This window comes from Balaenoptera musculus, chromosome 13, assembly GCF_009873245.2.
Source record: "Balaenoptera musculus isolate JJ_BM4_2016_0621 chromosome 13, mBalMus1.pri.v3, whole genome shotgun sequence".
Lineage (NCBI taxonomy): Eukaryota > Metazoa > Chordata > Mammalia > Artiodactyla > Balaenopteridae > Balaenoptera > Balaenoptera musculus.
In genome coordinates, this window is record NC_045797.1 from 33,134,612 (window position 1) to 33,206,700 (window position 72,089).

The 72,089-nt window shown below is 39.6% G+C and overlaps 1 pseudogene; it reads left to right on the top strand.

Moving 5' to 3' along the window:
- Positions 1–21,916: 21,916 nt before the first annotated feature.
- On the top strand, positions 21,917–36,487 carry LOC118906357 (annotated as a pseudogene).
- The last annotated feature ends 35,602 nt before the right edge of the window (positions 36,488–72,089 follow it).

The following is a 72,089-nucleotide window of genomic DNA, read 5'->3' on the forward strand; positions in this document are numbered from 1 at the left end:
CTTCCCTGGTGGCGCAGTGGTTGAGAATCTGCCTGCCAATGCAGGGAACACGGGTTTGCGCCCTGGTCTGGGAGGATCACACGTGCCGCGGAGCAACTGGGCCCGTGAGCCACAATTGCTGAGCCTGCGCGTCTGGAGCCTGTGCTCCGCAACAAGAGAGGCCGCGACAGTGAGAGGCCCGCGCACCGCGATGAAGAGTGGCCCCCGCTCACCGCAACTAGAGAAAGCCCTCGCACAGAAACGAAGACCCAACACAACCATAAATAAAATAAATAAATCAAAATAAAAAAAATAAACAGGAGCTGTTGTTTTAAAAAAAATATATATGAGTTTTAAAAAGCTGATATAGCATCACCCATTAAAGGTAATTATTTTTACTTCCAATGAGGCATGGTATGATTAAACTTAACATTTTTTTTCCAGTGAGTGTTGATTGGGTATAAATGAGAACATGATGTCCCAGCAAATGATAACTTTACATGTAAAATGGGAACAGCATCTTCACACTGTATGTAATGGATAATGGTAACAAACAGTGGTGGTCAATTACTCTATTTTTTAATAAAATATAGAAGCAGTTGAAATGAAAAGTGGCATTACTATACTTAACTAACATTCTCTGTGTTCCTAAAAGATACACTAAATCTATGGAAATAATATATAATCTAGAAAGAACACAGTTTCTCTTTTCAGGCAATTAATACATATACATACAGACACAGAGACTGCATATGTCCATGAATTGGAAATTAGGTCAGTCCCCACAGCAACAAAAAAATTCAAGAACTTAGGTGTATATAAAAATAGGTTGGAAAAACTCAGAATTTAAACACTAAAGGACATATTGTACAAAATGGTTCTGTTTTCAAAGACAAAATCAACTCTCTGCATTCCGTATGAGAATCAATTTCATTTAAAAAGCCACACTTTGATTATTTATATCCTGCCAAGAGCTGGTATGAACAAACTTTGTACTTGTCAACCTTATTTTGTATTTGTTAGGTACAAATATGTGTATATTCATAAGTATATATGTACATGTATGTGTGTATATATGTATATCTGACTATACACACACACATATGGGCATGTGTAAGCAGAGCCACTGTTTTAGTCTATATATCCATACCATCCAGGGTAAACAATAATCCTTGCTAATACCAAGCATCAACAGAAAGTGATTTAAGAAGGGGGCTAACATGAGAAAAGCTTGCTTTTACAGTAAAATTTTAACAACACAACTCTTTGGTCGCACCGTGGAAATATGTGGCTTTGTTTCCATGCAAACTGTACTGAGAGACTCCATCTGGTCAGCAACGCTCATGTGTATACTTTGGAAGTTTTGTTCAAGTTTCATAAATCTTGTCATATATCAGGTTATCCTCAGTACCAGCCAAAGTAAATAATCTACAGCCAGAAGAGTGAAAGATCATTTATGCCCTAATTACGGATCAACGTTCTTTCTCAGCCAATGCCACGGCTCTCCTTTCATTAATCAGGCTTTGGGTGACTAACATCAATTGATGTTAGAAGGAGTATTCTGCGAACAAGTTTCAGAACATAAACTCTTCTGGAATTACAATATTTAATTGTTTGAGTGACAGTCAAAATAACCCTTGTGCGGCTATTTCTTTTTAATAATTGCAATATTGAGAAATGAGGGAAACCTAAGAAACTTCTGAAAGAAATGTCAATCTCGGGATCTTGGGAATGCTCGTAAATCCTCTTGCCCCCGTTACCCCTGGCTAAACACGATTCAGCTTCATGCTCGAGTATGATGGGCTCCCCACCCGCCATTTGAACTATTAATCTCATTGTGCTTCTCTGTCTTGACACTAAACCAGTCAAAACTTAACATTACTCAGACTCTAGAAACACAGATTCTTTGTGTTTTTGTGTGAAATCTGCTTTTATCTAGACATTTCCTTTACAAGCCTGTAAAACTGAGATGGAATTATGATCTCCTATAGGATGGCTTTAGGGCTCTGATGTCTTCAGTGACTCCCGTAGGGTCCATCTACACACTGGTTTGGCATTTCAACTGCATCTCCTTCTTGTACCTGGGATGTGTTTAGTGGTACTCACATCCCAGGTTTTGCTTCTATGGCCGTTTCTTTCTCATTACCCTCATCCAGGAAATGTGTCCAAGGCCAGCACGTGTGTCCCTCTTTGGCTAGTTCCTGTTTCTTGAATTCCCGAGGAGAAGAGCTTGCTTGTTCCTCATGGCCTGTATCACCTTGTTTGAAAAAAATTCACTTTAAGTGATACGATACTGAGAGTAAACAAGCCTGATGTAAACAGACTTGAGGTTTTATACAAATTCATTCATTCATTCAGTAAATATATATTGGGTCCCTACCACCTGCCAGCATTAGTGCAGTGATGACTGAGACAGTGTGCTTGTTCTCCTGGAAATTATATTCCAGTGGGGAATGATAGGTAATAGACATATCTATACATAACATAGTTTCTGATATTGGTGAGTACCATGGAGAGAATAAAACAGAGTGTGGTTATTGAGAGAAAGGGTTTGGGGAGCGACAGTTTAATATGAGGTAGAATGATTGGGGAAGACCACTCTGAGAATGTGACATTTGAATTGAGTGATAAGAAAGATCTAGGTGTATGAGGGGGTGGGGACGTTGTAACCAGAGGGAATAGCAAGTACAAAGGCCTGGCGTCAGGAAATTGGGGTATTAAAGAAAACGCTATAAAAGCCAGTGTGGATTTTGCACTGTAAACATAAACTCGCTGGATGGCAGCTTTGGCATTTCCACTAGTGGAGACCTTTGATGGGGAGCGTGTGGGCACACCAGTGTTTTGAAGGCAACATCTAGACCCTGTGACATCTAATTCTGATTCTCAGAAAGGCCAGGGTCCAGCTAGCCAGGTACTTAGCTATTGGCTTTCTCTGATTACTTCCCCTGCATCTCACCCAGGACCTGATCATCAAGAAAGCTAAAATCAAAACTGAGCTTCTCCCAGATACAATCTATGAGTCAGAAGTCAATGGCTCATTTATCTCCTATAGCAAAAGACCAATATATGGTGGAAAGAAAGGAGCTGGTTTCCTGGTAGCAGTTTTTCTTCCAATCCTTTCCATCCCAACCCTTCCCCCAACTCCCTGCCTTCTAATAATTTGTCGTTTTGTCATAATTTGGTGCTTTCTTTCCCTGTCAATGCTGTTCTTTGTGCTTTTTTAAAATATTGTCTACTGGTATAAAATGATTGAATTAATAAAAGAATAGAGTTATTTTCCATTGACATCTCTAACACTCCTAGTTTGGGTCTCTAATTTGGGAACACAAGGACTACTCCTGTTGATCCAATCTTTGACTGAAATTGACAGAGAATTGTGCCTTTAAAAAAAATTAACATTGCATTATTCATCCTTTCATTGGGGCTGCCAGAGGTTCAGTCCCTGGGCTGCATGAAGAGGGATGAACCCACTGTGGTTCTTACCATCATGGCTTCATGACATACAGGGGACAGACACACAGAAAGTGACTGCATGGTAGTGTAAAGAGGCATGTGTGAAATCTTAGGACAGCTAAAAGTCAAGTCATCAACCCTGGAGAAATGGCAAGGCAAGTTAGAGAGTAGAATTAGAGAGCAACTAGAGTAGTTGACTAGCTTCCAGCCCCTCAGACACTTCTGGTTCTGGCTCACTACCAGGAGTTCATTATTAGAACCAACCTAACCTTGCGAGCTTATGGGAAGATGCCACATTCTTTGGTACTCACATTAATTCCCTATCAGTCGCATAATTGATGCCCTTGCTTTCTTGAACCACTGAATGATCTATGGCTGCAGTTACTCAATTATTATTTTCAACACAACTGATAACACTACTTTATAATTTCGTAGTCCTTCAACATGAAGCCTGGCTCCGGGTTATGACACAAATTGATGTCACAAGTTTTATTATCTTTGCTTTCTGACTAAGCCGTCAAGGACAGGTGAGGAAAGACTCCTAAAGATTTAGTTAATGTTTATGATGGGCAGCTGAAACATGAATGCTGGAAAATGAAAAGGCAATTACAGACAAGGTTTCTACAGGTCCGATGTGGAAAAGAAGCCAGAAATTTATTTAAATCCTTCTCACTCAACACCTGTTTTCACCTGAGGGGTTCATTTGAAGAATGAGAGAAGGTTTCATCTGGTTAGTACAGACCTTGTTCGTAGTCTCTAAACATCACAGTGTTAATAATTTTGAACCAAGAAACTAAAAAGATGATGATTTCCATACATTTAGGGCCTGTAATTTTGCCAACCCACAACAACAACAGAAAAAGCAGCTAAAAAAAGTCATTTGTAAAGCTTTTTTCAAAACATTCTCTTGCATTCAGCATGTTAGTAGCTAGTATAAGTAGTGAATAACAAAATCCATTTCTGGGTGTAGATACAGCCATGGAAAGTAAACAACATCACAGAACATTTGTAGAAAAATAGTTAAGCTAAAAGGTATGTATTTGTAGTGCATATCTTTTCATCTAAGCATTCCACTTATGAAAACATATCCCTCGGCAGGGGGAGGTGGAAGTGTGTGGGACAGATTTAGCTATAAGAAGCTTTATGGAAGCAATATTAGTAACAGGAAAAAAATGAAAATCTAAATGTCCAATAAGAAAGGATCAGTTAATAAATTCCACGTAATGGAAAATTATGCAGATATTATAGCAATTTATTATGGAAATATATGCATGATATATCTTTAAAAGGAAAAGAAACAGACTGAAATATAGGATGTGTGGATTGAACCATATGAAATTCTTGTTTTTGTAGTTTAAGGTGGTTGAATATAAGTAATCTGTTATCAAACTAAAATATGATCCCATTTTCATAAATAATAAAAATAAAACTATTGAATATATGTGTGTGCATGCACATAATTCTGAAAATATATTTGCTAAGGTTTACAATAGTTATCTTCAAGATAATAGGCTTAATAGGTTTATTATAATTATTATAATCTTTACTCTTTCATTTTTTTTCAGAACTTTCTTTAAAAGGAATAGTCTTTTATAATAAGAAAAAAACAATGAAATACACTCCAATTTGAAAAAATTTACAAAGGAAGAATTTGCTGCCACAAATTTGTATTCTTTTCATTCAGTGATAACTCCTTCTGCTATTATCTTTCATTCAGCCTTGATTCCTTTTCATTTTACGATAGTAAAAGGGCACATCCTTCATCCTAGTGAAGGTATTCTAAAAAATAGCCAGCAAAATGTGAGCAAAGAAGAAAGAATGCATGGTCTGAGGCCAGTTAACTGACTTGTACCTTCAGTGAACCAAAATATTCTTTTCCCAAGCAATATCAAGAATTTGGTTAACACACACATACACACACACACACACACAAAGCACCCACACATTGGTCAAGTGCATGTTTTGAGTTAGTTTTAGATAATTGCTAGTTGGTATAGTGTATAGAAGTGCTGGGTGTCTTCTAGGAACAACAAACTGAGGACAAAAAATATTTATATTCCAAATTAGTGGGAAACTGGGTTCAGTTCCCAAGTGCCATGGCATCCTTGCTCTCACCTTTTCTTCCACCTAGTTCTATGACTTGACTGCTTTTGGGCTTGTATATCTTGGCAGAAGCTCTGTGTAGCTCCATCCACATCCTCTATGGTTGTGGAAATCCAGACTGCAACTCAATCGACTCTTTTGATACCTACTATTACCTCCCTGAAGCTATTTGCTCTCTAAGAATACTATAGACATCAATTTACATTTAGCCCAATTCCTAGTGTACTTACACCTACTGTTATGATCGCTGACAAATGTAAAATGATGATCACAATTATGGCCTCGAGAAAGTGCAAGATCTTCAATCAGCGAGGAAAAATTAGATTATCTTCACTTGACTGTTCATCCTACCAAAATAGTAGATTCATATTAGAGAAAATTTGTTTAAAACATGAACCAAAATATTTTTTGTAATTCTGATGACAATTTCCTTTTGACCACATGGGCTGATTGTTTAGGTACCATAAAAATTAGTCAGCAGAACTCAATTATTTCACTGATTTCCACAAGAAACTCTTGCCCATTTAGCATTTCATAATTTGAGTCAACTTTATTGAAGATATTGATATAGTCACATTGTTCCAGTGTACCTATTTCTTTTCTCAAATTCCCACCTGACATCTCTGTTTTTCTGATTCTAGTAGTTTTCAAACCTTTTTTTAAAGTATAGTAATCACCTGTGAAGTTTGTCGAAAATGAAAATTGTAAGATTCATGTCTTGAGATGTTAGTCCAATAGGTCTGGGGTAAGTTGAATAACCTGCATTTTGATCAGGCACCCCAGAGATTTTGATGCCTTCTCAAACTGGGAAAAGAATGTTTAGAGTCTTTCCTCTACCAAATGGCCCAATGACATTTTCTGCCATCTTTCACCCTGCTTCCAAGTGACCAACCTTTCTGGACCCTTTAGGACACTAGATATCCCTCCATACCCCCCAATATTAATTCTTATTCCTTTGATTATAAAGGGCAAGTTCACAATCACCTTGGTTTTCTGAGAGTTTTCTTAGCCACTATCCCAAGAACTTTAAGGGGCAAATCCTTTCCAAGAGAGTGTTTCGGTTCCTTACATGAAGTTAAAATCTCCCTTAATCAGATAATTAACAGATATTCTAATTCAATGAGTAATGGATGTATTTGGATTTTTAACCTCAAAGGCTAATTTCAGTGAGGTTCACTAATATTTGTGACTATATCCTTAGAAACCAAGAATTAGTTTCATCAGTTTTGTATTCAGTGTATTTTTTGTCAGTATTTAGTCCAAGACATAAAGAGGTAATATCAGAAATCTAAACTCTCTGCTTAAGATTTTTTTATGCATTTAGGAAATAATAGCTGTGGCAATTCCCTCCACCCCCTACTGCTTAATGAAGAATTTGGGTCTATGAGTAAAAAAATGCAGAACATGGAGTCCACCTGCTTCCACCTCTCAGCCAGAGAACTTTCCCTCTATTAAAGTTGAACTACAGAGTTCTCTGTTTCCCAGGATTCAGAGATCACTGGCCCAGCTGTGATATGCAGTCTCAAAACACAAAACATCTGGAGAGAAGATATGAATAGTTCATCTTTCCTTATTTATGTTTGAAAGCTGAGGCAATGTTTATGGAATAAAGAATTTGTTTAAATGAATGTCTGAACATTATGAATTCCTTGTCACACTTTATCTGGCTTCACAATTGATGTAGTGAACCAGAACCTCTCTATACATACACTCATAGACATATGCATATACATAGGCATATAGCCATAGAGCTATATAGCCATGTGTGTGTGTATATATCAAGAGAAAGATTGCTTTTCCTCTGTTACGTACTTAGGGAAATCTCTGAACATATTAAGGTCACTGTATTCATTTTTCTCAAACCTAAGGGTAGACTGGAAGAATGGGATATGAGTACAACATGAAAGTAATATTTTTACAACATCATGGCTATTAAGAACCTCACATTCTTTGAGTGGAATGTGCAATTTGAAATTAAAGTCTTAGAACTGAATAATCTTCTTACAAGAAAAAATGTTCTCATAACTTTGTTACCCAAAATGCTTTTGATATTCTGTGTAAATAAGTTTGGTGCCTTTAATTTAAAAAATTCTTTGGAGGAAAATTATTGTTTTCTAAACAAATTTCAAGCTTAACTTTTAAACTTATTCTGTATTCACATCTTCTTAAGTATCTAGAATATTTTAATTTTGATTGTGGTTGAGTAGATACATAATTTTTAGACCAATAATTAGAATGTAACTATAAATAACTAGGCCTATCTGTTTAGACTTACATTAATTTATTGTCTAATTAGCTTAAGTAACAACCAATAACCTTTCAATAAATATTTATTAGACACAAAAAAATGCTTTTGAATGACAATTTACCATTTTTTGTTCAACTTAAAATCATAATTGCGAGGGAAGCTCTGTGCAGAGCAGTTTGGGATACATATTGATGAAAATATAGAGAACTGTGTTATGTTACTGGAAAACTGGGGGCAAACAGCTTTGACCAAATTATTGTCTTGACCTTTCTCAATCTGGTTTATCAAAATAACTGAACGTTCCTTGTAAACTGTATTCCTAGCCTCTGAATTAATCATGACTTGTTCAGAGAAATAATCTGCAATCCTGACTGTGTCCTGACTGAAATTTGGACCATCAGAAGCCTCAGAGCTTCAGTGCATTTGGTTCCTGGTAGTCTTTGATGTACTTTCCCTCCATGCAACGTTTGGGTGGTGGGGAGGTTCACTTATATACCAGCCGTTGACTGACTTTGGGCCAGTGAAGTACCTAGATGCAAGGGTGGTCTGCAGAGGACCAAATCCTCAGCTCTCAAAGCCATTCATCAGTGTCAATAGATTATTTCTTGAGAGTCATATCAAATGTATTTGTATTTCAATCATCTGATTTAAAAAGATAATTGAAAGAGTCTTAAGATATGTGTCTTAAAACTTTGATTTATTTTCAAAAATGTTAAACTCTCTATTCCTAAGCTTCATAGATATTTACTTCAGTATCTCATGTGGCATCAAGGGATCCAGTAACCAGTTCCTTTTGTGACTCTTATTTGTGTATCTTTGTTCTCCTGTTTAACTCTAAATTAACATATTTATGAGTATCTGTGTATATGCATGTGTGCACACGTTTGTATGAGTTCACAGTGATTATTTTGATGAATGTTAATTTATATCAATTGAGGTGAAATAAAATGAGAAAAATCACATTCTGTTTTCCCATTTAAAGTTTTATTTTTGGTACTAACTACTGCATATGTTTGTGCATTAATTTATTCTAGGTTTCTGTGTTTTATTTGTCTGAGTGATCTTTGCTACCTTAGGGTTTAGAACAACATTGCAGGCATTAAACATTTTCATGTTATATAAAGAAATTAATTAGTCAAAAAAAAATGAAAGCTATACCTTATAAGATTATTTGCATCTTACAAGTCTAATTTTGCTCAAGGACATTCAAGTTAGGGCAACAATTTGATTTGATTTGATTTATTAATGGCTCTATATCTACAAATAACAAAAGTTTGCCTTGACAACTAAAGTGCAAGGACTATTACAAATATTTTAACCTTATATATTCTTTGGCATTTAAGTGCCTTTAACATTATTAAGATACACAGTGTTTTTATATACATATCTCTACCCCAATTAATTATAACTTTTTAGAATTAGCCCTTAAAAATCTACATGAATAGGAACAAAGTCTTCTATCATTTTATAACTCTCACATTGCTTTAGATAATGCCTTACACACAGTTGTTATTAAAGGAGTGTGTGTTGAACTTCTCCAGCCATGGCTGGAAAGATCAGTCAATGACTTAGAGATTATAGCAAGAGTTCGGTAGATGGTAAAATGCATAATGAAGATAAAAAATTCATTACACAATAACAATATCTGCTTCCAGCAATGGTGGACTAGTTCATCTTAGACCAAAACTGCTTATGGCAATAAAAATGCTGGAAAAAAATACTAAAAAAATCTAGCTGAAGGCATCAGAGAGATACCAAGGCAGGATAGACTTGCTAACATGTAGGAAAGAGTGAATCTCTGAGTTTTTTTATGGCTGGGAAGGAACCCTGATTTAAGACTCAAATTTCTGACTATGATAGAGTAACAGACACTAGATTTATCTATACACCTAAAACAATCAAAAACTATGAAAATATATAGTACAGTGATTTTCAAGACACTGGATACAGGCAAAAATATCAGTAATCCCTGAGTGATGAGAAACACACAAGGTGAACTCTACAAGTGGCCAACTTTCTGCCTTGAGAGAATTTCCAGTCTGTGGGACAGGAAGGAGAAACAGGCAAATCCTGGTGGACTCCCTGAGTTGGGGAAATAGAGCTGAGAGTGTAGGGAGACCAAGGCATCTAGATTTCAGAGACTAATGGAGAGAGGAAACCTGCATAAAGAGAGAGCCATAAATATATAAAAATGCATTCCATGTTCTTGAACTGGAAGATTTAATATTGTTAAGATGTCAATAGTAGCCCAAATGATCTACAGATTCAGTGTAATCTCTATCAAAATCCCAATGATGCTTTATGCAGAAATAGAAAATCCATCCTAAAAGTCATATGGAGTCTCAAGGAATAGCCAAAATAATCTTGAAAAAGAACATAAAACTGGAACTCACACTTTCTCATTTCAAAACTTACTACAAAGCTACAGCAATCAAAACAATGTGGTACTGACATAAAGATAGACATATAGACCCACAGAATAGAATAGAGAGCCCAGAATTAAGTCCTCACAAATAAAAAACCACAGTGAGATAACACTACACACCTAGTATAACTGCAAAAAAGAAAAGAAAAACACACAATACCAAGTGCTGATGAAGTTGTAAAGCCAGGGGGAATTTCATACATAGCTGGTGGAAATATATGTATAAGAAAAATGTTCACTATGTACAAATGTACAGTATAAAGTGTACTATGGACAAATTTGGCAACTTTTGAAATGAAGTTAGACATACATTTATAATTTTACCCAGAATTTTCACTCATAGTTGATTACCTAGGAGAAAAAAAAAACTTAAGTTCACAAAAATACCAGAATGTGAATGCTTAGCTGTAATTGCCAAGAAACTACTCAGATGTCTTTCAACTGGCGAATGGATAAAAGCATTGTGGTGCATCCAAACAATTGAATCCTAACTATTTAGCAATAAAATGGAACAAAATGTTGATTCACACAACAGTGGATGAACCTCAAATTCACTTTGTTTAGTGAAAGAATTGAGGGCCAAAAGGTTACATATTATGTAATTTGATTTGTTTGGCATTCTGGAAAAGGCAAAACTATAGTGAAATTACAGAGCAGTGGTTGCTAGGGGTTAGATGTTGCATAAAAGTTGATTACAAAGGAGTAGTTGGAAAAAATTTAGGGAGTAATAAAACTGTTCTATATCATTATGGTGGTGGATAAAACTTTATGCGGTTATCAAACCCATAGAACTATCACACTGTTTTCCAAATGACTGCACCATTTTATGTTCCTACCAGCAGTCTATGAAGTTTCTGATTTCTCCATATCCTGATCAACACTGGTTATTATATGACTTCTTTATTATAGCCATCCTAATGAATATAAAGTTGTATCTCACTGTGGCTTTGATTTGTATTTTCTTGATAACTAACGATGTTGGAAAGTTTTTATGTGCTTGTTGCCAATTGTACATACATACGAGAGACGTGTATTTGAGTGACTAATAATAAAACTTATTCTCTTCCCCAAAATGTACTGTACCAACTTCCTATCATGATATTAAAGATCTAGTAAGAAAGAACTAAATATTTATTCTGATCATCACACTCTTCCAAAGCATTATTGGAAGATATTTCAAGATTAAAGGATATATAGGGAGAAAACTATATGTAAAAGCTTCTAATCACACCAAAGTCTTTACGTGAAAGCATAGGGAATGGAGAAAACAATATTGTCAACATTCAGAACTTGTTACATTGAGACACAAACTGGAAGATACAAACAAAATTCAACAATATGGAAAGTATTTATATTACTGAAGACGCTTTATTCAAATGTTGATCAGTCCTCCTTGAAATAGTATTTATTTACTTAGTTTATCAGTATATGTGAAGTGGCTGGGATCTCGATTTTTGTTGAAGTTTGAGTAGAATTATTATGCAGACAAAGGTTCACAGAAGTGTGCTTTATGTTGGCTAAAAGCTTATTTGCATATTATGCATTTTCTAATAATGTCTCCTATTGAAAATAGATTCTTTTTTTTCTCAAGGCAATATTTAGAAGTCATATCTTCAGCTTTTAATAGAAAATCATTAAGCCACTCAAATAATTTAATATTTTCAGTCCTCCCATTTCAGACCAAAGGATGGGAGGAGAAACAAATAACACTGAGAAGGGTTATGATCAAATTCTTTTTTCCCCTCAATGTAAATAAAAAGTCCAAGTCACACAGAGGGAAGTTCTGGTAGAGACATTCTAATACATGCAGGTCACTCTTTTGACTGTCAAAAGGAACAACTAATTCTTCTGAAAAATGAAGGTCAGCTCTAAAAAGATTATTTATAACTAAATAAAGACTTAAAACATATACTAAGTGTCTCATGGGATCAATTTTTTTTTTAAAGGAAAAGCAGGTAGAAGATTTTTTTTGAAGGTTACAAGTAAAGCAGTAGGATGTTTCCAGGAACCGCCATAACAAATGCTTAAAATCACTATTTGGAGTTAGAAGAAGCATACCCTAAAAAGTTACACAATGCCTTATGGTTATCTTTGGGTTGGAAACTTTTACGTTTCTGAGTGTATATTGCAGGCAAAGAGTTAAGTCCAAGGTCCCTTTCAGTTTCCTCCAAAGTTCAAACAGGTTTACCTTGTGCTAGTATTAGCCTTCCATTATTCACAAATATCTCAATGGAAATTAATAGACAGAGACTTCCTGGTGGTCCAGGGGTTAGGACTCCATGCTTTCACTGCCAAGGGCTCGGGTTCAATCCCTGGCCAGGGAACTGAGATCCCACAAGCTGCGTGGCACAGCCAAAAAAAAAAAAAAAAAAATCGATAGACATCCAACAAAATGAGGATAATGGTGAGATGTTTACTGCTGAATGATCTTTGGATAGCAAATAGTCAAGATTTCTCTAATTTGTTTAAAAACCTATCTGTTCTATATAACTTTTGGTAAAGGATCTAATGTACATCTAAAGTATAAACCAGCTGAAAGAGTTCTCTTAAGGACAAATATAGAATTTCTTTCAAGAAGGAAAACAAACAAACAAAACCTCTTTCAGTAAATAAATAAAAACATTTCTCTCAAAGTAATAAATACTTTTTGTAGAAATATAGTAATTGAAACAGCATGATACTGGCATAAAGACAGACAAATAGGTCAGTGGAACAGAATAGAGAGCCTAGAAATAAATGCACCTATGGTCAATTAATTTACAACAAAGGAGGCAAGAATACACAGTGAAGAAAAGACAGTCCCTTCAATAAGTGGTGCTGGGAAATCTGGATGGCTACATGTAAAAACAAATGAGATTAGAACATTTCCTCACACCATATACAAAAATAAACTCAAAACGGTTTAAAGGCTTAAATGTAAGACCTGAAACCATAAAACTCCTAGATGAGAACAAAGGCAGAAATCTCCTTGACATCAATCATAGCTATAATTTTTTTGGACCTGTCTCTTAAAGCAACAGAAGTAAAAGCAAAAATAAACAATGGACCTAATTAAACTTAAAATGTTTTGCACAGCAAAGGAAACAATTGACAAAAGGAAAAGACAACCTACTGAATGGGAGTAAATATTTGCAAATGATAAGTGGTTAATATCCAAAATATATAACTAGCTCATACAACTCAATATCAAAGAACCAAACAACCCAATTAAAAAGGTGGGCAGAAGACCTGAATAAACATTTTTCCAAAGAAGACATACAGATGGCCAACAGGCAAATGAAAAGATGCTCAAATTCACTAATCATTAGAGAAATGCAAATCAAAACTACAATCAGGTATCACTTCACACCTGTTAGAATGGCTAACATCAAAAAGGCTACAAATAACAAATGTTGACAAGGATGTGGAGAAAAGGGAACCCTAGTAAACAAATGTAAATTGGTATAGGCACTATGGAAAACAAAATGGAGGTTCCTCAAAAAACTAAAAATATACACTACCAAATGTAAAATAGATAGCTAGTGGGAAGCAGCCGCATAGCACAGGGAGATCAGCTCAGTGCTTTGTGACCACCTAGAGGGGTGGGATAGGGAGGGTGGGAGGGAGGGAGATGCAAGAGGGAAGAGATATGGGAACATATGTATATGTATAACTGATTCACTTTGTTATAAAGCAGAAACTAACACACCATTGTAAAGCAATGATACTCCAATAAAGATGTTTTAAAAAAAAAAACTAAAAATAGAAATACCATATGATGCAGCAATTTCACTCCTGGGTATATATCAGGAAAAAATAAAAACACTAATTTGAAAAGATACATGCACTTCAATGTTCATAGCAGCATTATTTCCAAAAACTAAGATATGGAAGCAACCTAAGTGTCCATCAACAGATGAATGGATAAATAAGATGTGGTCATATATATACAATAGAATGTTACTCACTCATAAAAAAGAATGAAATTCTGGCATTGCAGCAATGTAGATGGACCTAGAAAGTATCATGCTTAGTGAAATAAGTCAGAGAAAGACAAATACTGTATGCTGTCATTTATATGTGGAATCTAAAAAGTAAAACAAATGAAAGTATATAACAAAACAGAAACAGACTCACAGATATAGAGAACAAACTCATGGTTACCAGTGGGGAGAGGGAACAAGGGAGGGGCACGATGGGGGTACAGAATTAAGATGTATTAATTACTGTGTATAAAATAGATAAGTGAAAAGTTATATTGTACAGCATAGGGAAAATAGCCATTGTTTTGCAACAACTTTAAATGGAGTATAATCTATAAAATTGTCAAATTACTATGTTGTAAACTTGAAATTAATACAATATTGTAAATCAACTATACTTCAATAAAGAAATAATAATTCTGAAGTTTTGGTAGAGATCAACATGATTTCCAGGTATATCTTGGAAGGGAGAGTGAAAGAAAATAGATTGAACAGTGAAAGAGGGTGATTTGAATTAGTATGATACTCTCTCAATGTAAATGTAATATGTTCTTTTCCAGAGACCAACTCAAAAGTTCTCTTATGGCTCCACAGTTCAAAGGTTCTATTCCAGATTTCCTTCAGCAATTTCTGCTTTTGATACTCACACTTCTAGTACGGCTGAGGCTAAAAGTGCTGGCCCTGGGTAGCTTCTTCTATTTCACTTTAGGTCTCTCTTTTTTTCTCTGTGTCTGTCTCTTTATGCTTCTTATCTATCTCTTTTATATTATTGCTCACTTTTTTTCTGTACTTCATTGAGAGGTAAAGTCTTGCCCATTTTATACTAATAAGAACTAAACCATTACTATCTACCATTCCTCCCAGCTCAGATGTTTGTGATGGCATACAGAATCCTACTTAGAAATATTTCCTTTCTTCTTTCTTCCTACTCTTTCTTCCCTCCCACCATCACTTCCTTCCTTCTTTCCTTCCTTTCTTTCTTCCTTCCATTTTAATCAAAAACTTATAGACACAAGAGAGATGGGAAGGTAGCATTATGGCAGCCAGAGCCCACATAAAAAGGGCACTCAAGCAAGGAGGGCCTCAGCAGATTCAGATGTTTGCTACATGCAGGGACTTGTACATATAAATAATTATGTTGAGGATACTAGGAGTCAGTGTTCTCACTATCAGAGATAAGAGATACAAATACAGAAAGGGGGAAGTTAAAATAAACCCTGTGGTTTTGTATTGGTAATGAAGAGATTAGTATAAACTCTATATACTATGTATAATTTCCTAGTGCTGTCCACTAAGGGAGACTAAGGTAGTGACAACCCAGTAGCAATAGCAACACTTATCACCCAACTATTGGTTTCTATTTACCATTCTCCACTAGAGGAACTAGGACTCCTTGGAAAAATGGCTGCCTCCAGGGAAAAACAAGATGGACTGAAATAACTTCTGGGACCAGAAAGTAAGGAAGGGCCTAAAAAAATGATAGAATCATGTCAAAAGTATGCAGATATTTTCTTGAAGGAATTCTCATTGGCTAAATCTGGGACAATTTTAGCATTACAATAAATTCTTATAGTAGTGGATATTAATAATTGTAACAAAATAGGATTCTGCAGGTTTACACTGCTATAAATGAATAAATAGATTCACCTTACAATAAAATGTCAACTAATAAATGAGATCAATATTATTATTTCAATCTTACAGCTAAGGAAACTGAAGCAAACTGCGGTTTGGAGAGGTTAATCAACTTTCTCTTTGTCATAGAACTAGTAAGAGTTAGAGTCAGGCCTAAACTCAAATCTGTCTGACTCTAGACTCCAAGTTCTTAACCAGTACATTTAGTTTTCTATTTCTAATCTTATGACTTTCAAAGCAAGTCTAGACCTCTTGGCCCGATTGCTGGCTTTCTCTGAAGGTTTGGCAACAAGCCCAGCAGTTGTAACCATGTAATGGAGCTGTGGGTCCAGTAGCCATCATTATAAACTAAACCCACCTTTCATCTTTCCCCAAACACTCCTTTGTGTCCTACTCTTTACACAACCTTCCCTAACTTCTGACCCAAATGCTGTGACTGAACATTCATACCCATAACATTTTCCAGGTTTGGATTTTGCTTTTAGGAGTTGGAATTACTGTTGATATAATTTCTTTTTTTAAGAGCTCAACAAAACCTTTTTTTGAGAGAACTCAGTTAGCAGGACCAAATTCATTCCCTACTCTCCCTTGGCTCCAAAAGAGTAGAACCAGCCAGCAACTCAGACGAGAGAACATATTTTGTAACAGACCCTCAGCAAGCTTTGTATAAGACACCAGATGCCAGCCAAAGACAACCTCTCCTCATGTCTCCCATGCTAGAACTTTCCTTTCTAATTACAGTCAAAGGTTTGCAGGCATACAGATGTTAAAAATAAAATTAGACTTGTTCAAAACAGGTTCACTCTTGAAATAGGGCAAATTAGATGTAGTCTGGGTTTTTGATACCATTTAACTGGCTGGCTAGCTAAGACTTGGTGCCTACACAGCACAATAGCACTGAGATTTAAGAAAAGGTCTTTTAGTTTGATCACACGATCCTTAAACCCACTAATTGACACACAGCCATATGCCATTCTCCGTAACACAACTTGGCAATAGCCTGTATTTCCTGCTCTGAAATATTGAGATTCTAAGCCAAATACGTGAGAGAATTAGTCATGGACTTTGTTCCTCTTTGACTTCATAAGTTAAAGGTAAGCCTATGAATGTTAATAATCACAATTACAGGTCTTGGTGCACAACATTAATGATACAGTATCGTATAGCCTAGCTTTATAACATTAAAAGGTAGAGTTCTCAGCCAAAACCCACCACCACTGGATTAAGAACCTGTGGGGTGCTGAGCACTTAGGAATTTGCCAGCTTCCCCTTCCTCTTTTCCTCTTTTCAATTACATAATAGATTCATTTTTTTTTTTAATTTTTATTGGGGTATAGTTGATTTACAATGTGTTAGTTTCAGGTGTACAGCAAAGTGAATCTGTTATACATATACATAATATCCACTCTTTTCTAGATTCTTTTCCCATATAGGTCATTACGAAGTATTGAGTAAGGTTCCCTGTGCAATACAGTAGGTCCTTATTAGTTATTTTATATATAGTAGTGTGTATGTGTCAATCCCAATCTTCAAATTTATCCCTCCCTCGCCCTTACCCCCAGTAACCATAAGTTTATTTTCTACATCTGTAACTCTATTTCTGTTTTGTAGATAAGTTCATTTGTAGTCACTTTTTAGATTCTACATATGTGATATCATATGATATTTGTCTTTCTCTGTCTGACTTACTTCACCCCCATAATAGATAATTCTTAAAAGGAAAAAAATATTTACCATTCACAGTGTAAAACCAAAATAAATAAAATGCAAGTAAAGTGTAAATCACAAATCAGAGTGAAGTAGGTCAGAAAGAGAAAAACAAATACCGTATGCTAACACATATATATGGAATCTAAAAAAAAAAAAAAAAAAAATGGTCATGAAGAACCTAGGGGCAGGACGGGAATAAAGACACAGACCTACTACAGAATGGACTTGAGGACACGGGGACGGGGAAGGGTAAGCTGGGACAAAGTGAGAGAGTGGTAGTGTATATATGGACATATATACACTACCAAATGTAAAATAGATAGCTAGTGGGAAGCAGCCGCATAGCACACGGAGATCAGCTCGGTGCTTTGTGACCACCTAGAGGGGTGCGATAGTGAGGGTGGGAGGGAGAGAGATGCAAGAGGGAAGAGATATGAGGATATATGTATATGTAGAGCTGATTCACTTTGTTATAAAGCAGAAACTAACACACCATTGTAAAGCAATTATACTCCAATAAAGATGTTAAAAATAAAAATAAATAAATAAATAAATAAATAAATAAATAAATAAATAAAGCCCTATTCAGCTTTAAAAAAAAAAAAAAAGACGTATTTCGTTTTACGCTCTACTGATTCTTATCTTTAAGGTTTTTCAAAAATGCATTTCAAAAGGCATTTCTTAAACTGTATTAAAAAAATCTAATATAATTCTTCCACAGAAGATCTAAAATGAACATAAGTGATGCATACCTTAGAATGTAAAGTTTGTTTATGGGTTAAATAGAAAACTTTGGTTTTCCACCTGAATTGGAATACTAGAAATATCTATCTCAAATAAGTGTGACTTGTAAGTTAAGGTGATATTCTTTTTTCACACCTGATGGGCAGGTGACCTAGATGATGATTTCTATCTCTTTTGTGTATTGTGATACGCGGGACCTAGAGCACATGGGTTTCGGTAGTTGCGGAGCGAGGGTTCAATAGTTGTGGCTCGTAGGCTTAGTTGCTCCGTGGCATGTGGGATCTTCCTGGACCAGGGATAGAACCCGTGTCCCCTGCATTGGCAGGTGGATTCTTAACCACTGTGCCACCAGGGAAGTCCATGTCTCTTAGAGTTAACATTTATAAAATGAGAAGGCATAAAGATTTCATGTGCCATATCATTTGTTTGTTATATTAGTAAATACACTAGCAATTACTCTTTTAGGAATTTATCCTTAAATATAATTGCACACATGGTGTATGTATAAAGTTATTTATTGCAGCGTTATTTTTTAAGACATAAAGATGGGAGAAAACATGAGAGCCCATTAAAAAGGGACAGTCAAATAATGTACATTTATACACTGGAACTGTGTGCAGGCATCATAAAACAACTCAGGAAAAAATTGAGGAAAAACTTTATGTTGAAATGATAAGATTTCTAAGGTATTCTATTAAGTGAGAAATCAAGGCACAGAAGAGTTTACATAGTCTGTCATCATTTGTAAAATATATATCAATTTTTGCTCTTAGGTACACAAAATAGCTCTCTGGAAGAGTAAGCAGGAAATTAATAACAATGGTTTAGAGATGAAAGTTTGTTGGACCTTTATGGGGTGGATCAGATCCATATATATTAAATTTTATGCCCTAAAAACAGAGAAAACACATTTTAGTTTCCTCTAATACCTATGAAAAAAGTGACTATGGGATAGCATTTAAGAATAGTAAAAATTAATGCATATAAACTATTTTTATGAAGCAAATATATCACATCAAAGCCTTAAAATGCATAAAAAGAACAGAGCAGATCAATATGCCTATGAATATAAAAGTAAACCCTAAGTAATACATTATTAGAGAGAATCTAACAGTACGTGAAAAGAATACATATACCTGACCAAGTGGGGTTTATTGCAGAGGTGAAAAAATACTGCTCTGTATTAATACGTTAAAAGGGAAAAATGATAAGCATGCCTACAGGTGCTGACAAGGCATTTGAAAAATATTTATATGAATTTTTGACTGAAAAAATGAACCTGGAATAAGAAAAGAAATACACAAATATTTTAAATAAAATAGGGAAAAGTAATACTTCCTAACAAAATGGGAATTGACACATATAATATTTCAACTCTAAAGTCAATATATGCCTAATGGAAAAACACTAGATTCATTACCAGTAATATCCAGAACACCACCAAGAGGTCAATACCACCACTATTATTTGTCACTGTTTTTGAGGTACTAGCCATTGTAATGAGGAAGGAAAACAGAGGTAAAATTGTTCAAGTTGGAAAATAGAAGGTAAAATTATTATTTTTGATGTTGTGATTGTACACATGGAAAATCCCAAAGACTTAACGATATATTGCAAACAATAAGATAATGTATAAATGTGGATGAGTACAAAACTAAAATCCCGGGACTTCCCTAATGGTCCAGTGGTAAAGAATCCACTTTCCAATGCAGGGCACACGGGTTCAATCCCTGGTCAGGGAACTAAGATCCCACATGCCACGGGGCAACTAAGCCCGTGCACCACAATTACTGAGCCCAGGCGCCTCAACTAGAGAAAGAAAACCTGCACGCCACAACTAGAGAGAAGCTCACGTGCCACAACTAAGATCCCGCATGCCTCAACTAAGACCCGAAGCAGCCAAAAATAAAAATAAATAAATAAATGAATATTAAAACAATCTAATATCCCAAATCCAGGACCTTCCTATACAGGAAGAGCAACAAATTACGAGATATCATGGAAGAAAAGATCCCAATTACAATAGCAAAATAGTAACAATAAAAGATATAAGGAAAAAACTAGATAAGCAGAATCTGTGATATTATAATCTATAAAAGGAAAACATGAAAAATAACACTGAAAAGCAAAAGGAAGGCTTTAATAATTAGAAAAGATATATTTATTCAATAATTTATGTCAAGGCTACTGAAAAGCTATTTTAAAAAACTGGATCCCTAACTTATACCATATGCCAAGTGGATCAAATATTTTATCATAAAAAATTAACAAAGAGGTAATAAAAAGAAAACATGGAAGGTTTAAAAGCTGATAAAAAATATCTAAAATATATATCATAGGCAATGTGATAAATTCTTATCTATATAAAGAGCTGCTATTTTCAAATAAGGAAAAAACAAGCCAATAGAAAACTAGGCAAGCAGCATGATCAGATAATTGTTAACAAAGAAGAACCACATGTCTTTTAAAACATGTAAAGTTAACCCCACTCATTATAAGAGTAACATAAAACTTAAAACATAAGATGCCATATTTTTTCACCTAAAAGTTTGACAAAGATCTGAATGATTGATTGTACACAATACGAATTTGGCAAAAGTGGCATTCTCGTACAAGGCTAGTGGAAATATACATTTGCACAACCTCTATAGAATACAATCTGTCAAAATCTATCGAAATTTCAAATGCTTATTTGCTTTGACCCTGTAATTTGATGTCTAGGAACTTATCTTGCAGATACATTGACATATATGCATATATTTGTATGAATGATTGATGCTGCATTGTCATTAACAAAAATACAAAAATTAAAACTAAAATAAAACAACCAAAATCTCCATTAATAAAGAGTTATCAGTTAAGTAAATTATGGCAAATTCAAATGATATAAAACTATCCAAGTGTAAACAAGAATGAGTTAATTATATGAACTGAAATGGAAGTATTTCCTAGATAGAGTATTAGGTGAAAAAAATAAGGTATAAAAATATTTATCATTTGGGTAAACAAATACATAACGTTATATGAAAGTGTATGAATGTATGTTGGCAGATAATGTATGAAAGATGCATAAGAAACTGATATGAGTACTAGCCACTAGGAAGAGGAACGAGGAAACGTACTTTTCATTATTTTGAGTTTTTAGAATTATGTACCCTTTACATGTTTTACCACTCCATAAATATAATTCTTTTAAAAATTTATCAGTCAAGAGACAGAACAGTGAGTCAGTTGTGGCATGGTTGTCATGGAAGCAATCTGTTCATAGCATTCTTACTTCAGTTGAGTTATTTTGTATTGGGGACATTAATGTTTACTTCAAGTATATTCAAAATATTACACTATAATCCAATATTGAAAGCAAAGATGATTGTAATAGCAAAACAAAAATAGGCATAAGACAGTTAAGACAATTAAAACCAGTAGAAATTGCTGAATCCTTTGAAATAGAACCTAGGATTTCCCAAGGTGGAGAGTTTGGTGGGACTGATATAAATTTCACAAGGACCATCACTTAAGTACTCAACAACAGTCTGCCAAAAGCTTCTGATTGATATTCAAGAAAAGCTATTTAACTTTTGCATAAACCAGAGTAGTTTTCAATGTGCTTTGAAATCACACTGCCTGAAAGGTGCTAAAGAGGTCAAGACTTCCAGCATGAGATATGAGGAGCAGACTGTCACCCAGGCATTACAAACACTGGTGATAGAAAGTGATAGTGAAGATTATGAGGAAGGTTTATACACCGACTTAAACCATGCTACTGAAGAATTAGTATGTAAATTTTGGGGAAAAAAAGTGCATGTTTTGTGAGTTTTTTTGGCCAGCTGGATACAGATCTTTGGACTCCTGCACACTCTCTGGTCTCCTGCACCTCTGGGGAAGACCCGTGGTCTCTAATTCTCTCTTTAAGGATTTGCCTTGTGCACTTATTACATCATCTCTTGAATTCTTCTCTTCCTTCTTGCATTTTCTTATCAGTCCCTTGACCCAACCCATCCTCTGACCCATACCCACTGCTCCCATATCACCTCAGAGGTAGAGGATAGGCTTCCAAACCTTATTAAGTCAAGTTTCTAGAAAACCAGAGCACCTTATTCAACACTACGAATCAAATGAAAATGTTTATCACTGATCACTGTGTTACAGATACAGTCAGACCAAGACTGGGACAACAAAGGGCAAAAATAGACTTGGAGAGGAAAAAAACTGTGAAATACATACACACACACACACACAAGAACACTCGGGGAAGGACTTCCTCTCAATCATGCCTCCTTAAACGATAATTATTCACCACCAAAAATAATTTACTATTGGTTATTAGTTTTTGTTTTAACTCTTTCAGAGGTCCTTAAACCCAGTCTCACTTCCTAGCAAAACCCCCTAGGAAAAAGACGTGAACTCAAATCAGATTTCCTTTATCCAACCACCATCTGAATTTCTTCATTGTTTTATTACATCAAATAAGTCCAAGTGTTTCCGACAAGGTTGTTTCTGCACCCTTTGACCCCACAGGCTTCAAATTCCCTATAAAGATGGCTTCCTATTTAATTCTGCTTTAGTTTCCTAGCATGGCAAACCCTCATTTAGGTAAATAGCTTAATATAGAGGTGTCTCCTGTTACTATAAATTAAGAATCCTTCTCAATATTATGTAACATTTATCTCCACTAAGACCTAATGAGCATTTATTTCCTATTTGCGATGTCATACATTTGAGAAAAAAGCCTTTAAAAAATATTCCTAAGCCTGGGCGTTTCCTAATATCTCAATATTTGATATGATATTTAAAAACCTAAAACATTTGTCTGCCACTACTTTTATTTGAATTTGGGATCCCATCTTTTTATGGAGATGCTTCAAATGGTCCTTTGAAGGTAAACAGATGATATTATTAACTATTTCCATTATGGAGTGGTTAAAGGCAGGGAAAGTGAGAACTAGAATCTCTCTCCAGAACTCCAGACCTGAATGTACACTGTCTACAAGGTATTTTCACCTGGCTGCCCCCAAGGGTTCTGACTTCACAGGAATTCCTCAAAAGCCAGTTCCTTCTCCTGACAGATTCCATTCAAGGACTGGCATGCATCTTGTAACTCCTCTGGTCTTTTTTAGCTCTTTCCTCTCTTTCCTAATAAATCCAGTAAATCATCAGTCTTGTTTGAAAAATGGTACAATGCACACATCCACCGCTCACACACTTCCACCCTACCGCATACACATCCCTCTGTCTCTTTCCAATGAGATATTCATAGTCAGCCCATCAGCTCTCAGCTTAATTAATGATTTAATTTCCCTCTCAGACTCCAGGTTGCCCCCTCCAAGTTATTGTCTACATTGCAACGGTCATCTTTCTTTCTGAATACATGCTTGTAATAAAAATAAAGCAGTACGTTCTCTACATTTGAAAGCTGATCACATAATTCCCCCACTTAAAATCTCTAATACAATGCATTGTCTTCAAGAGCTGAGTGAAAATTCCAGCAGCTCTAAGGCTGTTCCTGAACAAGCCCCTGCTTACATCTCCAGCCTCATGTTTTATCCCTCTGAGTCCCAGCCACATCCAGCTACATTAAGTCCCTCTCAATAGTCCAGACACTCTCTCCTGCCTCTAACCCTTTGCACATGCAGGTACTCCTGTTTAACTGTCTGTTACTCAACATTCAGGTCTCGGCTTGGATTTCATGTCTTCCAATGGCTTTTTCCAGACCCTCCCAGCCTGACATCTCTTTCAAGACTGGGTCAATGGGTCAAGGTCCCACCTATATGCTTCTGTAATCGCCTATGTTTACCTGTGTCATAGGAGGTATTACCTGTATTACAAATTTCTTCTTTCTTACTCTGATTCGCTCAGTAAATAATGAACAACTTGAACATAAAAAATAGCCACAAACCCAGCGGAATTCTCAGCTTATAGTAGGCATTCCAGAAGTATTTGTTGAATGATAAAGTGAATGAGTGAATGAATGAATCTCAATGCCATAGATCCTCAAGGTGAATCAATATGCCAAGACAAGTTCATGTCCAAAGCAGAATGCTGGAATTTCCTGGGCTGTTAGAAACCCAGAAGAACTACAGTCTCTTCCTCACTGATGACCACAATCTTGACAGTCACCTTATAAAGGAAAATATCTCTTCACTGTTGCCAAAGGGGTTGGTGGGCAGTAAGATTCAATGACTCCTAAGCCTTGTACTAGGATCTTCGCTCAGTATCTCTGGAAATGCAATGCCACAGGTCTGCGTGTAATGAACAGAAGGCAATCAGTGGGTCTCCCTGTCAAAAGGACTGTTTCCAGTAAAGACAAGAAATGACGAAGGGGCATTTGTCTCTTTCCTTCTTGCCTTTTTGCATTCCTTCCTTTCCTCATAGATTTAGGGTTCAAGCACGCGTGCATGCGCGCACACACACATGCTTACAGATTACCGCTTGCACATTTGCAGCCTCTGGTCACAGAGGAGTGAGGCAAGTACCCAAACAGGCCGTGTTTCACGATATCTAAGGTGTGCTCTCAGTTGCATTAAATATTTATCAGCCAGCGTCTGTTCACTGAGTACTTAGGTATGTTTAATTTTTTTAGTGTTATTTTCTGTCTGGAATTAAAATAGTGGCTTTAGCCAAAGATAACAAAAGGACTTATACCATAGATGTATACAGCAGAGCATCCTGGAATCACCTATTCTCAACTCACCCCGTTGATGCAAGGTTAGGAAGGTGCTCCAAGGCTAAGAAACGTTCTGAGCATCTGTCGGTTTCATTTTGCATCAGGAAAACGAAAAAGATAAGAAAGGAAGAGTTGGTAACTGTGGTATGAATCATTTGGTCTTAAAGGCTGATTCACCCCTAAAAAGAAAAGGAATTCAGCCTCAGGCCAATCTGACGGGGTGGTGGGGGGAGGACATCAAGTTTATTGACACTGTTCATTGGCGGAAGGACTGGGACGGACTTAAGAGGGTGTCTAGCTCCTCATTTTCCTAGGGCAGCTGAAGCCCCTAAAATGGCACCAGTAATAGGATGATGTACTTTCAGTCAATGATGTGGGTGGTTTCCCTTTCCTCCCCCCAGCTATTCAAGCTGTATTCAGTGGGAGACACATAGTAATTTGCTGAAAATCACGATTTGCTAAGAAACTCTCACAAAACCCCAAGAGCCCATTATATTAACAGAAGTGACAAGAAAATAAATATTTTTGACAAGGGAGTGCTCCTATCTGGGGAAGATGGCTGCAATGTCGGTGATTATTCAGCAAATCAAACTTATTTAAACACACTGTCTCTAATACTTAATAAATGTTATAGTGTGGCTTTTTGTGGCTAATAAAACTTGGTTTACATTCCACCCCGTGCCTTCTATGATTCGCCTCCCTGGGCTCACTTAAAGTGCATTAAGAGGCAGCAAGCAAGATGAGGGCGATTTGCTGCAAAACTTAAATAATTCATTTATGCACCACTGCTTTCAGACTGTGTTTTTACAAATGCTGTAATGAGACAAGCTGTGAAATGTTCTACATGGGGAAAAAGGCAGGAAAGTCCCTGGAAGAAAACCTCCTTTCCATGACTTATTCCTTTGAGGTGCAGGACAGAAACAAGGGAATCATCTCTTACAGAAATGTCTGTGCTATTTACCTACTTCTCAAAAATAGGGCATCAACTAGCTGTCATTTATACTTTTCCATTAACTAGAATTAAAGTCATACCATATTGGAGAGTCTTAATTCCTGAGTTAATTTGTAAAATTGATATGTCTAATTAAACTCCCAAAAGGATATTCGGGGAGAAAGTCTTGACAAAAATTGTTTTAAGTTTCTCTGAATAAGTAACTGGGCAAAAATATCCAATAAACATTGTAATATAAAAAAAGATATACACTTGAACTGTTAGATAATAAAGCATATGATAAAAACAATGATATTTAAAAGAGTATGGCCCTAATCACAGAATAAGTAGGCAACCAAGGAAACAGTCTAAAAAGAAATAGGTGAAAGAGATAAAAGTCTAGAAGCTAGTGAAGAATCAACACAATTCAATTTACAATAAATGTAGCACTGCACATCAGTGAGAAAAGAATATATATGTATATATTTATATAAAATTCAACATTTCCTAGTTTCTTACTTGAAAAAGAAATTGTATTCAAGGAATTTACCAACTGACATTCCAAATAGAGTGATGACATTCATTGCAAGTGCTATTGAAAAGATATATAAAGTACTTATAAAAGATCTAGAAAAAATATAACTGAACATTTATATAATTTTGGAGGAGGAAAGATCATTCTAAGGTATAACAAAGAGATAAGCTGCAAATAAAGAGACTACTATATTTTGTTACTGAGAAATATAAAAACGGACAACTGTACTAAGAACACTATTAACAAAATTAAAAGACAAATAACAAATTTCTAAAATATCTTAAATGTATTGGAAAAGGAGTTAATATCACTATTACATAGGTTTCTTACATATCAAAAAGAACTATTTTTTTGAAAATGAGCAAAGAATATGGTTAGAGAAGACAGAATATGAGATATATAAAATAAAACACCCCTCGTTCGCTTTTGCTTGTCACAATATCAGAGATAAAACGTTCTGCTAATGGTGAGGGAATGGGAAAAAAGTCATTCTCCTAAACCGCCGATGAAAGTGTTAGTTGGTTCAATTTTTTTCTAGTGGGAATATTCTCCAGTGACTACGCACTGCAAAATGTTTTTAAAATACATCTTTTGAACCACAAATTTCTCTTCTAGGAATTTATACCAGAAATCAACCAAAGAAACTTACAAAGATGTATGTATAAAGAAGCTCATCACAAGGTTCTTTCATAATGGTAAAAATTTGAGGAAAACAAAACTTTTTTCAAAGTAGGATGCTTACGTGTTTTTGGCTACTATGTAGCTAGTAATAATATTCATGTCAGGCAAACTAGTCTCTAAGGGAAAAGCATCACTAGAGATTAAAAAACAAAATAAAGAAACAGACTCACTACATCTAGATAATGTTGAAGTCACCATGAAATGTCAACAATGGAGATGGGCAGAAATAATAAGAAGGTAGGAAACGAACCAGGGAAATAGAGTCTAAGACCTGGGAGTAGAGACTTTAATGAAAAGGGTAGCTGACAGCATCATATGCTAAAGAGGGGCCAAGATAATGAGGAAGGGAAAGAATCCATTAGATTTTATATCTGAGGCATAATTGACAACTTTGATAAAATAATCTTAGGAGAGGGCTCAGGATAGAAGCCTGTGGGGACTCGAGGTGTAAGTCTGAATCAGGGAAACACTAGCTCTAGTTGCTTTGGGGCTGGGAGACGAACCAGGAGATTGTGGGAAAATACAGGCAATAAACTAAGAAAATCTGCACTAAGGCTGTGGCAGTGATAGTGGGAGAGCATGGATTGTCAAATATTGAGGCGCATATCTGAGGTGGGAACAAAGGGATTCGTTAAGTGACTAGATTGTAGGGCTTAAGGCTGGAGGGAGCCAAGGAGAGAGACAAGCTGAACGTGTCTTTGAGGTGTCTATCTAGTTGAGAAATGGGAATAGATGACACATTAAACAGAGTCTTGAATACATGAGGGAGAATGGTTTGGGGGGAAATACAATGAATTCCATTTTGGATATGGGATGTATGAGATGACTGATGTGTAATATTCTATTAGAAATATCTAGAAGGCACTTGGATTTACAGATCTTGAACTTATGAGAAAGATAGAGATGAAAATATAGAATTGTGATTTATCTACACACAGAAAGATAAATTCATATGACTAAAATAGTGTAGTAACAGTATATAAGAAAATCCTTAGAGCTAAAACAGAGGAGAATACAACAGAAAGGCTGAAAAACCCAGGCATGAAACATGATGGTAAAGGAGCCAGGGAGGAAGATACAATGCAGAAAATAAAGAATCCAATTCCTAATGAAAGAGATGCTTCTGTTCTTATACACATAAAAGCCTGAAAATCTTCTGTCTTCTTTCAAACCAGGATGGAAATAGTTGCAAGGAAAGTGGAAAAATTCTGGCTGGAAAGTCCTCCTACAGATCCAAAGTCCACAGCTATAAATGAACCGCAAGATAGGGCCAGTCATGCATTTTGTAAACAAGAAGAAACAGTTCTCAGACAAAAAAAAACCCCTTGCATTTGGCTCTAAAATTAACATTCATGAGTTTGATAAATTAACTTTTTTTTCTAGTCCAGTCTATCTGGCTTTCTCTGCTTTTGTATGTTGCCTCTGAGTAGAGCATTCCATTAAGTGTCTTCTATATCCCACTTCACCTATGCTACCTCTCTTGAGCCCTCAGGTCATCTCTCCTCTGCTCTTTATAAAAACAGATTGGAACATGATTTTTTGGTTATGCTCCTCTAATGGAAGAAACTGGTTTGGCTGAACTAGATACCAGATCCATTTTGATGGGCTTATATTCTTTTGCTTGGGCTGCCATAACAAAATACCATAGACTGGATGGCTTAATATCAGAAATTTATTTTCTCACTGTTCTGGGGGCTAGAAGTCGTGATCAAGGTCCAGCCAAGTTGGGTTCCGATGAGAACTCTCTTCCTGGCTTAAAGACAGCTGACTTCTAGCTGTGTCCTCACGTGGCTTTTCCTCTGTGTCATATGAAAGGAAGAGTGGGGGTGGGGGCAAGAGCTCTTTGGTGTCTCTTCATAGAAGGACACTAATCCCATTAGATCGGGGCTCCACCCTTATGACCTCACCTAATTTACTTACCTCCTAAAAATTCTATCTCCAAATATTACATTGGGGGTTAGGGCTTCAATATATAAATTGGACAGGGGAGCGGGCTGGGCACAATGCTATCCACACCAGGGCTTATTTTGCTGAGATAATTCAAAAGGCAGAATATTCCAGAGCCAAATGGCTGTGGGTTTTGAGTACCTGTTTAAGCTGTTAAAAGAGCTCTAGAGAATCTCATGAGAACTGAAGATTGTTGGTTGAGTTTTCTTTTCTTGATATTCAAGAGAGTTGGTCTCTGTAAACATTCTAAAATTGTAATACCTAATTTTTTTTTAGTTGATGTAAAAAAATATTTATTATTTACTGATATAAGTAATTAACTTGTAAATTTATGTAAGGCTGACCGTCTCTCCATCACGGTGAGCTCTAAATAATAACATGGAACCATGATAAGGAATATTTACATGGAACGGATGCAAGAGTAACAGCTTAAACTATAAAATCATTTGAAAATTGGGCATATCAGAGTGTGGAGGATTATTTCGACAGGCTCTTGGAGTCTGTGGCTCATCTCCAGAGAAGATCCCAGAGAATCATATAATAACTCTCTGGACACCCTGTCATTGGGAAGGTGGAAGCCATTGGATTGTGGTGGGAGGTTCAATAGGAGAGCTGATATTGGCCACAGCCATAGCCCTGGACTTGCTGCTTGAATTTTGTCCCAATCGCACCGTTTGGCATTAGTGATTAACCCCAAGAAGAAGGGAAAGGGCACAAAAAGCTGAAAGGATGAAACAATAAAAGGTACTTGCCTCTAAGAGTACTAAAGAGGCTGAAAGCACACAGCTTCCCTGTTTGCACTTCAACAGTAAAGATGAAACACCAGTGGGAAGAGGATTTTTCTCTTGCCTCCATGCAGCAGCTATAGGAGAACGTCCAGAGAGATTATACCAGTGTTGCTGAAGTCATGAGAAAAATAGGAATGTACCCATAGCCAGCATTGTCAGGCAGTGGCAGAGGCCAGTAACAATGAGGGGCAGCAACTAAGGGAGGCCCACAGAGTCCCCGGGAAGACTCAAGCGAGATCTCAGGGGTGCTTGGAGCCAAAGAGAAGAATTAATATAGCTGAGCTCTTCATTGTTTCCCCAGTGGGCTGTATGCCTACAACTACTGCTAACATGGCACAGAGTGTTCAATTTCCTTAAGGTGGCAAGGGCAGGGATGTAAGGAATGCAGTTGCCTTGTGTCTGCGTAGCTGCCTGCAATGTTGGTGCTATGGAGGGGCATAAGTCTCTAGAAGGCAGGCTACATCAGTTTAACTGTCCATCCACAGGGCCTAAAAATACACCACCCAGCCGCAGCAGGAAGATTAGGGAGCAACTCTTTGATGGCCTGAGCTAATCAATGGTGGCAAGGCTGTGACTCTTGAAGGCCGCAGAAAGAGAGAAGGGTGTCATCAGCAGCTGAGGCATGAAAAGGTCTTGCTATTCATATGAATGCAATCATCTAACACAGGTCACTCCCCCTACACACACACACACACACACACACACACACACACACATACATGCAAAGTTGTGCCCTTCTTCTTTTAACTGCATCTTTCACCTACCCACTCACCCCACGCCATCATGTACACAAACTGTGGTTGTAAGCCATCTTTGTTCTTTTAAGGTTGATTTTCACTTCAGCCTTACTTCACTTGGAAGTTGATATTAGGGTGAGGAGAAATCCTCACACATATGGAGAAGGGTCAAGGAAGGAGGAAGTTGGGTCACACGATGATGCACCCCAGTCCTAACACTTCATCCCCACCCTCTCTCACCACCAACAGAAGAATATACTTTTTGCAGATGAAACCTCGATGAAAACTTCCAAGTCAGGATTCAATTTGCTTTCCAGTGTGGGAAAATGAGTGAACTCCTGTGGGTTCTTCCTGAGCATGAGGGGAAAAATACAATAGAAAATAAACATGTAGACGCTCTCAGGGCACCCGTCTAAAAATGTCATGATTGGAGCCCAGCCTGAAAGCTGCATCAGCTGCTTTACCTCAACTTTTTGCCCTTTTCCCAACATGCACATATTTATAACCTGGGTTTCCCAAACAGATTACTCTGTATTTCCGCCATCTGGTTTATGGATTTTTTTTCTAAACATGCTACAGGCTGCCAAACGGTAAAGCTAGTAAGATTCTTGTTGGAGAGAAAGCAGCTCTGGCAGAGTGTTGTAAAATAACATCACATTAGCTACTTGGAAGCAGTAGCAGAGCTCCAGAGATTCGAGAACTCTGGAAGACTTTGAGAGGGTTTAATGAGGATGCTACCAGACCACTTATGTCTTTTGGCAGAATATTAAAATATTCTCTTCTATACGGATAGGGAGAATCTTACCAAAGAGTAAAAGGTGAAATGTTGTTTTAATTTTGCCATCTTTTTATGACTGTGTCTCCACTGTAGAAAAATGGTGTGGTGGATGGACCTAGAGATGATCATACTAAGTGAACTAAGTCAGACAGAGCAAAGACAAATATCATGTGATATCACTTATATGTGAATCTAAAAAAAGGTACAAATGAACTTATTTACAAAACAGAAACAGACTCATAGACATAGAAAACAAACTTATGGTTACCAAAGGGGAAAGGTGGTAGGGGAAGGATAAATTAGGAATATGGGATTAACAGATACACACCACTATATATAAAATAAATAATCAACAAGGGCCTACTGTAGAGCACAGGGAACTCTACTTGGTATTCTGTAATAACCTATATGGGAAAAGAATCTGAAAAAGAATATTTATGTATATATATACATCTGAATCACTTTGCTGTACACTTGAAACTAATACAACATGGTAAATCAACTATACTTCAATAAAAAAAATAAATTATTTTAAAAGAGAGAAAAAAAAGAAAAATGGTGTGGCTTCATTTATGCAGAGACCCAGCTATTGCGTTTTTTGCTTCCATTTCTGCCATGAAATAGCATCCAGACAATGTTAAAACAGGCCTCCCTTGTTCAGTGGAAGGTCCCATAAAGTTCATGTCACAGCAGCATTTTTGTTAAGTGAATCCTATTACACTGTTCAATTCCATTATAAATGTCAGAGCTTCAGTCTACGGGAAAGCAGCTGGCTCTGAGTAGAATGAAATCACAGGTCAGAATGTGAAAAATATCCTCAAAACACTTATTTAAAGGAACAAATCATATCGGTTGGAAGGTATTATCATTCAAGATATGTTTAAAAGTATTCTGCACTCAAATAATAACATAAGAAATAAAAATACAAGGGTGAGAAATTCTGGCAGCTTTCTCATCTTCTTCAATCTGACTTCTACATTTCAACTAGTGTTAAGAAAGAAATTCCTAATGATCAGAACATTTGGCTAAGGATGTTTTATTTTGTTTTAATCCACTTTAATTACCTGAAAATTTCTAAATTGATATCCTAGGTCATTTTTTTTTTTTTTTTTGCAGGGGGTGGTGATGAGGTAGAGTACACTTTTTCCAGACTTTTATGTTAATCTCTCTAAATATCTTTATCTGTATCCTTATACTAGGGCAACAAAGAGGACAGTGTAAAATACAATACCCAAAGTGTGCATTTCTTGTTTCCCTGGGGAGTTCTGCTTTAGTGTGTGCAGAAACAGGTGTTATTTAGCAAATGGCTTTGTGGCTTTGACAAGGCAACGGTTGTTTGTAGATTTTGTGATTGTTTGGGACTTAACGTCAGAGTTGTTTCATTTAGCGGATAATGTTTTTCTCATTTGGGGCTGTTAGCATATCAAGTGCTATTTTTTGAGTTTAGAAAAATTTTGAACACTGACTAGATAGATGTATTCATTCACTCATCCATTCATTCACTTATTTTTAAAAATATATATTTATTGGAGTATAATTGCTTCACAATACTGTGTTAGTTTCTGTTGTACAACAAAGCGAATCAGCCATATGCATACACACGTCCCCATGTCCCCTCCCTCTTGAGCCTCCCTCCCATCCTCCCTATCCCACCTCTCTAGGTCATCGCAAAGCACGGAGCTGATCTCCCTGTGCTATGCGGCTGCTTCCCACTAGCTATTTTACATTCAGTAGTGTATATATGTCAATGCTACTCTCACTTCGCCCCAGCTTCCCCTTCCCACCTCGTGTCCTCAAGTCCATTCTCTATGTCTACAATCCCGCTACTGGGCATATACCCTGAGAAAACCATAATTCAAAAAGAGACATGTACCACAATGTTCATTGCAGCTCTATTTACAATAGCCAGGACCTGGAACCAACCTAAATGTCCAACGACAGATGAATGGATAAAGAAGATGTGACACATATATACAATGGAATATCACTTATTTCTTAATACAAGATCAGATACAAGGTGACTTCCCTAAAGATGTCCATAGTGCCAGAAAAGATTGAGTGTCTCTAAAATGTTGAGCACAGTATGTACAACCTGTCATTTAATCACCACTCTTAAAAATATAGGAATTATTCTCCCCATTGTAGAAACGTGTAAACTGAGGTTCAGAAGGGGCATGTAATTTGCCCAAGGTTATACTAGTATTAAGTGACAGAGTCCAGATTTCAACCTGGGGTTGTTTGATGTAAAACCCCAACGCAACTTCCACTACAACACCCTGCTGTCTAAGAACGTTCAGCAGTTTAAGAATGAGATCATCAAATTATAATGATGAAACGGGACTCCTAAGTTTTGCAACCATAACTATATGCTGTTCCCAGAATGAAGATGTTTTAATTCAAGAATTCCTTAAGTTTAGAGGTCTAGGAGGCAACTGCTCTATAAAGGAGAGGAATGCCGGGACTATTTAAAATAAATTTCCAGCCCTTAGCAGCCTTTTTTTTTTTTTTTTAATAAATTTATTTATTTATTTTTGGCTGTGTTGGGTCTTCGTTTCTGTGCGAGGGCTTTATCTAGTTGCAGCGAGCGGGTGCCACTCTTCATCGCGGTGCGCGGGCCTCTCACTATCGCGGCCTCTCTTGTTGCAGAGCACAGGCTCCAGACACGCAGGCTCAGTAGTTGTGGCTCACAGGCCCAGTTGCTCCGCGGCATGTGGGATCTTCCCAGACCAGGGCTCGAACCCGTGTCCCCTGCATTGGCAGGCAGATTCTCAGCCACTGTGCCACCAGGGAAGCCCCCTTAGCAGCGTTTTGATAACATATTTACTGACAGTTGGAGATCCTCCTGACATTAGTTTTATGGGATAAAATCTACCATCCCCCCAGCTGCAGGAGCTGCAGGTCAAGTTCACCGAGGGAGAGCGCGTGCTCACGGAGCTAGCCGACAAGGTCTCCAAGCTGCAGGTCGAGCTGGACAATGTGACGGGTCTTCTCACGCAGTCAGACAGCAAGTCCAGCAAGCTCACGAAGGACTTCTCCACTCTGGAGTCCCAGCTGCATGACACGCAGGAGCTCCTGCAGGAGGAGACGGGGCAGAAGCTGAGTCTGGGCACCAAGCTGAAGCAGGTGAGGGATGAGAAGAACTCCTTAAAAGAGCAGCTGGAGGAGGAGGAGGAGGAGGCCAAGCGGAACCTCGAGAAGCAGATCGCCACCCTGCACGCCCAGGTCACCGACATGAGGAGGAAGATGGAGGGCGGCGTGGGGTGCCTGGAGACAGCCAAGGAGGCCGAGAGGAAGCTCCAGAAGGACCTGGAGGGGCTGAGCCAGCGCTACGAGGAGAAGGTGGCCGCCTACGACCAGCTGGAGAAGACCAAGGCACGGCTGCAGCAGGAGCTGGACGACCTGCTCGTGGACCTGGACCACCAGCGGCAGAGCGTCTCCAACCTGGAGAAGAAGCGGAAGAAGTTCCACCAGCTCCTGGCCGAGGAGAAGACCATCTCCGCCAAGTACGCGGAGGAGCGCGACCGGGCGGAGGCGGAGGCCCGGGAGAAGGAGACCAAGGCGCTGCCTCTGGCCCGGGCTCTGGAGGAGGCCATGGGGCTGGAGGCGGAGCTGGAGCGGCTCAAGAAGTTCCGCACGGAGATGGAGGGCCTCATGAGCTCCCAGGACGACGTCGGCCAGAGCGTCCACGAGCTGGAGACGTCCAAGCGGGCCCCGGAGTGGCAGGTGGAGGAGATGAAGACCCACAGCTCAGGAGCTGGAGGACGAGCTGCGGCTGGAGGTGAGCCTGTAGGCCACGAAGGCCCAGTTCGAGCGGGACCTGCAGGGCCGCGACGAGCAGAGCGAGGAGAAGAAGCAGGAGCTGGTCAGACAGACGCGGGAGATGGAAGCCTAGCTGGAGGATGGAGGAAGCAGCGCTCTATGGCCGTGGCTGCTCGGAAGAAGCTGGAGATGGACCTGAAGGACCTGGAGGCCCACATAGACTCGGCCAACAAGAACCGGGACGAAGCCCTCAAACGAACCGGGACGAAGCTGCAGGCCCAGATGAAGGACTGCCTGGGGGAGCTGGAGGACCCTGGTGCCTCCCGCGAGGAGACCCTGGTGCAGGCCAAGGAGAACGAGAAGCTGAAGAGCAAGGAGGCCGAGACGATCCAGCTGCAGGAGGAGCTGGCAGCTGCCGAGCGTGCCAAGCGCCAGGCCCAGCAGGAGCGGGGCCAGCTGGCTGACGAGAGGGCCAACAGCAGCGGCAAAGGTGCCCTGGCGTTGGAGGAGAAGCGGCGCCTGGAGGCCTGCATCGCGCAGCCGGAGGAGGAGCTGGCGGAGGGGCAGGGCAGCGCGGAGCTGGGGAACGACAGGCTGAAGAAGGCGAACCTGCAGAGCGACCAGATCAACACCCATCTGAACGAGGACGCGCGGCAGCAGCTGGAGCGCCAGAACGAGGAGCTCAAGGGCAAGCTGCAGGAGATGGAGGGACCCGTCAAGTCCAAGTCCAAGGCCTCCATCGCCAACCTCGAGGCCAAGATCGCACGGCTGGAGGTGCAGCTGGACAACGAGCCCAAGGAGCGCCAGGCGGCCTGCAAGCAGGTGCGTCGGGCCGAGAAGGAGCTGGAGGATGCGGCGCTGCGGGTGGACGATTAGCGGGGGAAGGCGGAGCAGCACGGGGACCGGGCGGAAAAGGCGCCCGCGCGTCTGAAGCAGCTCAAGCGGCAGCGGGAGGAGGCCCAGCGCGCTAACGCCTCCCGCCGGAAACCGCAGCGCGAGCTGGAGGATGCCACGGAGACCTTGGGCGCCAGGAACCGCGAGGTCAGCTCCCTCAAGAGCCAGCTCAGACGTGGGGACCTGCCGTTTGTCGTGCCCCGCCGAATGGCCCGGAAAGGGGCCGGCGACCGCTCGGACGAGGAGGTGGATGGCAGAGCCCATGGGGCTGAGGCCAAAGCTGCGCAATAATCACCTCTTCTCCTGCTGCCCGAGACGGACGACAACGACGACTCCGCCTCCCCTTCCCAGCCTCCGCAGCACCCCTTCCTCCCTCCGGGGACTGCTGTGGCTGTGACCCCACCTCGTCCCCCCGGGCCAGGGGACCTCAGGCCTCACCTCCCCGCCCATCCCCCCAGGCCTCGTTGAAGGGCTTTCCGGCTTCCTCTGCTGCAGCCCCTCCTGCTCCCCACTCACCCCCGCCCCCGAATCTGATACCAAAGAGTCAAGAGTCCTGGGCCCTGGCCCAGGATCAGAGCCGCCCGCAGGATCGCCCCCGCCTCCCTTGCCACAAAGCACAAGGTGGTGACGTGAGGAGGGCAGGCCTCTGGGGATGGGCAAGAGAGTTTTCTACGAATCTAGTTTTCTTCAGACGAAGGAGTTTTGCTAGCCCGATGCCCCAGAAGAGTTGTCACCTTCCCCCGCCTCCGCCACCCTCTCGCTTCTTTGCTGTTGGCAATCACACCCCGTGACCTCACACTCTCTGCCCCAGCGGCCCCCCACTCCCGTGGGCTCTGGGTGGTCCGACGTGAGCAGGCCCAGGGGGTCCACCTCTGTGCAGGGCACAGGATGCTGGCTGGGGAGGGAGGGGCGTTCCTCCCCACCCCTGCCGGGCGGCGCCACTGTCACCTTCCTGATTCTGAAATGTCTCAAGTGCAGTGATGACCCCTTTCCCTCCTTTGCCGAGGGCAGCCCGCCCTTGCTGCAACGGGACTGTCTTCTCAGCCTGTTGGGCTGAGAAGACAGGGCCCAGGGGCCAAGCTGGAGAGGCCAGCGGTGGCCTCTCCCAACACTCTCGGGGACCAAATATATTTAATGGTTAAGGGGCTTGTCCCGAGTCTGACAGCCAGAGCGGTGGAAAGGGCCAGGTGATCTCGAACCTACTCCAGGACTGGGGGCCGAGGGTAGTTGATCTGTACCGTTGACTCAGTATAATTCAAGACTCTGCCATCTGCACAGATATTTTTAAAAGAAAAAAAAAAATTTGTCTTTTCTCCCTCTAACCGTAATACATGGTAAAATTCCAAGTCTTTATCCCTGCCTTTCCTTTGTAACCATGTCTAGAAGAGAGTAGCTTGTCCTACACTGGTCTACACTGGTGGCTGAATTTCCCTGTATTCCTAACTGTTTTGTATATGCTGCATTTAGACTTACTTATGGCAAAGAAGGCTTTTTTTTTTTTTTAAGGAAACAAACTCTCAAGAAATCATGAAGATATATAAAAGCTACATATGCCTAAAAGGCTCTGAATTCAGGTTCCAGTTGCTGTTACAGAGGCGTGAACAGAACTCCCACCCCGCCCTTTTTTTATATAATGAAAGTGCCTTGGTATGGTTGCAGCCGTCACCACTACAGTGAGCTGGTTTACAGATGTTTTCCACTGGGCATCGCAATACAGAGAACCTTGTGCTATGAAAAAAAAAAAAAAATCTACCATCCTGGAATCCATCATGTTGCTGTCATCTGCACAAATTTGGAAAGGAAGGGGAAGATGGGAGGGAGGTGACCAGGCTAAAATCTCCTTGGGGACAGTCTCAGAATGCAGGAGAGGTAGGGAGTGGGAAGGAAACATTTCAAGGGGTTCTCTTGCTTCTCCTTTTTTCTCGCTTGGGACCAACTTTAGCCCCCAGCTTTTAGAGGAGAGAGAAGAGAGAAATTCAGCAGGGAGAGGAAAAGAGAAGGAAGGAGTATAGGTGAAAAACAGGGTAGGGAAACTCACAAGAAAGGTTATCTATGCACTCAGAACTACCAAAATGAAATAAAGCCCTCAAAAACGTCAGGAGTATGATTTCATATTTTTTCGATGAATTTCAGAGTCCTGGATGGGGGAAATTTCCTCCTTAATATGAGTACATAAAGAACGGAGGCACTCCGGTGGGTCAGCATGCTATAGTTGAAGTGGCCTCTGTGGTCATTGAAATCAACACAGCATTCAAATAACAGTTTTATGGTGTACTGACATCAACATTTTAAAAATATATATATTTTAAAAACCTTGTATTGAAATGTCATATATTTGACATATAACATTGAATAAATTTAAGATGTACAACAAGTTAATTTGATACATTTATATATTATAATATGATTGCCATTGTAGGGATAACTAGCTTCTCTATCACATTAGGTAATTATCCTTCATTTTTAGTGGTTGGAATAATGAAGTTCTAGTCTCTTAGCAAGTTTGATGTTTGTAATACAATACTGTTGTCTATGTTCACAATACTGTGCATTAGATCTCTAGGGCTTATTTACCACTGGTTGTAAGTTTCTACCCTTAAACAACATCTCGATTATTCCCCACCCTCCATCCCCTGGTAACCACCATTTTACCCTCTGTTTTCACAAGTTTGGCTTTTTTAAGTTCTACATATACGTGATATCATGCAGTACTTGTCTATCTCTGTCTGACTGACATCAACTCTTTTAGCTTAGAAAACTCTGGCTGAATCCTCAGGGGGCTCCCTTAGAGGGTACCTCAAGTCTCTGATTGGGTCTGTGGTCTCTAACGTACATAAAGGGACCCGGGTAAGTTGCTTTATTTTGGAAATCCATCCCACCTTCTCACTCATTCTCAGACATGGAACCTAATTTGAACTCTGTTCTACTGCGGAAAGGTGAAGTGAGCTAAGCAGAGGATTTGTGAGACCTTTCATAAGCAAACTTAGTAAACATTCAGCAAACTATGAGAGAGTGGATTTCCAGAAATATTGCACCTGCATCTCTTACGATGATGAACATTGCTGAAGGAGAGTGAATTGATGAGTTCGTTTTAGGCTGGGGGTGAGGGAGTATTCAAAGGTAAACTGTGGAGACAGTTACTGGTTTGCACATGAGGCTTATGAGAGAAGGACGCTGACGGCTAGTGAGGAGATGAGAAGACCGAAGGTCAATTTATTATTTCCTGTAAATGATGGGTGATCATCATGAAGATACTGTTTTTCTGTTTCAGTTCAATTAAAGCAGTCTTCAGTATTGTGTCAATAAATATTGGAGGACAGTTCTAGTTACCAACAGAGAGAGAAGTGTGTCAATCACTTTCTTCTCTGTCCTTTCCTCTCTTCTTAATCTTTTTTTCCAGTTTTACTGAGATATAATTGACATACTACACTGTACAAGTTCAAGGTTACAGCATAATGATTCGACTTACATATATTGTGACATGATTGCCACAATAAGCTTAGTTAGCATGCATCATCTTGCATAGATACAAAAACAAAAAGTAGAAAAAAAAATTCCCATGCTGAGTGACGAGTAATCTTAGGATTTATTCTCTTAATGACTGTTGTATATATCATACTGCAGTGTTAACTATAGTCATCAAGTTCTACATTACATCCCAGTACCTAATTATCTTATAACTGGAATTTTGTACCATTTGACTACCTTCTTATGAATCTTAACTTTGTGCCAAAATGAATACTGAATTCAGAGAAGCCCTAGGAGGGAATGGGTAGGCACTGAGAAGCAAGATGTAGGATAACTCTGGGAAAAGTTTCTGTAGAGCAAATGACATTTATCACTGAGACAGGGAGAGCCACCATTCACCAAGATGCACATTCTTCTCTTCTTTCTGAGCACATAGCCACAGTCATGTTCTCCGTCCTCCCTTGCAGCTAGGTTCACCATGGGACAGAGTCCTAGGCAATGCCATGCAAGGGGAAGTGATAGAAACCATTTTCAGGCAGTTTGTTGAAATCTTCTGCACATGCTTCTCCAAGCTCTTCCGGATGACTAGGATGAAATAGACCACAGACGCTTCAGAGAACTTGTGTTGAAAATGTTAGAGCCTCAATCAGCCTTGGTTGTTGAACCACCAAGTGGTTCCACGGTTGGAGGAACATCACCGTCATGAACAAAGAACATATGCCTTGTCTGTTATGTGAGCAAGAAAGAATCTTCTAGTGTATCTCAGTTGTTCTACACTTCAGGTTCTGTTTGTTTCAGCAGCTGTTTCCCTGATAGTCACTAAACACAACTTCATAGGAGAATATATGTGTAATTTAATTTTATAATTTAAAAACGAACAAACTGTTAAAAACCACCCTGCAGGTATCTAACATTTCTTTCCTGTGTCTGGACTTGCTGAGAGGAGGCCTTGCAAAGGGGAACGGGATGGGTGCTCACAGTTTTCCAGGTTCCCATAACACCACAATTCCAAGATCCCATGACAGTTGGGGGCCAGAGCATGAATTGTTTAGATTTCTAAAATGGATCTGGAAATTTTATGTTTTCCCAGTTGGGGAAATTCTCTTGATTTATGATCACCATGTTTATATGTACTAAATCATACTGAAGTGTATTAAATATTTTGTTTTTTAATTTTGGTTGAGCAGGGTACTGGTCATCCAAATGAATGACTGTTCACGAGTGGCATAAATTCCAAGAGGCATTTACAGTGGGTGTGCATTATTTGAATGGCAGAGGCAGACTGATGGTCTCTGGATCCCACGTGAGCATCAGGCATTCAGTAACAACTCAGCAGGATCACTCTCCAACCATAAACTTGAGTTGTTACGATTGTTGGTAACAGTTGTACTTTAAAGCATGAAGAAGGGTTGTTTTAAAATTATGATCCATGTGGTTCCCTGATCACTATTTTTAAAGGCCTTGATGCTTCTACTATGTCATGGTTAGAGCCAATGCATGCCTGTGTAACTGATGGAAACGCGTCAGTGCCACATTAATATCTATCTGCATGACCATCAGAGTAAATTCATTTATTATTTGAATATCTTAGCTGTCACCTGGTTAAAAATAACTGTTTACTATTCTTTTTGAAAAATGTTATTCCAAGGTTGCTGTTATATTGTTTTCACACAAATGAGAAGCCCTCTACCCTCAACCATTTATCGATTTTACTCTACTCTCAGGACAGTGTTATGTACCAGAAATGTGGGGAAGAAAGAAGAGATGTGTAACATGGGTTCTACAGTCTTAAGAGGGACACACTTAACATAAGAAACATTTGTGAACAGAGGTAGAATTTCATATTAGATTTGCTCAAGAGGGCCTTGAGCATGGATTTGAATCATGTCCCTGGTATCTTCTAGCTGTATAACACTGAACAAATTATTTAATCTGTAGGGGCTCAGTTTTTCCATATGCAAGACAGTTATGCTACTGCCTTCAAACACTGTAGGTCAGAGGAAGGAGTAGAGCATCTCATATGGTCCTAACACCGTCCTGGGAGAACAAGAAAATGACTTACAGCTATCAGCCAATTCATCCAGCAGTAGATGAGGGGTCTTCACAGACAAGGGAAGGCTTAAAAAGCAGAAAATTATTAAGGAAGACTCAAAAGAGGCAAGAAATAAGGACTCTAAACCTATAAGTGTAGGTGAGGGCCAACCAGGTCTAAGTAAGTAGGATTAAGAAACCAGAAGTGTGGCGATTTGAACATGATTCTGTACCATGTTCTGCATCTGCTGGAGCATCTTATATACGCGTTATGTCTCACCTCTGGCTTAGGAGGACACTCATAAATCTGCCACTGATCTCCAGTTCTTGTGAATTGAGTTACACTTTTCAGATCACTAGATTTCACAAAACACTTCCTGTCACTCGATTGACTTATGTGTTTATTGTATACCATCTCCCCCTCCCCAGGACAGTGAGCTCCAAGAGAACAGGAACATATTGTTTTACCACTGATCATTTTTTTCACTGATAAATCCTTAGTCCTGAGACCTGGAAAAGAATAGGCACTTGATATACATTTTAAATAAATGACTGAATTAAATAAATAACTGGGCATCCATTATGGGCAAATCACAATGTTTTGGTCTGAGGCACCTACAAAAGATGCTTAAGGCAGGTCCCTACCATCAAGAGATGGGCTCTGTTGGGTCAAAGCCAATTATGCAATGTTTTTGCTTGCAACTGACTTAGGGATGGGCTGAATTAAGGCAATATTGGCCAGTAAAACAAATGAATTTGTCTTCCAGAAGTTTTGAGGGAAAACATTCTGGACTCTTGAGAGAAATCCAAGTCCCTCTCTCTCTCTCTCATCTGTCTCTCTCTCTGTCTCTCTCTCTCTTCCCCCCTCCACTCCTTTTCCCCACCTTAACCCTTGATGACCACAGTCATCTTGAGACCACAAGACAAGACGAGCAGCACAGGAAGCAGAGTAGAGCTGAAAGAGTGGAGAGAAATGAAGGTGGTAGGCCCGTCACTTGATACTCCACCCAATTTTGGACTCTCAGTTTTGTGAGTCCTTGAACATCCTTATCGCATAAGCCACTGGGAGCTGGCTTTTGTTACTTCAGCCAAAGCATCACAACTGATACCACCTGTTACAATTTCTTCCAGAGAATTGAGTAAAAAAATATATGTGGTCAACAAGAACCTGCCAAGTAGTCTCGCAAATAATCTTTCAAAATACTCTATGCCAAGAAGCATCATCTAAGGCTTCCTCAGATACAGGAAGACAGTAAGAAAGCCCAGTTTGATGGAATTAAGACTAGAACTTAAATCTTGCTGCTTTTGCTAAGAGAAAAAATAAAAAAGAACTATTGTACAGAAAAGGGAGTAGGAGTGTCTTGTATCCTTTGAGACTCTTAGTAACTGATGTGCACATGGTAGTACAATATTTTCATCTATACCCACTTATCAGTTTTGTTTTTAAGAGGTGCTGTAATGGGTAGTGATATAGGCTGACCTGGTCACTCAACATCATCTTGTTTTCCTGGACTGTTGGCCATTCTGCAGCTCTGTCCACTCTCAGGTAGAAAAGAGCGCAGCAAAGAGATGAGATACAAACGGATCACTTCCAGTTCCAGTTGTTAACATGGCTAAAAGGTGTGAGAGAGAAATTTAAAACTATTGACCACTGGGAAATATTTCAAATTTAAATAATATATATACTCCTCCCATCCCCCATACTCAGTCCAGCACTCTCTACACCCTTCCCTGCTTATTTTCTCCATAGCATTTATTGTCTCGACAGAATACAGATTGTAGTTACTTAGTTGTTATTGTTTATATCCTCCCACTAAATTGTAGGCTCCACGAAGGCAGGGATTGCTGTTATCTAGTTCACTGCTAATTGCCAGCATCTATGAGAGTACCTGCTACATAATAACTAACTAATCAGTATTCGTTGAAAGAATGAATGGATTTTTCATTTGCACGAGTATAAAACAATTGACATGTTTTATAAACTCAGTTTGAAATTACAAATGCAAGCTTGAAAAGACTTGCTCTGGTGTCTTCTTTTAGCTAACAAACAATTTTTAAACATGAAGTGACTTCTTTTAAAACTCAGATCCACGCAAAACATATTTAACTCAGGGAAGAGTATGTTAAGGAAAATGCAGATTCACTCATCAGGGAGCAAGGAGAGAATGTGAAGACTTTTGGAGTACTGACTTGCTTTACATATCTGAAAATTACAAAGATATATTGTTTTCCTATGCACTTTTAACTAGACATGAACCATCCTCTATTGAGACTAGGATTACATATATATTAATTTTGAAAGTGCTGCAGTAAAAAAAAGTCAGTGTTTTCAAACTTTTCCCTGGAAGAAATACGAGACAGAAATATCCCAACTCTTAGGGTAATGCATGGTAATTTTTGCTCTTCTTCGCCAGGTGGTTCTTTCTTTGCCTGGCAAGGTTGCGCTGCCTTCCCTGGGCTGCAGCAACTTCCTTGGTTTCTCACCTCTCTGTTCCCCTTGCTTCTGTCTCCTCCCTCCCCTATTCTTTGAGAAGACATTGTGGTCCAGTGATCTGCAAAACGTTAACAAGTGCTGAACGAGTGTGGAATTCATATGATCCCTTGGGTCCATTTGTTCCCCTAGAGTTAAATATACAGTTTCTTTCAACAAGTACCATCCACTTCTTGTTCGAGGAGGAGATGCTTGTGAGTAAAACTCACTTGTGCATGGCTCACCGTCAAAGATGGGCTTGTTAAATAGGTCATCACAGGGCTTCCAGCTCTTGGTTGCTGGAGTACCATATTTCCTAAACAGAAGCAGGTAGTCAACCGGGATGTTTATTCACTGAAGGTCAGGCTTTTGTATTATAAAACGTCGAGCAGATGTGATAAGCAGTAAATTGCAGATCTATCACTTTTTTTTTTCACCCCAGAAAGTGCGGGTGTATGAAATCAGCAGAATCCTGCCTCTCTGTGATTTATAACCCACCTTTGACCACGTCTTATCAGGTTCCCACAAGCCCCTTTCTGAGGCAGCTTGTGTCTGAATGACAATAGACAAACCAACACCATTATGCACCCAAATCTCTCTCTGCATTCTAGACACCAAGATTACATCTGGAGTATTGATTTATTGCTGCTTTTCCCCCACCCCACCCCAGGAACCAGTTTGTTCAGCCTGAACAAGATCTACTATTATTAAACAGAGTCAACAACTCTATGTGAACTTGGGAAAGAAATTATCATTGGCTCTCACCTTTCTAGCAACCCGGGCATATACGGAAAAGCTTGCATTTATTTATTTATTTTTTCTTATAAATGTATTTATTTTGTTTATTTTTCTTTTTGGCTGCGTTGGGTTTTCTTTGCTGTGTGCGGACTTTCTCTAGTTGCGGCGAGCAGGGGCTACTGTTCGTTGCGGTGCGCGGGCTTCTCGTTGCAGTAGCTTCTCTTGTTGCAGAGCACTGGCTCTAGATGCGCAGGCTTCGTTAGTGGTGGCTCGTGGGCTCTAGAGTGCAGGCTTCAGTAGTTGTGGCTCGTGGGCTCTAGAGCGCAGGCTCAGTAGTTGTGGCGCACGGGCTTAGTTGCTCCGCGGCATGTGGGATCCTCCTAGACCAGGGCTCGAACCCGTGTCCCCTGCATTAGCAGATGGATTCTTAACCACTGCGTCACCAGGGAAACCCAAAAGCTTTCATTTAAATATTTAGACTGTTTGTTTGCCTCTGCTCTTCTCTTTTTTAAGTATGCAAAATAAGATAAAACAGGCCTTGGGAAGAAGGGTACATTTGTCCTTTCTCAGATGTTGAAACACAATGTGCTTTCTTTTATGAACTGTCCTGAAATGATTACAAATCCCTGCTTTGGTGTGTACTTCCGAAACACCTACTGTATCTGTAGCAATGAGGTTTTATGACAGCTTTAACATTTTCTGCAAAATATATATGTTCTACCAGTAGATCATTTGGGGGAGCGATATAAATTTTACAGCACATCACAGTTTATATCACTTACAAATGCCTGATGTAGGATTCACATTAAGCGAGCCCCACATCCACGCACAGTTTTCTATTCTTCAGGGTATTTATGTCTGCCAGGCAAAAGGGCCTTTCAACGCTTTTCTCTTTACAAATGATCATTCCTCCTCCCTCGTCACCTCTCAGTTTAACATCAATGGATCTGACTATTTGTCTATGGGAGATTCACCCCCATTCTCATCAATTTACATAGCAGACAATCTCTGCATTACCTCTGCTCTCTAACTCCCACAGAGAAGGTGGGTGGCCCTTCTGGGGTTTCTAGAATCTCTGAAGACCTGAGTGAGTTAAATGAAAACCAAAGAAGAAAATCTTTTTTATAAGGCTCTTACTTTCTGAACCCCCAGTTGGTTCCTATGGTCTGACATATGCTAGAGAACTTAAAAGTGGCCCCGGAACTGAATACTTTCAACCATAACTGCCTTAAGAGGTCTGGGCCCATTATTGCTAAACCTGTGGGAAAATTCTGGGGCCACGATCCCAAGGATTTAGACACATTGAAATTAGGAAAGAAGAGAATCAAATTCAGGTTCAAAGTTGTAGCCAGTCCTTTTGTTGCAGTTCTTACCAGAATGCCATTTTTGGAAAATTTTCTGCCACCTTTGTTCATTGGGTCAGGAACTGGCTGTCTTTAATATTTCTCATTTATATGAGGCCCATTCTTGGTGCTTGAATACCTGGAAGTTTCTCATGTAGGTATTTCATCATAATGGATGAAGAAAAGTATTTGTGTTTAGAGGCATAGTGGGCATATAGAGTTTGTTTGTTTCACTGGGAAATTATATTCCCCCCCTCCCAACTTCCGCATCCACTCCAAAAAAAAAAAAAAAAAAAAAAAAATCTTGCTCAGTCCACTTGGTTTGAGTAGGAGTGGACTTAGAACTTCAACTCAAGGTGGTAGATTTGCGACCCAGGCCCAGCCAATTAGAAAGATTCTTTTTGTGTCTATGGGATCATGAGCTACATGAATGATACAGGCTCAGGGTTACCAGAGGTCATCATGGAGCCACACGGAGAAAACCTGTCTGAGACTGAAACGAAGCAGATGCAAACAGAGCCCAGAGTTGGAGACAAGGTTCTAAGACCTCAACTGCTCTGCCTACAGTCTCCTTCACCTCTTGGACTATTCATTTAGGTCAGTCAGTAAATCCTCCCTTTCAACTTAAGCCAATGCAAAGGGAAGGGTAAACAACAGCACATAAGGAGTCTGTTCAGATAAACCACATTATACGTTGGGTACTTCATAGTCTATGTTTTTCACACAACAAACAAGGTCATTTGTCTTTTTATGTCCTGTACTATGGTCATTCATAATTTATGACATTGTTTGGAACAAGAAGTTGAAAAGTATAGGGTTCTATTAAAGCAAAGGGTTGCTCCATCCTGGTGCCAATTTCTATTATAGTTGGCCCAAGGGACCAGTCTGGACAAGGAGGACAGACCAGAGGTAACTGGACTTCATCCCCAAGCAATAGGGAGCCAAAATAAGTGTTTGAGCAAAGAAGTGACAATTACAGATTTGCTTTCCAAGAAGCTAAAACTGGCAGCTGTGTAAAAAGGGAAGACAGTGGGGAGAGATTTGTAGAAGGCATAGCTTTTAGGCCAAGTAGAGAGTAGCTGAGGCAGTGTCAGCAAAAGGGGAAAAGAGAGAGTGAGTTTGGGGAAAATTTCTGAGGCTGATGGGCAGGACTCAGTGATTGAATACATGGGTGTAGGAATGGAGGTGTCAGAATTCTAGTAAAGAGACAGGTAGATAGTAATGATGTTACTGATCTTAAGGAGGAAAGGAAGCATTATTGAACAGGTAGAAGGAAGAAGAGGTGTTAGTTTTCCATGGTAATTTCAGCTTTGGTTGTAGTTTTACTGCCTTCGGGATATCAGATGAGTTTGGAAGTGTAGAGTAATATTAAGGCTGAAAACATTAGTGGTAGGAGATTTCTACATCTGATGGCAGTAGAGTCATGAAAATGAATGCATTTATTCATAGAAAACAAACACATGGAGCTAAGGGAGAGAGAAAACCAGGCCCACAGGGACCACCACCATTCAGGGGCAGATTCAGTCGAAGGAGCCAGGGAAGGAGACTGGGCAGAAGCCATCAGACATGAGGCAGGTGAGACAGGTCCTCAGGGCTTAATGTGGAGGACATTTTCACAGAGGAGAGTAGTCTACATTCGCTTAATTTACAAAAGTCATGGACATCCCTGGACTTCTCAATTTACTTACAAATGAGGTGAAAACATCATTTACTGGAGAGCTCAGATGGGAAATGGCGTTGCCATAGCACTGGCTTTTGTTGAGAGGAAATGTCCCTTCCCAGTGATAGCAGTAAAGGTGAGAGTTTATTCAACATCAGCTGAAGAAATCTTATGTCTTTCCAATTTTAGAATGTTCTTTTTCCTTCCCATGCAAATGTGATTCACCCTCTGGATCATGCTGTATTTCTGATCACCCAATAGCTCTTTTTTCCCCTCGTATCCATATATATGTCCTTTCTGAACAACTAATACTACTGTATATTAATGCTGACACTCTTTACATGCCGGGCACTGTTCCAAGCACATTATACAATTATTATACATATTAATTATTATATTATTGATTATTATATATTAATTATATAATATATAATAATTATATGTTTATTAATTTATTTAATCAACCCCCAAACTCTGTGACATAGATACTATTACAGTATATGAGAGCACTGAGATACTGAGATGTTAAGTAACTTTTCCAAGTTCATACAACTCGAAAGTGCCAGAGCCAGGATTTGAACCTGGGCTATATGGCTTTATTATACATGGATCACATATCTGTGTTCTGTTTTGTGGATGTGCATGTGTGTATGTCTTTGTGTTTTGTTGTTGTTTGGTTGTGTTATTTAGTGACTTTCCAAATAGCTTGCAAACCTTTTGATGGCAGTGCCAAGATCTTATGCTTATTTGAATTTTTCTTGGAATTTAGTAATAATAGCTCATGCTTACTAAGCACTTACTAGGTTCCCAGCTCTTGCTAAGTACGTGTACTATTGGTCCTTGAACAACGAGGGGGTTGGGGGGGGCCGACCCTTTGCATTGTTGAAAATACTCGTATAACTTTTACTGGGCTCTCTGTGTATACCTGGTTCCTCGGCATCCAAGGTTCTGCCACATCCGTGGAATCAACCAACCACAGGTCATGTAGGATAGGACTGTAGTATTTACTATTGAAAAAAAAATCCACAAATAATTGGACCCTTGCAGTTCACCTGTGTTGTTCAAGCATCCACTGTATTTCATTTATTCAGTCAACTCAATGACATGGATGAGGTTATTATTATTTTTTAATTTACAGATGGGGAATTTGAAGCTTGAGATTAAATAACTTGCTTAAGGTCACACAGTAGGTGCTGCAACTAGGGTTTCAACGCACATGAACACTAACCTCTAGATGATATTCATTCACATACACTTGCTTATATGAGTAAGTTCAATAAATAGAGGACTTACCGATTGTCTGTAATCATGCATGAGACTGCAGGGGTGGAAATTCACTGTCTTTATGCAGTCCTGCTTGCTGGCCATGTCCTATTTCCTGTCTATTTTCCACCTGATGGGGAACCTCTAAGCAGGGCTATCGTCAGGTGTTAGATTCAAAATTATATGGGGATCTCAATTATCCAAACAAATCAGAGCTCAGAAGTGTTCAGTTTGACTAATAAAGTTTGAAGATTAAAAAAAAAAGGAACAATGAGTGAAATTTTCAATTTCAGCATGTCAGAGCATACAAGGTAAAGGAAATTGGCTTCAGGGAGTCATTTGAATAATGGGACAGTTCAGGTAAAGGCTGTTCAGATTACTGAGTTTGCACTGTACTTAATCTACCATACAGAGAGCAGCCCTCCAGAGCATTTGCTTCGGCACTAGGCGACTCTCTCAAGATTCAGCTCAGCCGTGCTCCCCTCTCCAGCTCGTCATCAGCCCTTGGAAAGTCTTGGATTTTTTAAAAATCACTTTTCAGTGAGGAAATTCCTTGGGCTATTATTATTATTTCTGTAACATGTTAAATTGTACAATAGCCAAAAATAAATTCCTTCCAGCTGATCTCCTTCTCCAGGTTGGGACCATATTGTCACCTTCTTTCAACAGCAATCCTAGGAACGGTAACAGCAGGACCAATGGAAAGTTTGGCTTCCAAGTCCTCTCTCAAAGCCTTAGTATCCCATTGGGTATTTTGCCTGGAGCACAGTCCAGACATTTGACCTGACCCAGGTCTATCAAGGGAGGTTCATCAAGAGGAGAGAGGGGAAAGAAGTGCTCTGGCTTTCCTGCTGAGGAAATCTAGGATTTGATTTATTCCTGTCCGGTACTGCCCCACCTCCAGGGAATGTCATATACCACACTCAGGGCAGCAGGAGAGGGAGTTTGATCAGTCCTCACTTGAAGAACCATGTTGATTATTCAGACACTCTTCTAGTAGAAGATCATTTGTCAGGATGACATGTCTGACTGTCCTGTGAATGCTCCAGCTGCAGGATCTGAATAGTCCCCCCCATCAACCATCACCCAAATAAAATGGAATGGCTGAAACCTAGGAGAAGAAGAACAAACCCTGAAAAAGAGGGAAGGGAGAAAGGAAAAACAGCTCTAGGAGGAGCCAAAGAGACAGAGGATGGCAGGTGAGCAGGGAAGGTCCAAAGAAAAGGGAATTGTTCTTTGCTCATCCCAGCAATATTGGCCACTTGGGGCTTCTTAGGTCATAGAACCAACCCACATACACTGAGGAGTAGAAGGGGCCAGTTGAAGTGGACCCATTTTCATTCCTTCATCTCTGCCCTGCTTATTGTAGATTCTATGGCTTGGAAGACATGAAGAATGAAAGGGAAGGGAAAGGCAGGGAAGGGGATGGAAGGGAAGGGAAGGGGAGGGGAGGGGAGGGAAAGGAAAGAAAAGGAAAGAATGATTTGACCCTGGAGTTTGCTCTGCACAAAGATAAAATGCATTTTTCTTTCCCCTTTCATTTAGAGAGATTATTCAACATTTGTTCTAAGATATTCAAAGCCTTTAAAGAAAAAATGTAATTCAAAAGCTTCTCCTGATTGTTTGCGTTACTAGAGGTGGGATTTTGAGCAGAGACTGCTCTTGAATTTAGGAAACATGTCGATGACCCTTTTAGTTAGGAAGGACTGTGCATGAGTAGAAACTGGAGAATTGCCTCTGAAGAGCACGGGAGAAAGAGGGTGGGGCACTTGGGTCTTGAAGAAGTGTGAAAAGATGGATAGAAAGTTGAGCAGTCTCACCTGCGCAGTGTGTCAGCCAGCTGGTTCCTAAGCGAAACGGCCAGCCATGGAAAAAGAGTCGATTAACTTCAGGAATAGTGATGTTTATTGTTGCCCTACGTGCCACAAAACAAGCTTCCTCTGTTATCCTCATCCCCTTATTGACAATGTGTTTCTTACAATGGACCGTGCTAGTGACAGTGAGAGGAGTTAGTGGGTGTGAAGTGCTCACTCCTGGGATGGGACAAGAAAGAGAATTGTGGCTTCCACACATCACACCTGCTTTGAGGTTAGCAAGGTGCCAGCAGCATCACTTTGAGGGAAAGCAGTAGTCCTGCATTTCCATGGGGTACCCAGCAGTCAGATTCACTGAAACCCAAGGTAACCTGGCTGGGACCATTGGGAGGCAGTGAGAACAGAGTGGCAGGACCTGTGTGAACTGATTCTATGAGGAGAGGCAAGATAAACTCCCCTTTCCCTAAACATAAAGGCAGATGGAAGGATGGAATAGGGGATCAGTAGGCTAGATCCTGCTAATATGTGGCTTTGGACAAAGCAGATGGCAGATAATTGAGTTATAATTCATCCAATAAGTGTTTATTGAGCACCTGTTACATGACAGGCACTGTGCCAGGTGCTGGGATATAAAATCTAATTACACAGACAGTATCCTCAAGAAGTGTACATCTAGAAAAAAGACATGCACATGGGTTGACAGTTACCCAACAGTGAGATGAATAGAATGATAGCTGGAACACTGATAACAGCCATCACTTCTCTGCTGTTTACTCTGCACTTGGCATTGAGCCAAGTGCTTTTCCTCTTCTACAACATTTACCCTTCCCAAGGACTCAATGTGGAAAATCTTAGTAGACCCATCTTACTGATGAGGACATTGAGACTTAGATCATCTTTTTTTCCATCCTAGTTCATAATGCTTATATATTTCCTAATTAGGGTGTGAAACCTCAGGTCTAATCCCAGAGCTTGTCCTCTTCATAGGGTACTGTCTGGGGGATGGGCAGAAGCACCAGTCAGTCCTGAAGGCTTTACAGCAAGAGATGAGATAATATTGGATTTGATATTAAAATATGAGTAATAGCTTCATAAAAGATGTTGGGGGTGGGAGTGGTGGTAGTGTGTGTATGCAAGTTGCAGGCAGAAGGAGAGACGTGTGCTGCTTCATGGAGATGTGGACCGCCATACCATGCTGACAGCGCTTAGGTTTGGTTACAGTATAAGGATGAAGGTGGGTGTGGGGTGGGAGAGGAAGAGGGGAACCATGGTACATGGACCTAGACAGGTCAGTGGGTTCTAATCATGGAGGGCATGGTATGCCAAGTCAAGGAGTGTGAAATATAAAGGTTTGAAATCCATGGACATGTCTTAAGGAGTAGGATGATCTCATCCAATTTTGGAGGCAGGGGTCACATGGGGATGGGAGTGTGTGGGGAGGAAGAGTGAGGGAGTCTAGTTAGGAAGGTGATGGTCCTATTGGTTTGACCCACTTCGTCACACCCAAGAAATGAGATAGAAGGCAATTTAAGAGAAAGTAAGAAAATAGACCAAGAGGACAATTATAGGAAGTGATTCACAGAGAGCCCCACAATCTGTATGTGCCTTCATGACTTCCTTTACTACTTCCAAGACCAGACCACCAAGGTCCTAGGAAATTATAAAGTTGTGTACCATCCTTGAAGCACACCCTGTGATCTGGCTTACCTCTTAGCATATCTCCTAGTTGTTCCAACAAACCGAATCTGGATGCCAGAGAAGGAAAATGGACCCAGGCAGTTGCAGTGCAGAAATTAAAACTCATGCTCTGGAGTCAAACTTTCTGCCTTTAAAAAAATTGAAGTACAGTTGCTGTACAATATTATATAAATTATAGGTATATAATACAGTGATTCACAATTTTTAAAGGTTATACTCCATTTATAGTTATTATAAAATATTTGCTATATTCCTTGTGTTATACAATATATCCTTGTAGCTTAATTTATACTTGATAGTTTGTACCTCTTGATCCCGTATGCCTGTAATGCCCCTTCTTCCCGCCCCACTGGTAAATACTAGTTTTCTCTCTATATCTGTGAGTCTGCTTCTTTTTTGTTATATCACTACCTTGTTGTATTTTTTAGATTCCACATAAACTTCTTGCATTTAAATCCTATCTCTATTTCTCACTATCTGTGTGCTCCTGGACAGATTTTTAACCCCCTGTACTTCAGTTTTCTTACCTATAAAATGGAGTTTAAATAATAATAATAAAAATAGCACCCACTTCATAAGATGGGTGAGAATTTTATGAAATAGTACATACAAAGTACATAGACTACTGCCTGATGGACGGAAAATGTTAGGAATTATTTTCCAGATAACCACAGGCCTGATTTCTGGGGCTTCTCCTTTTCTTGCCAAGCAGGAAAGTGGCTGTCTGAGTCCAAAGCCAAGGCCTTTTGGCTTGAGGAAACATTTTCCAAGAGTTCTTTAGGCCCTCCAACTCTATTGCGGGGGCCTCTGCATCCTTCCTGTAGAACAGGAAGCTGTCCCTCAGCCCCAGTAGGCCCCAGTGCACTCACTATTCGGGATGACTTCTCACTCCCGATGAATCCCAGGCTCCTGGACAAATTTCACAGAGCCTCCTTTTTCCATGAAGCTTAACAGTCAGGCTAAATACAAGCTCATTCTGATTTTTTTTAAAGGGAAGGCAGATGGAAGCCTGTATTCTAGATGTGTCTTGGGCCATGAGAAGTTGTTTTTTGGGCCAGGAAATTCCTGTTGGCTTTCTATGCTACTAAACATAGTCAAAGAGGACCTCTGATCTGAAGCATCCTAGTTTGTGATTTCCTAACTTACTCAACAGCTCAGGGTTTGCCCTCATCCACCATTCAGAAAGTCCTGAATGGAATGGGTCAGACAGAAAGATGGGTTTGAAACCTTGGATGGGGGACTTTGTACAGCCATAGCGTCTCCAGGTTAAGGCAAGGAATGTAGAGATTTGGAATTGGAATCCCTGAGTATGATTAAAGCTACCCAGGGATGGTTGGAGTCCATCAGGCCTACTGTGTCTCTGCACCAGTGACCAGTCTTCTCAGGGATATGTCCAATCTGAAGCTATTGCAAGCTATTGCCCTCATCCTTGAGGGTGTAGGTCTACCCCAAACCTCCTCCAACTCAATTTTACATCCCTGAGATCTCCAACACTACTATGAGCTCTTATTTCACTAGAAGATTTTTTTTTAATTAATTAATTTATTTATTTATTTTTGGCTGTGTTGGGCCTTCCTTTGCGAGGGCTTTCTCTAGTTGCGGCAAGCGGGGGCCACTCTTCGTCGCGGTGCACAGGCCTCTCACTATCAAGGCCTCTCTTGTTGCGGAGCACAGGCTCCAGACGCGCAGACTCAGTAGTTGTGGCTCACGGGCCTAGTTGCTCAGCGGCATGTGGGATCTTCCCAGACCAGGGCTCGAACCCGTGTCCCCTGCATTGGCAGGCGGATTCTCAACCACTGCACCACCAGGGAAGCCCCTCACTAGAAGATTTTGACACAGGCAACTCAGCTCTCTACCTATTTCCCTAAGATTTAGGCTTCTATCCAAAATCATTGACATGACTTGTCATTTACAAATAGTTAATGATGCTTGAATTAACAAAAGTCACTGATCCACAGAAGCCAACTCAGCTGAGAAGATAAGCTTCACTCTACAGCCAGGAGTAGCTGAATCAAAATTAGAAGCTAAGCCCACATGCACTTGAGCATGCACTTGAAATGCTATCACTTCCATTATCTCTGCTTCTACCTTATATATACTTTAGGCAGCAGAACCAGAGGGGAGAAGCTCTGAAACACGTTGGCAGAGGCCACGCCAACAGAGACATCTCTGCCCAAATTGTTAGCGCCAACACACAACAGCTGGAGCTAAGCCGAACTTGGATACGCAGCAGACAGATGCCTGTTCTCAGCAATGTCTGACTAAGTTCCAGAACTCCCGGGGGATATTCACTGTTCCAAAGTGACTCTATTTCCCACTAGGAGAGACCAGCACCCCATTGTAATACCCCAGCTGCCCAGTGCAGTCCTTTCAAGTTTCAGAGTGTTCATCAGATTTATCATATGCCCTGAATTTCACCAGTCACTTTTAACATCTGCTTCCAGAACATGAATTAGCCTAGAAGCCCTAAAGATCACTGCTTATAACTATCTCTAACTTCAGTGACACCATCACCTCCCATAGTCACAGCCCCATTCATATGGGAAGGACACCTTATTAGCGGTTCTTCTTATGCCTGGTGTTGCTGTCCCATCTCTTCAACTGCCATCATTCTGCTTATTAACAAGTTTATCTCTAAGACTCCCCAGCACTAGACCTCTAACTACAGTTCTGTGTCACATTCCAGCTCTGAAAAATACTTTCAAATTCTGCATGGCCATATCTACCCCTGTACTGCCTGCCACGCCCAGGAAAAGTGCTATAGGAATGAGCACATCAATAAGCCTTAGACAAGAACTTCCATTTCTGAATATCCGAGAGTCAGGACCTGTCCATACATACAGACGTGGCAGACTTCCTATATAGATCGCTATAATCTATTCAAAGCACTCTGTTTCACAGCTCTCCCTCTATTTTCACTGTTTCTCTGAAATCCCAAGTCCACTGCCATTTCAGCACGTGGACCATAATTAGTAAAACCATAAGCCTCTCAAGAGGACCTACTGGATAGTATTCATTATGCAAGAGAAGAGCCTAAACATATGACAGCTAACCTGAGACACTTTGAAATGACATCCAGGGGAGTACATTTCTATACATCACCAACCTCTACTGAGAACCAAAATATGGACCCCAAAATAAGCAAACAACCCAAAAAACCAGAATTCATCTGTAGCTGCCAGTCTGTAGCCCCTAATTTAACCAAACTGCTTCATTTTTACAGATTAGCATTAAAAGTTATGGAACTTCCCTAAAGTATTCTAAATGATAATTAACACATTGACTTTTTTCTCCAGCTCTATTGAGGTATAATTGACAAATAAAAATTGTATATATTTAAGGTGTATAATGTAATGCTTGATATACATAAACATTGCGAAATGCTTTCCACAACCAAGCTAACTGGCATATCTACCACCTCACAGTCATCATTCTTTTTAGTGAGAACAGTTAAGACCTACACTCTTAGCAAATTTCAAGAGTACCTACGGTATTAACCACAGTCACCATGCTGTACATTAGATCTCCAGAACTTATTCATCCTGCATACCTAAAACTTTGTACCCTTTGACCAACATTTGTCCCACCCCTAAGGCCCTGGTAACCAACATTCTACTCTCTGCTTCTATGAGTTTGATTTTTTTTAGATTCTACACATAAATGAGATCATGCAGTATTTGTCTTTCTGTGTCTGGCTTATTTCACTTAGCTTAATGTGTTCCAGATTCATTCATGTTATTGCAAATGACAGGATTTCCTTCTTTTTTAAGGCTAAAGAATATTCCTGTGTGTGTGTGTGTGTGTGTGTCTCACATTTCTTTATACATCTATCTGCTGATGGATACCTAGATTGTTTCCATATCTTTGCTATTGTGACTAATGCTGCAACAAACATGGAAATGCAGATATCTCTTCAAGATACTTATTTTATTTCCTTTGTACCTATACCCAGAAGTGGGAAGCACATTGACTTTTAAAGTTATTTAAAAGCAGCCTATGAAATCTATGAAGTGTACAACTTAAAAATGACTACAGCAACTTATCATCATCATTACTGTTATTTGCTATTGTTTTTATTATTGCTGTAGTAGTTATTCTTTCAACCAATATGCTTTGAGGACCCAGGTTCTAGAAGGGCATCTCCCTTCGTCTTGAGAAACTTAATGGCCTAATTGGAAAGACATGACACAGCAAACTCTCCAGAATCCACTGTGATAGGAATTTAATAAGAAACTACGAAAAATTCTGCATTCATATAGGGGAGTCAGAGGGAGGATTATATGACCTGTCCCTAGATGGTAACTAGATAGCTAAGGACATTCCAGGAAGAGACAATAACAAAAACAAAGATACGGAGACTGGAAAGAGGAAGGCATATATTAGTTAGGGCATCGAGCTAAGCTGTCGTAATAAAGAGACAGACATGTAGTGACTCAAACAAGATAGCAGTGTATTTATTTCTCTGTCCAGATGTAGGTGGGCCGTCTGGAGCCAGTAGACAGCTCTGCTCCATGAGGTCAGCTGGGTTTCAGGTTCCTTCCTTCTTTGTTTGCCATTTGCCAACAGTCGCCAGCACGAGGGTCATGTCCCAGCCCACAGGAAAGGAGGAAGAGAGATGGAACATAGTCATTTCCTCTTTGTACGACATGACCTAGAAGTTGTACACATCGCTTCCACTCTCATCCCACTGGCTGAACTTAAGAGCATGGAATTACAAGGAAGCCTGGGAAATGTAGTTTCTAAGAGGGCCATGACAGCCAGCTGAAACTCAAGGGATTTTATTATGAAAAGGAGGGAGGGAAGCGTGGATAATGAGGGAAAATTCCTAGCATCTACTGCAGTGTTTGAGAAACCTTATGTAACTCGTGCCTGAATACGGAGGATTAACGGGAAATGAAGTGTTCCGTGATATCTGGTTTCACGAAAACACAGTAGATAATCAAAGCAGAGGGAGCAGAATATGCAAAAAAATAGAGATGTGCCCTTAAAAGTGGATACAACCTATTAGTATTATTGTTAGGTCAGTACTGTATGAAGTTTTGATACAATGGCTTCATTGGCATAGAGAGATTGCCAACTCTCTGCTCTTGTTTTATGTCCTATCAAAGTAATTCCTTATAAAAGAGGTCAGATTGGAAGATTTATATAAATTTCTGTGGGGGCTTCCCTGGTGGCGCAGTGGTTGAGAATCTGCCTGCCAATGCAGGGGACACGGGTTCGAGCCCTGGTCTGGGAAGATCCCACATGCCGCGGAGCAACTGGGCCCGTGAGCCACAATTACTGAGCCTGCGCGTCTGGAGCCTGTGCTCTGCAGCAAGAGAGGCCTTGATAGTGAGAGGCCCGCGCACCGCGATGAAGAGTGGCCCCCGCTTGCCACAACTAGAGAAAGCCCTCGCACAGAAACGAAGACCCAACACAGCCATAAATAAAATAAATAAATAAATTTCTGTGAAGTAAAGGGAAGCACCATCTCAATCAAGAAGAAACGAGGGATGCGTTTTTTAATGTGCTTCATAATGTGTATTGGTCAGTAATAGAAAACAAGACATCTTGTTAATTACAGTATGCAAATTCTGTGTTTTATTTCAATCATTGATTGACCCAGTTTGGATGGGATAACTATATTATGAAGCTTTAGGAGAGAAATCCTTAAGCAGGAGAGGGTGGTAAGGAGGATGAGATGTGAAACGTGTAATGGGTGTGCTATGTAAAGTAATTTTCTGTTTTCCTGCAGCACACATAGATCTTACACTTATACCATATTACAGTGAGATTTAAGCTAATTATTTAAACCTAGAAAATCCAACTTCTTTCAAAGAACCACAATTACCTCTACAAAGGCAAATCATCACTTTGGAGGTCTCCAGATTTCTCATATTTGACAAGAGCGTAACCTCTGGAGTTTCTTTAACAATTGGATGGTACATCTTTGTAAAAGAGGCCACAGCTAAGAAAATCAGATTGATGTTGATGGTAGGATCACTGCAGGGACATCACAGTGAGAGTAACTGCCCTCTTGGTGGCTGAAGACTTTTTCTGGACATCGAGGTTCTCAGGAATAATGTGTGAACTTTCCTACCTTCCTCCCTCCTGTTAAGTTAGGACCTACTGGAACATTAGTTAGCAGGTGACAGTTGGGAAGTACTAGTGACAGATTTTTAGCTTCCTATCCACAAGACCAGCTGCTCCGTGGTGACCCCACTTTGGCAAGCTCCACTGGCAGCTGGTGAAATGTATTGCTCTTGGCAAGTACCTACCAGCTGTTCCCACCTGTGGTCATATGCAGGATCTGTCAATTATGCTTATTAGATCTGTAAATCCGAGGGATAATCCAACCTGTTACAAAGAGCCTCATTCATGGTATATGGATATCAAATTTAGTGAATCCACTTTTAGTGTGTGATTATTTCACACATGGCTTTTGAATCTCATTCTCTTATACCCCCCTCACAACTACACAGTGTTTGATTGAGAAATGAATTAATTGGGAAGTCATTCTGCTGTAGGATAACAAATTCTTAAGACATCAGAGTTCAATCCACCACAGAGAATATACCTTTGCTCCTACCATTAATTTAAGAACCCATTACTTTTATTCCCTCACTTCTTACCTTCTCCTTCTGCATGGCAATTTAAGCCGTATAATTTGCCATCTGAAAGAGTTACGTAAGCACAGAGCATGAAATACTCTGAGAAGTCACCGTATTAATTAGACTCTCACATCATAGAATCATAAAAATTAGAAGTGTTGAGGGTCTGCAGCAGGAGGTCATTTTTGCCCGTCTTCCTCCTCTGTGGCTTCTGCCCAAATAGGATGATTTCCAATTGTATTTACTAGTTCTTTGTCCACTTGAGCAGGAAAGAGATTAAATATGGCACATTCTCAGTGGTCTATCCAGTGTTATCACAAAAGATCCCAAAGTAATTGACATTACCTCCCTTAAACCTGTGTGCTGAATCCTCACTCAGTGGCTTTTCCTCTATAAATACAAGGACCCGTCCCGGCTGACATGCTTGTATTATTGGAGAGACTCTAATCTCAGCATTATACAGGCCCACATTTTTCCTCCGCCAAACACTATTTGCAGTTCTGTCCCAGATGTAACAACCTAATCAAAACAGAATTTCATAGAGCACCACACAGACGATTGGTTTCTAGGGGACTGTGCAACAGGTATCTGTATGTTTACTGCCTTCTTTTATGAAACTTGATACAATGAAATTGGCAGATTACACATTGATTACTGGGACTTGACTCATAAGAAATGAGTTGTAAATAATAAGGTTTAGTGGCAGCCAAAAACATTTTCAAGTCCTCATAATGCCAGCTTTCTCAACTATAACGTCATGGACGTCAAATTAACACTGCATATTTCTACCTTTTCTACATGGTCCTTCTCGGGGACCCCTATTGTCAGCTGAATTGCATCCATGACAATGAATGCTGCCATGTTCAATGACCTATAGGAACAAGAATCCCTTTCAGAGCACTCTGCCACAGAAATGGTCAAAAGCCAAAGGAATCCATTAGAAATAGAGAAGTTTTGAGCTGAAAGAGTTTTTGGAAACCACCTACTTAGAAAACATGCATTCGAAACACGCTCTCTAATTAGAAAAACAATGTTACCTGAAGGTAAAAAAAACAAATAAACCCCCAAAAATGGAATGCCTACATTTCAATCCTTAGTCTGTGACCCATTAGTGCTATGAATGCACATAAGTATCTTGATTCTTCTGAGCCCCATGACCCTCAAAAATTGTCAGATTGGCGTTTGCAAGACCTACCTTCAATCCCTACCTTTTAGATGGATTTTTAAATAAGGAAGTTAAATATTGTAACCAAAATCACTTTTTAAATAATAAAAATCTATATAATGTAAGGTATTATTAACATTCCTACCAGGATCAGCACCCAATTCAACTTCTTCATTTTACAAATGCAGAAACTGAGGCTCAAAGACACTAGAAAATTCCTCCAAGGCACTAGATGGTATGCACCAAGGCTAAGCCAATAACCGAAGTCTGTCCTCACCTACTGGGTACACTTCCTTTTATGTAACACAGAAGATTCACAAAATTCCAATTTGCTTGAAGGTAAGTGCAAGGCAAAAGTGTGATAGACTCTTTCAAGAAAAAATCCAACCTTGCTCACACACCCAGCTGCCCCTTCCATGTTAGCACTTCTATAATATATTATACTTGCAAACTGAGATATGACAATTAGTTAATTGAATCTTTGTAGCAGATGGTAGAAGTTTATGAATTGCATCAATTAATGAATAAATAAAAATAAACTGTTGCTCTCATTAGTATCCCTAAAAAAATATGTAAATAGCATACATTCATTTTCCTAGTTCACAGATGGAGATTTTGAGGCCCATCGAGGTTCCATTTGCTCCTGGGCAGGTGGATAATAGACAGATACTCAGTCTAAAAAAAAAAATTCAGACAGGCTATCATTAACTTTTTTTTTTTTCCTTTCTTATCCAGATCAAAACCTAGTAGAGGCTGTTTACAGTCTTTTCTTCCTGTCTCCTTATCACCGTTTTGTAATCCAACCTGGCCTTGGCCTAGGACAACTAGTTACACAAGCTGTGAGCAGCCTGGATATCAGTCAAGCCTTGTCCTTTTCCTTCTGAAAGGTCTCACACCCAGAGGGCCAGAGAAAAGAGAGACTGGAGGCCTTGGAACAAGCGCCCGAGAGGAAACAACGGAATCTTCCATCGTGTAAAGCGTTAGTAATGTTCGAGATGCTCCTGTTTCTAATAGACAGTCTATGTAGCAGGAAAGGAGGGAAACCATTGAGTTGGTCAATGGCTTGGTGTTTCCAACAACGCTAACATCTGGGGGTCTTTGCTTCTGTCCAAGAGTAGCCTCTGCAATCCCCCCACGGCCACACCAGTCCCATAGGCCACCTCGGTGGTACTGATGCAGTGTCAGAACTTCCAAAACATTTTGTGAGGCGGTGTCATGCTATGCAGCATTTCACTGTTGGTTAGGACCACATTAAAATGTTATTTCAGGCAATTAATATTTTATTTATAAACACTTATAAATATTTATTATAAATGACTAATAGCAGCTCATGAGAAAACAAATCTATTACATTTGTATTAAAACATCATCAGATGCTTAATTATAGGAATATTTAGACAAACCATTAAAAATTTATGCCGACTTTTCTGAGAAGTCTGGGACAATCTCCCTTAGACTTCCCCATTTAACTGAGGGGGCAAATTTGATAGGATGCCACAAAAACAGGGGAAAGAAATCCATCTTCAGTTCCCCTTCCTAGTAGCAGGCACAGATTCTGCCTTCATGCTAAAGAAGTCAAAAGACATCTTTCCTTTTAAGAAAAATATTTTCTAAAAAAATTTTCAGAAAAGACGGACTCACTATGGACAAATGTCCCAGGCATACTTGGAAGCAAAATATGCCACGCCTTTAAATGTATCTGATTAAGCATCTTCTGCTATCTTAATCAGTTCCTAAACATGCAATCGGCAGTCCTATTTTTCAGCCAGAAAGAAAAATGGTTATTGTCAACATTGATCTGTTGTAGAACACATCACCTTACCCTACTAAGTTCTGAAAATATAATTAAAGCATTCTATTTTGATACCGGTGACTCACCAAAGTATATAAGGATCTAGGTGTACATTTTGCTTTTGTATGGCTCTTAAGTTTAGGATGAAAAGAGAGTAAATGAGACTGAATCTCCTTAATTGGCTGTAACTGATTTATTTCTGTTGAAATGCATTGCCATTTCCATATAGCACATATTTCTGCCTCAGTTACTACACTATTTGATTGGACTTTAACTTTCTTCTTGTATTTGCATTATAGCTATTGTGCAAACACCCTATAAGACTTGCATACTTTGGGAGATTTAAAAGTACAATGACCGATTTGATAGGAAAGTTGCAGTTTCTCCATGTTATTTCCAAAAATTGTTCTTTGGAACATTGTGCTATTGTCACAACATGCCTCTCAGTTATGCTTACTTTAGTTGCTCTTGGATTTTGGTATGAGACAGGTTTACTCCAATACATTACCAAGTGGTTTGAAATAGCATCATAATTCATAAAGGTCATCTTGTGAATTTTAAGACCATCCAACCCCTTTACCTACTTTTAATGACTGGAAATATATTTTTGAAAACTGGCATTATCATTTGTAGCGGAGAATATCATATAACATAAAAAATATGGACTGGATATTTTGCATAATCAAATCAAGATCGAGATGGGCAAGCACTGTAGAGTAGAAATGAGAAATCTGGAAAAACATGCTGCATGGTCATATCTGATGGGCACAGCTTTGAAATAAAATCCTAATAACATAAGGAAATCATTTTAAAGACTTTCAGAAAAACCCAGACATACTAGAACAGCTAGTTCTTTGCTTGGCATTTTTCCCCCAAAGCCACAGTAAACAATCTAGAGTGCACTTAAAATGTTGACAACATTGTTTTGAAATATTTGCTATAAGGTCGTATGCCATAGTGAATTGTCCACTGGAAGTGCACAATATGATGTTATTAAAAAGCACAACTTCTACATGCCTAATTCCAATTAACCACTTGTAACCTGGTTACAAATACAAATTTGAGTCAGTTGTCCAGTTTTCTCTCTTTCTTCTGAAAGCAAAATCATGATCCAGGATTACTGTGTTTTACCCCAGTAACAGAAAATGCTATAATTCTCAAAGCAATGAGACCTATCAACCTATTCCAAAAACATCCAGCTGCCATTCCATGAAGGGTGTGATGTTTTGCTTATTTGTTTGGGGTCTGCTCTTTTATTCCAGAAGCAGTGGCTGTTTTTGGAATTCAACTTTTGATTCTCCCTTTAATCACACCCAGAATGCAATGCTTGTAAACTGTCCCATCGTGTCACCGCTCCTCTATTTATTACATCTTATGCTTTAAATATCACCTCTGACAAACAAAAGAAAAGCAAATGTCCCTAAATTTCCTGAAGGGCTGAAATATCAAGCCCGGATTATTATTGTTTATGTCTCAGCTTTAGCAGCTCCAGTGTCTCCATGGTCTGCTGTGTGCCGAGCTGGCAATGATGGATGACCATTACAGCAGCTTATTGGAAATGGCTTGATTTATAACCTGTTCTCCTGCCTCAGTCTAATGGCTTCATTTCTTTCCTCCAGTGCGTGATGCCACAGCCAAGGTCACTGCGCCAATGGCCTTTTGTTGTTCGCCTGCTGATGACCAGTGTGCCTAGGAGTCAGCATGGGAAAGGGTGAAGGGGGGTAGGCAACAGGAAGGGGGGCAACCATGGGGGTGGGGAAGCTCCAACCTTTACATTTTAATTTTTTTTTCATCTCAGTCCCTGATAACTGCAGTAGAACAGTAGATTAAATGCTGTCTTCTATTTGCTTCCCGTACTTGCCAGACAAGGAGCTGCTTTATGATCCTCAGTGGGGAAGTCTATTACTCACCTCTACTTTAAATGACCAACATCAAATATATACAGCTCCCATTAAAGTTGAGATCAATAAAAATGCCATTAAGATAGTAAAAGTTGCTGATATTAGTGAAGCCCCCAAACAAAATATTTGATTTTCTTTCAGGTTGTTAGTGAGATGGAATAGGAACATATAAGTGAAAGGAGAACTAGCTATGCCTATGGTCAATAATTTATCTCAGAGATTCATTCAGCCTCTCACCCAATATTTCCCTGCTGTCTATTGATTCCTCATCATTATTTGTCATAAGCTGTCCTAACTCAAGGAGAAAATATGCCCTGCTGGTCCGAAGGGAGTCATACCTGGAGAAATGGAAAGGAATTTCATTAAAAGCAAGAAAGAACGGCTGTGGCTTTGAGAAACTCCAACAGCAAGTTGCCTAGACTTTTGTTAGAGTCTTAAAGCAAGTCGTAAGAAGCTCAGCAGCATTGCACAAGACACTGTGAGCCCTGGTCTGGGGTTCAAGGAAGCTCAAAGGCCTTCCCTGTGTATGAGTCCAGCTTCCAAAAATTTTGTGTGCCTGTGAGTGTGTGTATATTTTTCCTTTCATATTTTCCCTTTCCCTAGAATCTTCCAAGTTGATTTTCCCAACTGGGCTCTCATGGATACCAGAGACAAATCAATGGTTAAAGAGACACATTAGTAAAGAGTATACAGGATTATGTCTATGTCATTAAGTCAAACTAAAACCCAAAGGTAAAGGCATGACTTTGGAAATAGGATTAATTTTTTAAAGTATGACTATTTGCTTAAGGGCAATTTTTAATAAGTGTTTTATATTTTATTTTCATGAGATACATGTTTGTGATGTGGCATTCAATGGTAATCTTTGAAATTGGTTTTGAACAGTGGCTTGAAATTTGCTTTATGCACATCCAAAAGTCAATGTCAGAGAATTTTTTTAAGTTCAATCTACTTGGAGTGGGCTAATTCCCCTCAAAAAATGATCTTATTTAAATTTTCTCAAATCTTAAGTCAGGTTAGTCTGGAACATAAATCCATAGCATTTTAACACTAAAAGGGACCTACGGGAATACCTACTCTCATTCCTTTGTTTAATAATAATAAGAATGCCACTGTTATTACTGATAATTAATATTAATCTAAAGCTTACTCTGTTCCAGGCATTGCACTAAGCCACTTACATCCTCACCACATCTTTATGAAGTGAGCAATATTCCCATTTCATAGAAGGAGACAGAGATCAGATAGCTTGCCCAACATCACACATATCTCACAGTGGTGGAGTCAAGATTCACACCCAACTCTGTTAGATTTTGCAACTAATCATAAATGGAATATTTAAAATCAACTAGAAGCAACTGACTAACTCACCTAACTCAATAATAGAATGCCCTAAACTGAAGAATACCAAAAAGACAATTTGGAGGTAATTTTGAGAATATTTTTATTGAGAGATTCAGTAAAGAGGATTTTGCTCTGGTTTATTCTTAAAAATGAAAAACAGAGAGTCACATATTGGCAGTTCTAGAATTATCTTTCTTCTTTTTCTTGTAAATTAAAGAAAAATATCAGTACCCAAAACCCCAAATGTCAGAGCCTATAGTATGCCGAGGGGCATGAAGTGCTATTAGAGAGATGAAACTTATAATTTACTTGGATATTTGCTAATGTCCACATTTGATTTTGTTACATTAGTTAATAAATGAGAAATTATAAATGATGTCTAGTCCTTTCAATTATTTGACTTGCAACCCATAATGCTATATCTTATTAATTTTATGGCTTCAAACATAAGGTTTGAATAAACCTCTGAAATCTCCCTTTAAGTTCTTGAGCAAAATTTACTTCTGAAGAAAAAGTAAACATGGGCTTGTTTGAATTCATATCATCAAGAAATGGGGTTATCTTGGGGGAAAGATGGGGGAAGGCTCAGGTAATATATATATTCTAAGTAAACTAATGAGTTGTTATTTATCGACTAACCAGTTATTAGAGGGGATATTTACCTAAATTTAGCGAGTAACAGATGTTAGTGATCTCTCAATTTAGTCATATTGTTCATGTGACTCCACTGAATAGTTAACGAACAATTATCAAGCCACCACTCTGGGCCAAAGGGACTGACAGTCCACGTGAGGAAAGCTACATGTTTAGACCTCATTTAATATGGCATTTAATTCCTGGCACAAGTCTATGTCCACAATGGTAGTGTATAGGTAGGAAGATCTGTTGGGAGATGCATGTCATTTAGTTTCTAAATGAAGATTATAGAAGAAAGGGAAGATCAAAGGAGGGAGAAAGGACAAGAAGGAAGTGATAAAGGAAAAAAACAAACAAAAACAAAGAAGGGAAGGAAGGGAGGGATAGAGGGAAGGAAAGAGGGAGGAAGGAGGGAAGGAGGGACAAGGAAGGGAGAAAGAGAGGGAGGGAGGAAGGAAGGATGATGCTGATACGTGGCATTTCCTACTGGCCTTTGTATTAGTCCTGTGGTGCCTCTTCCTCCACTGTTGTAAGAGCACCCTTTGTACCTACAACTCCTACAACTCCTCTCCCTTGGTCTCAGCTATAATCACGAAACACTTGGTCTGAGCAGTGGCTATTGTTCCCACCATGATTTCTGGGTGGTGCATCATTGAAGGAGTTATTTCCCCTACTGTTGGGGAAGGTCATCCACTGACTGCTCTCCACCGGCCACTCTCTTCCAACACTGTCTCTGTTGAATGTGGGAGCCAATGGGTCGAGGCACATCCCTTCCCAGGGGAGCCCTCATTCAATGGCTATGGAGGAATGGGGCAGGCAGTACAATAAAAAGCAGTCTCTGGATCCCAAGTTCATCCTGACCTGCACTAAACTTCCTGTACCATCTTCATTATCACAGAGTCCACTTCCAAGGAACAACTCCCCATCCCCTCCTTTCCCCAGCCCCTGGCAACCACCATTATACTTTCTGTCTCTGTGAATTGGACTATGCTAAGTACCTCATATAAGTGGAATCATACAGTATGTATCTTTATGTAGCTGACTTATTTCACTTAGCATAATGTCCTCAAAGTGCATTATGCCATAGCATGAGACAATATTCCTTCCTTTTTAGGGCTGAATAATATTCTATTTTGTGTATATACCACATTTTGATTATACATTCATCAATCAATGAACATTTAGGCTGTTTCTACGTCTTGGCTATTGTAGATAATGCTGCTCTGAACATGGCTATGCAAATATCTCTTCCAGGCCCTGCTTCCAAGTCTTTTGTATATATACCCAGAGGTGGGATTACTGGATCACATGGTTGTTCTTTGTTTAGGGTTTAAGGAACAACCATACTGTCTTCCGTAGCAGTTACACTATTGTACAATTCCATCAACAGTGCACAAGGGTTCTAATTTCCCCACATCCTCATCAACTCTTGTTATTTTCTGTTTTTTTGGTTCGTTTGTTTGTTTTTTGTTTTTAATAGTAGCCATCCTGGTAAGTGTAAGGTGGTATCTCGTCGTAGTTGCAATTTGCATTTCTATAATAATTAGTGATGTTGAGCATCTTTTCATATGCTTGTTGGCTATCTATATATCTCTATCTCTATCATCTATCTATCTATCTATACATCTTCTTTGGAGAATGTCTATTCTAAGCCTTTGCTCAGTTTTAATCAGATTATTTGTTATTTTGTTGTCGAGTAGTAGTAGGAATTCTTTATATGTTCTAGATATTAACCTTTATCAGACATATGATATGCAACTATTTCCTCCCACTCCATAGGTTGTCTTTTCACTTTGTTGATGGTATACATTGATACACATAAGTTTTTTTTTAAGTTTGATTTAGTCTCTTTGTCTAATTTTGCCTTTGTTGCTTGCGCTTTCAAAGTTATTGTCACATCCAAAGACGTGAAGCTTTTCTCCTATGTTTTCTTCTAGGAGTTTTATAGTTCTGGGTCTTACATTTAGGTCTTTAATCCATTCTGAGTTAATATTTTGTATATGGTGTAAGGTAGGGATCCAACTTTATTCTTTTCTGTGTAAATATGTAGTTTTCCCAACACCGTTTGCTGAAAGGATTGTCCTTTCATGTTAACGTGACTGTGAATGACCCTTATTCCCTATCTCACACCACTCGCCCCTCTCCTGCCTAGAAAAAATTTCTTTCTCTCTTCCACTGAAGCCTGTCTCCTAGATTGCATTTGTCTGAATTGTCAGCCTTCTCTATAATTAGATAATTAATTCTCTAGAATTAAATAAATTCCTTCAAGGATACCTTGAATTTTCTTTGTATGAAAAGAGAATAGGCAGGTGACCCATTATTAGTGGATGGGTGAGAAATTTGCAATAAAACTTGTGCAAGACATGTCACATTTCTTTTTCTTTCCTTGAAATTACTGAAGATCTGAATTACTGTTCCACCTTGCAAGGACTGCTGGCAAATTCAAACTCAGAATTATGTGGGATGGGGGGACTCTGCTTCTCCCGAATCTTGGAAACTAATATAAAGCCCAGAAAATGAGGGAAGGACTGCTTTGTTTTCAGCCAGATAATTCTCTCTGTCCAAGAGCAGGAGAGACTTGAAGGCAAAAGCTTCTGCTGATCTCATGTTAAACTTGTCCATGGACTATCGATTGGTTTTCAACATGAATAATAGTAATTGATATTTATGGAGGGCTCACTATGCACTAGGCATTGTTCTAAGTATTTTACATAAATGCGCTCATTTGATCTTCACATGCACTCTGTGAGATTATTTCATTATTATTTCTATTTTACAAATCAGTAAACTGAGGTACAGAAAACTGGGTAGAACAAGGCCCACTGGATCCACAATGGTGGGCTGGGATTTCAACCAAGATGTAATGGCTTCAGAGTCTGGGCCGTTCATCACAGCACTTCCTTTCTTACATCAGTACACTTCACTTCCTCCCAAAGAAGAACAGAGTGCCTTCAGTGCCTTCAGGCGGCACTGCTGGAGGGTAAGGCACAGGTCTCACTTCACACAGACAGCATCTGCTTCTCAACCTGGACAAGATGGGGGCAGGATCTTCTCCATCTTGTACTCCTGATACAAATGGCTCCCCATTTCCCCTGCGTAATAGCTACAAGCAGTTCAGGCTTGGTTAAAAAACCAAAGACGGGAAGGGAGTTTTCTTAAAGCAACTTCTGCTCTCTGCCACCAACACAAATCCCACCCCCCTCTCCCTGACCCCTGTCAGTGGAGCAGAAAGACCTGCTACCTACTTGGAATAGGAGCTGAGAAGAATATTCAGGGCCGGGACTCAAACTAACAGCTCCATGCATTTTCCGGCCAGCTTATTATAAATCCTTTCCACCAAGGGCCTTTGCTGACATCCTGGAGGACCTGGGACTGGTCTCTTCTGTTTGTTTATTCATAAAAGGCAACATATATTTCTCCACGGTCAGAGACGTCTCCTTGAAGAATTACACTGAAGGGATAGCACTGGAGTTTTCCCACGATTGGTAAATCACGAACAGAAGGGACAGTCCTGGCTGGACCAGATGAGAGTGGAGACCCCACTCCAACGGTGGGAGGCTGGACCCTGCCATGTGTCACCAGGACACTGGTCATCAGAGTACAGTTCTGCATCTGTTCAGCCTACCTCATGCTTTTGTGAAATACAGGGACATGTGGACCCAAGCTAGGTTGCAGGGAGGCCCCAAACACCATCCTGGAGTCAAGAGATGAATGTCTGGACGGTCGAACAATAGAGCTGTCAAGGCCAAAACAAACATGGTCTCTGTTTTCCTTGTTTCTTTCCCCACATCCCGTCTCCATTAATCACATTCATCAAACTGGTTAAAAATACAACCAGAAAATTGAAACCAAATTCTTAACCTGAAAGAGTTAACACAACATGTATTAAATATGTTTCAAACAAAAATCACTGGTCAGGGTTAGTTGATTGTGGGTATTTCAACAAAATTCTTTAGCCTTTCCATTGAAGCTATCTCTTTATACCCTGGATAAGAAGAATTTTAAAAACAAATGCCAGGCATGGATATGGGATCTGGAGGGTTTCAGTAAGCCTCCCCTTGACAGTTTATCAGTGACAATGACATATCTCACCAGTTTATGGTAAAGACAAACTTCATGAGGTAACGCACACATTTAATGAATGAGCCTATAATGAAAAAAGCATTGGCAACGGTAGGCTGGCGGGAAAATGGGTTTGAAATAACAAGTACAAACCACTCACTGAGCTGGGATTATGAGAATTAGATAGAGCATGTTTTTGGAGCAAAAATGTAATACCACTGATGTGATTACCCAGAAAAATAAAGCTAAATGAAAGTCTGTTTTGAGAGGCACGGAATACCGGAGAGCCAGAAATCCATCCAATCAAATTCACCAAGTCCTGAGCAAAGAGCCTGTAGGTGACTACTGTCATTATGGACTCAGTACCTGGGTGTATTTTTCCCCTTTACCTAGAGCTCCACACAGTTGAGAGGTCAAGATGGTACTTGATACACTTTCTAAAGCCAGGACTCCTTGCCTTTTTACTGGTTGTGATTAGTGAGTTTCAGCTACTAGTTGTATGTACTTTCTGGTCGGCAAATGAAAGAAAGGCCCTGTGGAAGAATCGTGTGTTCTGGATCTCCAGGCATTTGGCAAATGTCAGTTCCTTGATCCTTACAGCACCTGTAGCACAAAAAAGCACTTGAGACCTTAGGAAGTGAGCCATCAAGCATTAAACAGGGCCTGCAAATCCGTGGTTAAAAATGTTCTCTGGGTGTGACAAAGTTAAGCTTCCCCTAAATCCCAGGTAGAAACAACTTTAAAGAGTTTTTCACAATCCCTAGCCTCTCTGAAGGAGACATTGATGCATGTGAACTGATGTTAAGTCTTCCAGTGATCTTGGCTCCAGAAATGCAAAATCTTCTACCAGCCAATGGGCAGCCAAAGACTGTGAAATTGCCAGAAGTATCTTGGGCAACTTGGTAGGACTACAGATGTTAAAAGAGATGATCTCTCTGTGACATACAGAGGGGTGGTTGAGAGCTCAGACTCTACAGACAAGATTTAAACCCCAAGTTTTATCCTTGATAGCTGTCTGAACTTGGGCAAATACTCAATCCCTTTAAGCCTCAGTTTCCTCATATACAAAAACAGGTTAGCAAGTGTGCCTCTCTCCTAGGGCAGTGGCTCTCAACTGAGGTCATTTTGTCCTCCAAGGGACATTAGGCAAGGTCTGGAGATGATTTTGGTTGTCACAGCTGGGGTGGGTGTTGGGAGATGTTACTGGAATCTTGGGGGTAGAGACCAGCAATGCTGGTAAACATCCTACAGTGCACAGGACAACCTCACAACAAAAAACTATTAGGACAAAAGCAGTCAATAGTGCTAAAGCTGAAAAAGTCTGCCCCTGGGTTATTTTGAAAATTCAATACAATAATCCACGTAGAGGGTGTGGAGAAAAGGGAACCTTCCTACATTGTTGGTGGGAATATAAATTGGTGCAGCCACTATGGAAAACAGTATGGAGGTCCCTCAAAAAACTAAAAGTAGAATTTCCATATGATCCAGCGATCCGACTCCTGGGCGCATATCCAGACAAAACTCTAATTCGAAAAGATACGGGCACCCTTATGTTCATAGCAGCACTAGTCACATTAGCCAAGACATGGAAACGACCTAAAATGTCCATCAACAGATGAATGGATAAAGAAGATGTGGTACATATACACAATGGAATATTACTCAGCCATAAAAAAGAATAAAATAATGCCATTTGCAGCAACATGGATGGACTTAGAGATGATCACACTAAATGAAGTAAGTCAGACAGAGAAAAACAAATACCATATGATATCACTTATATGTGGAATCTAAAATATGACACAAATGAACTTATCTGTGAAAATAACTCACAGACGTAGAGAACAGACTTGTGGTTGCCAAGGGGAAGGGATGGATTGGGAGTTTGGGATTAGCAGTTGCAAACTATTATATATAGAATGGATGGACAACAAGGTCCTACTGTATAGCACAGGGAACTATATTCAATATCCTGTGATAAACCATAATGGAAAAGAATATGAAAAAGAATGTGTATGTGTGTGTGTGTATATATATATATATATATATATATATATATATATATATATATATAAAATATATCTCTGAATCACTTTGCTGTACAGCAGAAATTAGCACAACATTGTAAATCAACTATACTT